The 72089-nt window shown below is 41.4% G+C and overlaps 1 long non-coding RNA gene across 1 annotated transcript; it reads left to right on the forward strand.

Moving 5' to 3' along the window:
- The first annotated feature begins 13686 nt into the window (after positions 1-13686).
- LOC124097040 (uncharacterized) lies at positions 13687-34201 on the forward strand. The gene is made up of 8 exons (XR_009227381.1): positions 13687-13963; positions 15448-15531; positions 16968-17251; positions 20182-20299; positions 27823-27998; positions 28589-28780; positions 31123-31352; positions 33507-34201. It is a non-coding gene; the product is annotated as an uncharacterized LOC124097040 (long non-coding RNA).
- The last annotated feature ends 37888 nt before the right edge of the window (positions 34202-72089 follow it).

A 72089-nucleotide genomic window follows, 5' to 3' on the forward strand; every position in this document is an offset into this window, starting at 1 on the left:
TAAGATCTGAGGCCACTGAATGTCAATGGAGAGAAGATTAAAACTGGTAGTAAACCTTTAAAGAGGTAAGACAGTGTGAGCGGAGGGACCAGGGGGTTTGAGCTCATCTCATATGGCCTCTGGTTCTTCCTGATTGTGATGGAGAGTGCATGAAAGGTTGTGCTGGTATTTCCTGTTTGTCCCTCTAGTTCTCTCTACTCTTTTCTGATTAATGAGGTGTCCCCAGAGTTTGACTTCCACGGAATCTGTCACCCTGGTTTTTATTTTCTCTCTTTCAGTCGAGTTTGGCCATAATATTCTGGCAGGGTACTGGAGGGTAGAAAAGAGAGGTGTGGGTGCTCCACCTCTCCTGCCTTCCTGTGACTTTGGAGGTGACTAAATCCCCCATTCCTCTACGATGACAGCTTTTATTGGGCAGATTCACTGGGCACTGCTGGTCCTCTCCTTGTGCTTTGAGACACTGGTGTGATAGTAGTTTTTGTTATTGTTAGTCTCTGGGCCTGTTGCTATCCCTTATAAGTTTCTTTCCTTTTTTTTTAATGGGGGTACAGGGATTGACCTACTCAGGAGCACTTGGCCACTGAGCCACATCCCTAGATCTCTTTTATAGACAGGGTCTCACTGAGTTGCTTAGTGCCTTGCCATTGCTGAGGCTGGCTTTGAACTCGTGGTCCTCCTGCCTCAGCCTCTTGAGTTGCTGGGATTACAGGCAATGTCTATACCTCTGTAAACAATCTCTTCATTAAATTTTATTCAGTCAGATACAATGAGTATTGTTTCTCCCAAGAATCTGACTGATTGAGGGAATGTTGGACGATGTAACTGCAGATTATGTGTGAACAGGGGCTGGTCATCAGAGCTCTCTCCAGGAGCCAGGCGCACATCCACGTAAGTGTCGGGAACAATATGAGTAGAGGCTCATGCTCTGGCATTACAGCTCTAAAGTCCTCACCCCATTGTTCACTCCTTTGTCCATTTGTTCATTCATTAATTCCTGTTTGTTTACTTTGTCAGTGAAAACTTTTGGAGTGGTCACCATGTCAGGCCTTCTTCCAAACTGAAGTTAGATCACTAAAAAAATTGACAAAATGCTGTTTGAATGGAGTTTTATACTCTAGTGAGAGAAGACAGTTAATTTTTTCATTTGTTTTTTATCTCAGGTATAGATATAAGCTGTGAAGTAGAAGAGAGTTTATATTTTGTATAAACTTATATTTGCTTAAAATATTAGCCCCCCCCCCCAAAACAAAAAAATTCTTGTCAGTCATTTGATCACAACTCTATCAAGAGTAAGGACTTGTGGTTCTCTTCCTTGTTACAGCACAGTGTGTTGGACTTCATCTTTGATTGCCAAATCTAATCTTAACAAATTTAATCCAGGTCAAAGCCTAATGGTACAAGGTTCTTTTCATGAGCACAATCAAGTTTCCATGAAATCGTAGACTGAATTTGACATGGGCTTTTGCTCACCTTTAGAGACTGACTCACATTTTATACTAAGAGTGTCAGAACCAAAAACAGACATTATGTCTATTCAATGATGCATGGAAAATGCCTGGTATGGTATCTGGCACATCTTTCACATTGAACATTTAGTATGCAACATATCAACTTACTAGGTAAGTGAGGATGATTACACCGTTTTATGGGTAATGAAAATGAAGCTCAAGAAGATTCACAGAAAAAAAAAGATGTAAAAAAGAAAAAAAAACAGCTTTGAAATAAGATATATGTGACAGATAGTGCTGATGTGCATACCCATGAGCACATTCAGAACTGTGTTTGACTTCCTGTAAACATCATGAAACGCCCTTCTTTTTGTTCCCACACAAGTTGGCATCTGAGTATATAAGCAAAAAGCCCTCATGGGCTGCATGAACCAGCATCATTTATGAGAAGCCCTGATGAATTGTTATTGCCTGGTTCTGTGGTTAACCTTTGGGCTGTTCACTCTTCCAGAAGAAACATTCTCTCCTCTGTTGTGTTATTCATTCCTATGTGCATGGCTGGGAGGCAAAGTTCTCTTCAGTTGGCTTGGAGTCATGAGGTATGCTTACCTTTTACACAAAGCAAATAGTTTTTCATGTAATAGTGGAAAATTTATTGAATGGGAAAATGATCATGACATTTTTGTTTATAGGGACATTGTTTATAGACCACAAAACAGCATTTACAATAGGCTGTTGTTCTTGCAATTAAAAAAATGATAACTGAGATATCCCATTGGTACATTTTTATACTTTATAGAATGTCAAAAATAAACTTGTAGGGCTTTGGGGTCTTAAAAGCTTCTTCTTTTTGTTCACAAAGTATAACTTACATACCATAAATGGCACAAGTCTTCAGCATACAATTTGATGAAATTTTACAAATGCAGCCACCCGTACAACCACCACCTAGATAAAGATGTAAGTCTCACCCAGCATCTAGGAGGTGCCTGCCCTCTTGTCCCCTCCCAATGATGTTGGCTTCTATAACTATTGACTCATCTTGTCTGTTTTTAAAATTCATAAAAATGGAATAACACAGGTTTTATTCACTGGCATCGAGGCTCTTTGGCTTGTTGTTATATTGGTGAGATTGTTCCATTCAAGACATATTTTCCATTGTATTTTATTCAGTATATATAGGGCACATGGGTCATTTCCAGATTTTGGAAAAATTATGAATGAAGTTGTTATGAACATCCTTGGATATACCTTTTTTTGCACCAATTTACAAACTTTTATTAGGTATATATTTAGATGTTGAGTTACTTGCTCATGGGCTGTGCAGTTTTTAGCCTTAATAGAACTCTCCAGTTTTCCAAAGTCATTGGGCCAGTTTATGCTACTGCCAGCAGTGAATAAAATTCCCCACTGCTCCACACTCTTGGAAATTCTTGGTATTGTCAGGTATTTTATTTCTTGGGTTTTGTATTTTTGTTTTTCATTTTTAGCAGTTCTTGTAGGTATGAGTGACATCTTGTTTTGGTTTTAATTTGCATTTTCTGATGACCACCAATGTTGAACATGTGTTTATAAGCCATTTGGACATCCTCTTTTGTGAAATGCTTCTTCAGGCCTTTTGACTGCCTATTAAAATTGGTATGGTTATTAATAAATCAGTATACTTATGCTGATTTATGGTAGTTAAATTTATTTATTTATTTTTTCTTTTTTTGATACATGAAGTTTGAATATCTTCCCTACTCTGTTGCCTTGAAAAGTATCTTAATGGTGTCTTTTGTTGAACAGAAATTTTTAATGTATTAAAATTAAATATAAAAATCCTTTTTTGCTGGTATATTTTGTGTTCTTTGAAAGAGATATTTGCCTGCTCCAGGGTCATGAAAATGTAATTTTATATTTTCTTCTAGAGACTTTTTTTTTTTTAATCGCGTATATTCAGGTGTATGATTTGTCTGGAATTGAACTTGGTGTATTTTAAAATTCAAGGTTCATTTTTCTCTGTATTAATATTCCACTAATTTAATACTGACTATTGTCATCGTTATCCTTTATCCACTTCGTGGCAGACGTCTTAGATATTATTATATGACGATGTATGCATGCTGATGTTTTTGGAATTTTATTTAAATCCATTGGTGTTTGTCTATGCCTACATGCTTGCTTCAATTCATGTAGATTATAATAAGGAAGATAAGTACTCAAACTTCATTCTTTTTGAGGTTATATTTTCTTGGCTTGACTCTTTGCATTTTCAAACAAATTTTAGAATCATCTCATTGACTTCCATACAGTGTTGATGCTGTACAACAAACCCTTCAGATCCGCCTTCCTCTTGATGTCTGCTCTCCCTTGCCAGCATCTGCCTCTGTTTACTTCTGCAGACCATGCTTGTGATTATCTTTGAAGGACTCCCCCAAAGCTACTGTAGTTATTTTGCCCAAATGCACAGGAACTAGAAATGTCTCAGAGTTTATGTCCTCCTGGGGCAGGTCTAAGGTATGAGTCACTAGTACAGGATTATAAAATCCTCACTTGTTTGCTTTAAAGGAGGAAAGCTCTGAAGTGTAAGTCACCCTCTGAGGTCCTTGTAGGATCAGGCTGAAATCAGGCTTTTGCTTGTTTGCCTTCCTTCTGTGTTCTACTTACCACTTCTGGATCAGTTTCTTGTGAGAACATCTCCTTAATAAAGCACCTGCATACAAATATTAGTTTAAGAGTTTACTCGTGTGTGTTCCACTCTACGATTTCTCAGAAAGAAAGTTCTGGGATTTTGTTTGTTGTTGCACTGAATTTGGAAATCAGATTGGAAAGAACTGACAAATTGTGATATTAAACATGGTAGAACCTCAATGTACTCAGGTCTTATTTAATTAGTTTCTTTGAATAATATTTTATAATTTTTTACAAAATGTTTTGTAAATATTTTGTTATATTACTTCATATGTGCTTGACATTTCTTGAAGCTGTTGTAAGAAGCTTTCCTTAAATTATATATTGATCTTGTGGTCTTACTGTTAATCCTAATAATTTATCCACAGACTCTTTTAGATTTTTCTATAAGCACATTATGCTGTTTATGTGTAATAATAATTTGTTTCTTCTTTTGCCATTCTTATGTGTTTTTTTCCCTCCTGACTTATTGCATGTACTAGAACATTTTAATAGAATCCTAAATAGAAGAAGCAATAGAGCAAACAGCAGTTTTCACTCAACTAGACACCAGGACCATGATTTCCACAGTCCAACCTTTCAGCTGAGAAATATTGCAGGATAACCCGTAATATCAGTTATACCAAACATAAATTTTATACAATGATAAAATTTGTATTAACAGTGAAAGATATGCTATATTTATTGTCATTTGTGAACTTTTGGTTTAGTGTATTTACAAAGGAATGTATTTGCCATGACTTATCAACCAGTACAACTTTCAGAGATTAGGGATGAGGCTTTTTTGTGCTTTAATTTTGATAATATTATATTTGCTATTCAACATTCTTGCCTACTTACTCTATTTTCTCCAAAATGTTCTTAAAAGAACTACACAAATAGGTAGGATGAGAAGTAAAGAATTACTGCATAAATGTTTACCTGAATAATCTGTTCTCTAAGGCAGAACCTCTTCCACAGAATCTTCCTTGACCTGCTTAGATGAGCTCAGCAGAGTGACCTCTGAGTTCATAGAGGAGTACTGTTCTAATTGCTCCCTGGGTGTCACTAAACAGATAATGACATGTGTTTGCTTTGATCGCAACCTTGCTTTTTAGAAGTTCGTAGCCTTGTGGTAGACACAGCTACGCACACACATTATTTCCTAACTAGGCGTTTTTTTCTTTTTGTTTGTGCTTGGGAGGGCAGTCCAAGGTACTACAGAGGCATACAAGTGACAGCTTCTCTGCAGAGTCTTTCTAGAGTAATCTGGATGTAGCAAGAGAAGGGTCTTACCAGACAGGCAGGAGAATTCCAGGTGAATAAGAGGAAAAGGGCATTCCCAGCCGAGGGGATGACACATGAGAAAGCCCAGATACCTAAAAACCTTGCAGGGTATGTAGTCAGATCACTAGTGGCTTTTGTGAAATGCTAAGGTTGAGCGTGAAGTGCTGAGCAGTGACCTAGAAAAGTGAACCAGGGTAGACTATAAAAATCGTGAAGGGCCTTGAGAAACTTCAAAGCTCAGGCTTCTGCTTGAGGTCCACGGAGTGAAGCCCTGTGCCAAGGCTTGCCCAGAGCTGCCAGTCCCTCTCCTTCCTGACTCCCCGTGTCTCTTAGCCTGTCCTGCCTCTGGCCCCAGTGTGGAAAATATGTTAATTAATGATGAAAACCCTTCTGCTCTCTGGGCCTGTTCAGGTTTCCTGGGAGTGCTTTGTAGAAATAAGTCCGGCCTGTTGCTGTCAACAGTTCCTGTGACTCCTGCAGTAACAAGATCCTTGGTCCCAAGGCGGTTTCCCCATCTCTGGGGTGTGCCTGCCCCAGCGTCACTCACAACATCACATCACTGTGGCCTTGTGTTCCAGCATGTGATCCATCAGCTCTGGAGCCTGTCAGAGACACAGGGAACTGAATGTGTCAGGCAGAAAGGGGCAGGGCCCAGAGGACTAGGGCAACGTACACGTAGCATTTTGGCTCCTAGTGGTGTTTGTAGAAAAAGAAGGATTTTTACAGAGAAGTGAAGAGCTCCCCCTCCCTCATTTTTATTTTATTTTATTTTATTTTTTGCTGAGGGTGTTCTTCTATTTATATCTGTTTAGGACTTTGAAAGTATGTTATAAACTAGTTTGTTTTTTAGATGAAATTACTGATTAAATTATACAAATCTGGTTCATTGTGCTTCTGGCTATCTTTCTTTTCCAAGCATTCAGAAATAAGCCACATTAGCAGGTGAGAAGGAAAAGGGAGGTAGATTCAGACATTTGGGGCAAACATGGAGGGGCAACAGGAACTGGAAGTAATTTATTAGGAGAAGCATTTCAGTCTTCTCATTCACATTTAATTGGGTTACTTCTTAGCAAGCAACCTTAGTAGTTAGGAATAACTGCTCCTCTATACCCTCTGAACCATGCTCTACTCCCATCTAATCAGTGAATATGATATTTATTCTTTATGTATTTATCTGCCCCCCCCCATGCTGCCTTGATCCATTTTTACCCTTCTCTGACCTGCTCTTGACCCAGGAAGACTGACATCTGCAGGCCACATGACCCAGGCTCTCTGGACCCTCCAGCCTCCATCTGGGTTTGGCCAATAAAGGCTCTGGCAGGAGATTAGAGAGAGGAGAGAACAGAGCTGGCTCCATTGCTCCCTCTCTCCTTGCCCCTGTGTGGCCGTGCTCTGCAGGGTCTGGGTCTGTCTATGGCTATGGCTACTGTTAACAGTAGCTTCTGATTCCCCTGGGTTCTAGTAATAACCGTACCTCCCCCCTGTGCCCTCAGGTCTGGGGTTGGCAGTGGCTCTCTCCTCCTGGTTATACCTAGAAGCCTCTTCATTCCTTTCTGGTTCCCTTAGCCTTGGCCTCCTCTCTCAGGAAGGTCTTTGACTAAGTTAGCCTCCTCTGAGTGTACCTCCCATGTCCTAGCAGGTCTAGTGTCAATCTATTAGTATTATTCCTCAGGGATCTTTTCCTTTATTTCCCACCAACTACTCTTTTCATTTCTGGATGTGTGCATCTGTGTGACAGCCAACTCTCCTGCCTCCAATCCAGCCTGCTCCCCTCCATCCTCATGCTGCAGCCAGAGACTAACAGATTGCACATGAGAGCATGCTACTTTTAATCCTCTGATGGCACTTTACTTCTCTTCAGATAAGGTCAGATTGCTTGCTGACAAAGCCCTCATGTCGTGGCCTCAGCCCTTTTCTCCACCCTTGCCTCTCCTTTCCCAGGACCTGTGTTCCAGCTATGAGGAAGCATTGGCTCAAGAATTCCATGTCCATCTAACATACTTCTCTTCCCCCACAAAGGAGGCTACATATGTAATATTGAGCAATAAGCTGAGTGCTTTTCTTAAAGGATAATTCAGTTTAATCCTCACACCAACCTCACTAGGAATATAATACTATAGATGCCAGTTTGCAAGTGGAAAGCTTGAAGAACAAATCAGTGATAGAACTTTCTATGGTCACTCAGCCAGGAAGTGGTATAGACAAGTTTTGAATCCAGCCAACTGGGCTCCAGAGAGCCTGAGAGATGGCCAACTCTTCTTATGGATCCCAACTCCCATGTTGTCTCCACTGGGAAGTTTTTCTGGCTTCCTTCAGCTGAAGGCATAATACCCTCCTCTGGGTTTCTACAGTTCATTCCTTAACTATTTTGTTCCCAAAATAGAGATATTGTCTGTATCCATGCCCATGTGATGTGCTCAAGGACTGTGAGAAGGCTGCTAAGGCAAGGCCACCCATCTGCTTCCATCAGCAGGCACTGTGTGAGGTGCTGGGCACACCATGTGCTCGATGACTGGGGAATGAATGGGTGAAGGAGTGCATTTGGAAGTGCTCATTTGGCTCAGGTGTGTGTGTGTGTGTGTGTGTGTGTGTGTTAGAAAAGGGAAGGCCAGTTAATCCTTCCTAGATATTTTATTCAAATGTTGAAATTTAATTAAGCCCGTCATGCACTGGCCATTGTTTCGGGCACAGAAAAAGAGCAGAGAACAAGAAAACAGCCCTAGTCTTTGCCCTGTTAGAACTGATATTTGAGTTACTGATCGATACCCTGGCCAACATGGAATCCATATATGAAGAAAAGAAGAGAAGGAGCAGAAGTGATATTCTGAGGTGCTACAAAGAACAAAAAAGTAGCATGATTGACAGAAAACGACAGAACGTCAGCTCGTGTAGAGGTGATGTGTGAAGACAGGCTTAGAGGAGGTGAGGCGGGGGTTCTGTGAGGATCTAAGGACCTGGGGAGGTGAGTTGAGGCAGAAGAAGTGGCAGGTGTCAGGACTTGGGCAGGCAGAGCTTGGCATGTTTGAAGGAGGGAAGGACCTGCTGCGTAGCCAGAGTGAGGGAGGAATGGATCAGAGGGTCAGGGGCTGGAGGGCCTCGGGAGATGGACAGGAGGTTCACACTGAATCCAACTGTGAGGCAAAGACATTGATGCTTTTCACCAGGACAGAGATAGCATCTGATTTTCATAATAAAAGATGTCTTTCTGTGGTGAGCACATTTTTTTCTATTCTCATCATCTCTTGACTCTCCAATATGTGTAAGGTCAGTACCCTTAACTAGCTAAGAGTAGTGAAAATAATGATTAGAAACATTAGATGATAATTGCATCTATGTGTCTTTTTATATTAACATAATGTAGTAATTTTCCAGTTATCAAAATGTGCTCTGTATGCCAGGCATTGAGAAAGGTTCTTCATATATTTAACTTATAAAGATTTGATGAGAATTAAATAGTATAATGATTCCCCCCCCCCATCTGGGAAAGGGAGATAATGAGACCTGAAAAGATTGAATGACCTTCCTATAACATAGCTGGAAGGTTTCAGCCTGTCTGCCCCTTCAGCCTGGGTTCTTTCCACTCTGCCCACCACTTGCCATGGAGTAAACACCAGCCCCTGGTACACTGTAACCCATGGCATCACTTGGGGGCATCAGTGCAGGGAACCTGCCAACAGCCATGTAAAAAACAATTTATTTTTTTATCCTCTCAACAATCCTGCAAAAGAGATATGGAGATAGTTATCTCTGTGAGCACACTAATATTACAAATATGATACTGCTGCTTAAAGGGGAAAAATGACTTTCCTGGGTTCCAGAGGTTGAAACTCATTTCTGTCTGACTCCAGAGTCTCACACTCCTCCAATCCCTGCCCCCCGCACACGAGCACATTCAATAGAGGGTTCTGCCGCGACAGAAACGTGCTGTTATCTACTTCCCACGATGCAGTGGGCACCAGCTATCCATGGCTATTGAGCACTTGAAAGGTAATGGACAAATGGAGTTTTTAATTTTTTAAAATTTTTAATTAATTTAAACTCAAACAATCCTTGGTAGCCAGTGGCTACAAGAGTGGATGCTTAACTTACGTCATGGAAATTAACTAGGAACAAGCTCAGTTATATGCTCCCCCATCTCCCCTCTCCTCCCAGCCCTCAGCTTTTTCTTACTGTCACTACTTACTGAGATCCAACCATGTCCAAAGCAGTGAATGGGTGAGGGGTGGGCTGGGCCCGGATGATCAGACCCAGTGTCTGCTCTGGCTTCTGTTCAAGGTAGGGAGATTAGACATGTGCGTAAATAACTAAGATACAAAGTTGAAGGTTTAATGTTCTAAGTGTTCTAAGAGAGGAGCAGATAAGGGGCCAGTGGATAAGAGGGCTCACCCTGTGTCCTTATAGGGCTGCTGGGGGAGCCTGAGATAACTGATGAGAATGTGTAGTTAACAGTGGCGTGCTTTGTAAATCGTCAGGCACTCTGCAGACACCAGCCATCCGAGACAACACGGTCTTAACCATGTGACCTAACAGTATTGCAAGGGCTGGCATCTCTGGTCTCATTCAATATTCACAAGTCCACACTGAGGGGTGTAGGAGCCCATGTGCTTTGCTTTCAGAGAGGCAGACAGGGCAGAAAGGGCAGGCACCTGTCTAAGGACACACAGCTGGTTGGGACAGAGCCTGGTCTCCAGACTCCAGGATCGGGGATCTTTGCACTGCCCTCGCTGCCCTCAGCAGGTTTTGTGAGTCATTATTATCCATCCGCCCTTATTACTGGCATTGGCGGGGCTCAGAGGGAAATAACCTAAGGTTTAGGCAATTCTGAAGCTAGCTGGGATGTGCTACAGCCACGCCCCTGACCCAGGGCAGGTCTTTTGGGCACATCCAGGCCTTTGTCATAACAGGCGATGTGCCAGAGGATGAGGTCAGTGGTGAGGCCAATCTGGTGTGGCCAGAGGTGGACCCAGATTCCATAGTTTTGCAGGTTGTCCAAATAGGCAGGTTCCCAAGGGGTTTAACTCTCCTGGCATTCACTACTGAAGGATCTCAGCCTAGGAGAATGATTAAAAGCTGGTGGTCTGAAAGGTTCACAAGTGCCTTCCATTCTTCCACCCAGATCCCTCTTAATGTAGATAAGATCATGACCCAGAAAAGCCAAGAGCTAGCCAACTCTTGCTTCTGTTCTATTAAATCTATATTCCTTGATTCTCATACCGAACCACGTCTCTAGCTAAACCAATTTAGGACTTTCTTTCAGGGTTTTCTTTGAAAACTGGATACAGAACAACACGTACAAGAGATTGTGTAACTGCTCTTGTTAATGTCTTCAGGAGATGATTGGTTGATGTTTGTCCGTGGACACAGGTGCATCAGAGCCAGGAGGAACCTTGGGGCTCGTCCATCGAGCCCTCTACCTTATAGACGTGGAGACTAAAGCACAACTAGTTGAACGATTTGCTCAGGTCACATAACAAAGTGGCTGCATCACCCTTCAAGAACAGTTTTCAGTTCTGCTTCCTCCAGAAAGATGCCTTAATTTTTCTAGCACACACCAATTTCTCTATTCATTCCTCTTTACATTTTTATTATCCATCCCCCTCTTAACATTTTTATTATCTCTTCCACACACTTTGACCTTCTAGTGGATACACAACTCCAAGGAAAGGGAATTAGCAGGTATTTAACATCTGCTCTGGGCCAGGATTTGCATGATTATCTCATTAAGCCTCTCAGCAACCCAGGAAGAGGATGTCATTATCCCTTTTTTGGAAGGCAGGGTGCTAAGTCTCAGAGAGGAGCAGTAGCTTGCCCTGGACCACACAGCTGTCTTATTAATTTAGTCAGTAAAACTTTATGGCACACCTGCTCTGTATGAGGTAGTGCTCTCGGTGGATTGAAGTCCTTTATCTCACAGGATTTATGTTCTGGTGGGAGACACAGAAGACAACAAATAGAAAAATTTCCTTAGACCTCCAGCCAAATGGGATTGTGATTTTTCCTGAAAACATCCCACAATCTTCCTAGTTTTGCTGTCCTTTCTTCCCCCCATCAGGAAGTCAACCTTTGGTTCGCACATTCTTAGGGTCTATTTCCACCAGGAAGGGTCCTCTGGCTCCTCCAACTACAGCCTGAGAACAAACTCACATTGAGCATTTATTGTATGTTGGTGTTCTAGGCTGGCTACACGCCTGATCTCTTCTTGTCCTCACAAGAGCCCACTGGGGTCAATACTATCATTCAACTTTATAGATAAAGAGGCCGAGGCTCAGAGAGGTCAAACTTGTCCTTTATTGGCACTTCATCTGCTGTGTCTAATAAGTGGTAGAGTATGGGCAAGCTGTCTCCAGAAAGCATGTGCTTAAGTTTTACTCTACCCGCAGTCCAGACAGAACTCTTTCCACCTCCCGTCATGGTGAGCCATGCTATCTGAAGCAGTGTTGTAAGAGGAGAGATCACAAAAGTGCTGGAGAGCAGGCCCAGACCAAGCTCAAGTGCAGGCAATCATGTCATCTCTCTCGATTTACAAGCTTAACATTTTGCAGGTTCAAATATTCATCCTATAGAATCATCTGTTCTAGAAGCACCCTCGGGCACAGTCCCCGAGATTCATAGTAGATATACAGTCAGTGTTTGCTGATCTGAATCTGGGTGGAGCAAATAGTTAAATATGTTGGTTCTTCCCTCCCTGGCCACATTGTGACTTTCCAGTTAGGCTCTGTTGCAATGTGCTGCCTTAGCAAAATACTGTGTGACTCTCTCTTGATCGCCATCTGATTCCTCTACATATAAACTTCACATTGACTGGGCTGTGTTTCATTTGCTTCTGTAAGCACAGTAGCAGCCTTGCATATAACTCACACAATGCGTGTGATAATTACTTAATGACTGAGCCGATTTAAAATGAAAAAGCCCTGTACACTTGAGCCTCTGCCCTTCTGGCCACAAGGCCAAAGATGATTGGTTCAATCTGAACCAGGTATCCATCCCTGGGGCCTATCAGTTTCTCTCTCTAAGGAATTTGTAATTGGGACTTGCAGATGGAATCAGCTGGTGGTGGGAGACAAGTCAAAGGATCCTATGAACTTCAGGGCTGTTCCAGTTAACGATAGCTAAGAAAAAGTGACCTTAAAAGTTGACTTTTAGTGGTATAAATCAACCATTTATTATGATCATGAATTGTGAGAATCTAGAATTCAGAAAGGGCATAGTAGGGATAACTTGTTTCTGTTCCACTCTACTGGGGTCCTAGTTTAAAGATTCAAACGTGGGAATAATTTGAAGCCTCATTCACTCACAGGCCTGGCGGTGGACGCTGGCTGTCTACTGGAGGACTCAGTTCTTTCCCACATTGTCTCACCACAGGCTAGTTAGGGCTCCCGTATGGGATGATGGTTGAGTTTCAAAAATGAATGTTCCAGAAAGAAATCAGGTGGAAGCCATATAGTCTTTTATCACTTTGATCTCTGATGTCACTTCCACCATGTTCTGTTCCTCAAGGAAGTCATAATATCAGCTTCACTAGGAGAAGATACACATTCTGTCTCTTGATAAAGAATGGCCAGTGTTTGGAAGAAGTTGAAGAATTAAAAATATAGCCAATTTGGAAAGTACGGTGCCACAGGTGCCACGGGCTGACATGTGGGGGCTTCTACAGTGGATTATATACAAGAAGAAAATCCAAAGATGTTTTACAGGGAAAAGGACTGTTGAATGGAGCAGATGGACTAAGTAAGAAATGTGAAAGAAAATGCCATTTGTCAGAGAGTGGGAATTTTACAGTTGGGTTTTCCAAAGGAGATACTCCAGAGTTTGGGGCATAAGATGTTTATTAGGGATCAACACTTGGGAAGGGAAGTGAGTGAAACCAATCCTGGGCAGCTGGAGAAGCTGAACAGGGGGTGAGATCTGACATAGCCTCCGCCAACCCAGTGGGTGATCTGGAGTGAATTTTTGCCCATCAGAGTTGTTCTTTGTCAGGTTGAAATGACTGGGCCTTTATACCTTACCTTGCTAAATCACAGACTGTGAGCTACCCAGCAGGGCACCACCGTCAGTGAGCTGGGGCTCAGAAGTAGCTGACAGCTGGATGTTAGTCCTCTCAGCTGGGAAAGCACTTTTTTTTTGGGGGGGGGAATGGGGCTCTGTGTGGTGCCTCTCTGTGTCCACCACGAGGGGGAAGACTTTCCTGTTGCTATGGGTCCTGCAAGTGAGTTCCATGAAATGCCCTTCCGTGGTGACGTGCGCCACCCTCCATTAAGGTGAATGGATTTCCATGTCTAGTAACCCAATATGCCAGCCCAGGGCTCTGGATCTCTGTTTCTCTACCTGTAAAGCAAGGGGGTTGGATGTGCTTTCCTGCTTTGAAATCTGGCGATTCTTATCGTCTTTTACAGAGCCCACTCTGCGGAAAGCGGAGCACGGCTCACTTGTTGCTGCGAGCTTCTTATCAGATACAGACCCAGACAGACACCGTCTGGCCTAACTGCTCACGTGATGATTATTCACCCTGTCCAGAAGAAAGTGCCAGGTGATATCTGAGCTGTGGCAGCAGCCAGCTGCCTCCAAACACATTCCAGGTACAAAAATAGTTTACGAGGAGCACTGAGCTCCAATAATTCTTACTGCAGACTCTAGGAACCCCAAGACTGCCTGAAAACTGTTGGGAAATGCAGTTCCTCCCTCAGCGCTTCCCATTTCTCACTTCTTTGCAAGGCAGAGCAGTGCTAAAGGAAGCAGATTGCTGCAGAGACCTAGGATGTGAGGATGAGGCAATTCTAGTAAGCAGACTCCTGGGCATCACCCAGTATTAGGACTGCACAAATCGGTTTGCCCAGGTTTTATGGTAATAATCTAACCCCAGTCTCTCTAGTATGCTTCCCCATGTTCAAAGTGCATCTCAAACTTACCTCAGGTCTATTTTGAACAGTCAAAAAGTAATGCATTAGATGTCATCCAGCAGAGCGCCAACCACATTCTCAAACAAGTGTAATTTAGTGTCAAAAAGGAATATAACCTTCCAATTATTAAGGCCCTGCCCCGTTTCAAACATGTGACAAGGGCTAGGGAAACAAATACCAAAATATCTTTAACCTCAAGGGATTTCAATCTAGTAGGAAAGACAAATTATTGCTGTAATTCAAACTCTGTCACATCTCAGTGACTTTGGCAAGCCATCCCTTGCCCAAGCATCATATACCTCTCTCCTAGTGTTGTGGTGGTGACTAAATGGACGACATGTGACCAGATGCCTGGCTGAGGCTCACTGAGCATCTCTCACTGTCCCACGAGGGCAGATGTTCTGCATTTGCCAGCAGTTTCCATGGTCTGCTCAGCAGAGGGGACTCCATGACACCCTGAAACCTCAGGGAACTTTGCCCTGCTCCCTTGGCCATTTGACCGTGCTTCTTTCTTACTTTGTGGGACATGTTAACGCAGAAGTATGAAATTATGGTGGGTTGGAAACAAGGAAACCCCAGGTTCAAGGCCTTGGTTTCCTGCTTTGAGGCTCAGAGAAATTAAAGTGCCAGGCAACTTTAGTTTCCTGATTTATTCACTGTGGGAACAAGGAAGGAGATTTGGATCTGAGTAGTTTATAGTCCTGGCTCTTCTACTATGTGAAATCTGATGGATGAACCTCACTTTGAGGCCTCGGTGTCCTTATTTGGGCAGTGATCCTGGTTATTCTACTTCCTTCGCAGGAGCACTATGGCATTCGGTGAGATAGTGTTTATAAAGTATTTAATACAGTGCACGGCGCAGAGTAAGTGAATAATGGAGAGATAGTCCTCATTATTAGTGAATGATTTATAATTCAAAATAAATGTATGAGGTACATAATAAAAATAGAGCTATCAAATGAAGAAATTAGGGCTCAGAGAGTTAACCAGTTTATTGTGATGCTTTATGTATGTGATCTCAGTGCCTGACACATAGGACCTGGGGCTTGTGTTTGTCCTACCTGGATCCCAACAAATGGGACTTATAGCCCATATAACATGATCGAAGGACAATTTATTTTCTCACAGTTTTATTCTGTCTTTTTTTTTTTTCCTTTTCTCAGGAGCTTGAATCCTCTCCCTGGGGGTGAATTTTTTTTTTTCTTCCAACTGGGAAACTTCAGGCCGGATGTCCACCAGGCAAAATGGTACAGTAAGTGAGATGTGAGCTTGTGTCTTGAGGCTCTTGAGTCAGGTCTGGGGATCCCACGGGTCCACTTGGTGTCATCACACCAGACCACTTGTGGCTTTGTGGTCGCTTTTGGTGATTTGTGTTGAAGGGAATGAGTGAGTCCCTTGTGCTGACACACACACATGTGAAAAGTCCTCATGACACACATCCTCTCTTACTCTGGACACCTGGAGGGCTTCAGGAAGAGGGGGACTCCAGTTGAGTGCATATCTCTGCTCCCAAACCGACTGTCAGGATGCGGTGACTCACTGCTCCAAACAGTGAGAGAGAAGGCCACGGTCAGTTTGGCTACCATGCATGCTCTTGGAAATTACAGAGCCTGAAGACAAGTCACACTTCTGAGCTTCTAAAAGGACTAGGAAACACTCTATATTTAGATTTCACTTTCTTCTGGGATCAGTCATCTTGGAGAGATGTTATTTCATTATAAAAATCTGAATTGAAGTGAACAGATCATCACGCTGTGAATTCACAGGCCCCTGCTACACAGAGAACCAAAGGCCTCAGATTCTGTTGCAGCCATTTCTCAGCCGAGGCTCTGAGGGCTCAATCCCACTCTGCCCCAGTGACTGAAAAGGTGCTGATCATTTTCTAGCACTTCATGTGTCCTCCACAGTCTTTCCCTTTCTCTCAGCTAAACCACATCTACACCTTAGCAAAGGAGACATTCTTGTTCCCATATCTCAGTGAGTTAAACAAACAAAAAAAAGGCTCTCAAGATCTCATAGTGCCAGAGCCAGGAACTGAACCACCTTGGTCTGATTCTAGAGCCTCTGCTCTTTTCACTACACCACAGGGGACAAGTCCCAGTCCTTTCTCTGCCTGCTTGCTGTACTCCTAAGTGCCAGATGTGGACAGGCTCTCCACTAACTTTGAATTCCAGTAACACAGCCCACACAAAACTTTGAAATGAAAGTGTGGTGCTGGATGTGACCCTGGGAAGGAGTCAGGCTGTTCATTCATAAAATGAGGAGGTTGGCCAGATAGTCTCTTGCTTTGATTCGGACTTGAATGCATTAGATGACATCTAGTAGAGCGATAGTTCCCAGTCCAGGCTACATATTCAAATCCCCTGAGGGAGATTTTCAAAAATGCTGATGCCCAGGCATCTTTCCAATATTGGTCTAACTGGTCTGCAGAAGGGCCCAGACAATGCCTTAAAAAGCTTAGCAATGTGTGTAATGGGCAGACTGAGAAGCACTGGTTTAGAGTTCCCCAGTATCTGTTCATGTATTTTGTTGGTAAAATCATTGATGTTTTGCATCAGCCAGAAATTTAAGGTCAGCTTTGTTCTCTTAACATTACCACTGTCATATCTACCTAACAAGTATTTCTAACTCCAATATTTGCTGCATTCTGCCTTGTTCTTTCTCTCTCTCCTGTTCTCTCCAGCCCAAGACCACCATCTTTCTCCTGCAGAACTGCAGTAACCACTGTGGTGGGCACTGGAGGTGGCCCCTTGACTATCCATGTCCTGCTCCTTGTTCCTAACTCGAAATTGACTTTGAAAGCATTCAGCTCTGTCCTTTATGACTCAGAGGAAGCTACTATCACCTCTGGTGTAGGGGTGGCCTAATAGAGGAAGTCTGGCCTGGTATACCCCTGGGATTAGGCCTGTGGCCTAAGTGGCTTAATGATATTGAAGGGAGGAACAGTCTCCTTCTTTCCTGCTGGAGGTAAGTAAGAAGGACACAGCCCCTGATTGACTCTGTTGGCCCTTGTGAGACTCTGAAGAGAAATGGCCTTAGGATGATATGGACTGAGGTCAACTGCACGTAGTATAGAGTCTGGCACACATTAGGCATGCAGAGTGTGATGAGAGAAAGGAAGGGATACCATTGGTATCAAATCAATCTGGCTCTCAGTGTACTCTAGAACAGGGGTTGGCCAGCTTTTCCTGCAAGGGAACCATTTGTATATGTTTTAGGCTTTGTTTAGGGTTGCTGCAACTACTCACTCAGCTCTGCGATTGTAGAACAGAAGTAGCCACAGAGAAGGGGCAAATCAATCAGAAGGGTTGTGTTCTAATAAAACTTTATTTACAAAAATAAGCAGTGGGCCTGGTTTGGCCTCTGGCCTATATTTTGCTGATGTTTGGCATAAGAGAGAAAAAGAGATTGGACAAGATTAGAAATGACAATCCTTTTGGCCTGCCTGAAGACTCTCCGGCTTTCATGACAGATGTCACCTATCAGTCATAGTCCCTTACATGCTGAGCAGCATTTAATCCCCTACTCCTCAACCTAGCACAATCAACCAATCCATCAATGAATCAGAGTTGGCATGCGGAAGGCAACCTCTTTGCCATCCCTGCCTAGATCACACTCTTAGTTTCTTACAAAAGCCATAACTGGGAATCCAAGACCTGGGTTTTAGAATTTAGTTTCCCACTTGTGCACTGGGTGGCATTATCTTGGCACTTTCTCTGTGTTTCGGATAGCTCTAATATGGGAATTTTGCTGTCAGAGATGTGAAAGATTACCTAGGTAAAGATCCATTAATGGCTCGCCTGGTTTTACCCTCCTTGTGTTTTCTATGTGGTCAATTAAGCAAGGAATAATAATTTAAGCCAGTTGTGATAATAGAGTTTGAACCTGGGCTCATATTTTTTCCTTTCCACCTTGCTGAGTTATTGAGAGTAGATCCTGGCTTCAGCCCCCTTTTCCTCCCCTCGTGCCACTCGCCAAGCTTTCCAAATATACCCCTTTCACCTTCCATGTCACTGCTATTTTCCTTTTGAGACTCCTGACATGTTTAATTCCTCGGCTAAGCCCTCTCCCCGTCGTCCACATGTCGCCACCCTTGGCATTCAATTTATTTTCTACACACACATAAAATCAAGACTGGACATTTTTCTCTCCTGTGAACTCTTGAGGAATTGCCTTTGGAGCCACTCTCCATCACGGTGGCAATAATACTCCAAGACTGAATTCCTTTTTATTTGTTTAGCACTTCCCATTCTAGATCAGATTTCATCGAGGGCAGCCTGTGTCAGCAGAAAACCATACCCCTTCATTGGGAATGTGTCTATCCTATCAGTCAATCAAGGAAGAAGAAAAAGAAACAGCAGCGAAGAACCTACTGTGTGCCAGCCATGATGCTAGTGTTTTTGCTCACACTGTCTTCAAAGCAGTCCTGGGAGGGGGGCTAATTAGTCCCCATTGTGCTGATGGAAAAGTGATTAAATGATAGGAGACGAAAGGTTGGAATGGTTTTTCTGGGTCCTGGTTGTTTCAGTCACGGCTCTGCAGAGACACTGAACCAATAGTATATATGTGTGTATCTGTGCATGCACATAAATTTTCTTATCTATCATATATATATGTTATATATAAAATCTATCTGTCTATCGAGAGGCTTATTTAAAGGAATTGGCTCTTGATATCATGGGGGCTGGCAAGTCCAAATCTGTAGACAGGCTGGAAGGCTGGAAATTCAGGTAAGAATTATATGTTAAATGCAGGTTCAAATTTGTAGGGCAAGTCAACAAGGTAGAAACTCAGGCAGACTTTCCATGTCAAAGTATCAAGACGGAAGTCCTTTTCTGGAAAACATCAAGTTTTGCACTTTAGGTCTTTAATCAAGTAGACAAAGTCCATTCACATTCTGGAAGGCAATCTGCTTTACTTAAAGTCAACTGATAAGACATTTTAAAAATGCTAATTGCATTACAAAAATACTTTACAGTAACATCCAGACTAGTGTTTGACCAAACAACTGGGCACCACAATCTCACCACATTGGCATATAAAATTAACCATCATAAAACCCTTTATTTTCTATTTCTTGTAGTTCCCTGGACTACATCAAGCTCTAAAAGATGACTTTCTTAAGTTTTCTTAGAATGAGTTGATTTGGAATTCACATGAAAGCTAGCATAGTTTCTGGGACTTGGGAGATCCCATATGGCCGACACCATCCTTCCTCAGAGGATGATTGGTTAGGATTTGTGTTTAGCATCTTTCTTAAAGGACTTTATTGAATCCCTAATGCTCTTAGGAGAAGGTCTGAGCATCCCATGCATAGAGTCCCCTGCCAGGGATTCCTTCTCTGCACACTCAGTGCCAGGTTCAATGGCCAATGCTGTTTGGTGCCTCTCATTCTTTGTTTCTTCTGATGGGAACACTCTCTTCCCTCCTCTGCTACTACTGTTCTCATGTGAGTAAATTTGAGATGATTCCTTAGGTCTCAGCTCTGTATCCATTTTCTCTGGAACCGTCCCAAGTCTGACATGCCTGTGTTGACCACAGGGCCCACAGCACTGCTCGCCTCTTCACCTGTGAGTTTCAAGTGGGCAGAGTTGATGTCTCATTTCCTTAGGCCTCCAGTACCCAGGGCAATAGATGGTACATGGTGAACATTGAATAAATACTTGTTCAATATCAAGTGCAGATGAGAATGCAACCTTTGATATCTTTGTCATCCTTCTAGTGCATATGAGGGTTTTTTTTTTTCCTTCCAAGTAAATTACTATTTGAACATGAGTTCCTCCAAACACCCGTCATTATATCATAAATGTTCTTTCTGAGGAACAATGAAAAGAGTCAAGAGGTGACTCTCTTCTCAGTGGAATTCATGTCAAGCACACAATGTGTTCTCTCCTTAGGAGCAGGATGTAGTGAGCTGGCCTGGGCCCAGGTCATGAAGGATGAGTTTAATGTGGAATCATTGCCCCATGGACTCGCCCTCAGGCTGCTCCAGGAAGAGCGACATGAAGATGACAGGTACATACATTCAAAATTACTTCAAGGTGGTCTCAGTCCCATTTACTATCCCCAGGAGCCTGCCCTGGAGTTGACGCGGACACATTAGCCGTGAGCACGGAGACATTGATGTATATGTGTTTAGTCTGAGCAGGTCTAGCAGGGCTGCGTCACTGTGGAGTGCAGCCACCTCGAAAAGAGAAGAAAGATGGGGGCGCAGACCGTGTGGCAGGCCAGCTCTTCCTTCCTCAGTCAGGGCGGCAGCTCTGGTTGTCCTGTGATGAGATTTCTATTTTGCTCTTCTCTATAAACACGTCTATTGAGTTCAACATTTCCAGAGTAGTTATTTTTAGTTATTTAAAAATATGGATCGAGGTACTGAACTTTCTGCATCAGAAATGCAACCATGAGCAGGGAGCTATAGCCCTGCCTTCAAGGAACTTACAATCTAGTGGGGGAGATGCTTGGAGAAGGGAACATAGAAATGGAAGGCACCCCGCCCCCACCCCTAAGCACAGAGTGCCAGGCAGTGCCTGGTGTGAGATCAGGTCGTTCATATTTACCACCTTACTTCATCTTCACAGCCATCTTCTAGAAGTAGGTATTATTACGACTACGTGGGTAAGGAAATAACCTCCAAATTCTTAATGAGCTTTGCTTTACAGCTTAAAATCAAGGACACAGAATAGATTTAAACCAAAGCCAACAGGCTCTAAACCAATTCCTCATTGTTCTACCCAGCTTCTCTCTAGGATCAGCAGCTTCATGATGAGTCTGATTGCCTGTTCATTTATCTAAGGGTTATATTGGCAGTGCATATAAGACACAGAGGAGGGGGACACTGGGCTGGGCTTCAAGGCATACAAAGGAATCCACCAGTGGAAGATTGGGGAGGGTATTCCAGACATGCTCATAGTGCTGTGCTGGAATGTAAGAGCGCTGGGGTCAGGAGGTGGAGGGAGAAGTGGGAAAAGAGGCTACCAAGGGATGGCCAGGAAACACACTGTGGAGAGGAGTTGTGTTGTTTCTTCGGAAATAGAAACCATTAGTTATGTTTAAGCAATATGTCAATATAACCAGAGTTAAAAAACCAACCCTGGAGGCAGTACAGAGGATTGACCAGTAGGGGACAACAGAGAGTGAAAAGCTAGGAGATCATTAGGACACCATTGTTATTGGTCTTGTAAATTAGGATTCTGTGTTGTGGACACATTGTATCAGTGACTCTGACATGTTTCCATTGGGAAGCAGCTGATCAAGAGTTACTTAAAAGTTTTTAGGTAAATTTTTTTTTCTCATGTTTGTCTTATAATTACAATCTCTTAGGGCAACATCAGATTTTTTTTTTCTCCTGATGTATGAGGAAATATAACAAGTCACTATATTTATATTATAATAATGATGATGCTGTAGGGTTCACTGGATTCATAGTCAAGACTTCCTTTCTGTACTAGAGGAATTATTCTTCCAGCTGCTGGGAGGGCTGCCAGCAGATAGCCCTCAACTCCTAATCCCCTTTTAGGATTATATCATTTGAAGAGAGCGGCATCTCCTAAGACCAAAATTCCTTTCTAAGGCAACCCAATTCAGTAATAGAAGTTCATGGAGTTATAAATGCCTGGCTCCCTTGTTCCAATTTGGGACAAGTGTTAAAGGTCCTTCTGCTTCTAGGCTCCTTTGTTATTGAATGAGGCCTCTGGTACGGCTGCACTGCAACCTGCTCCTTTGTCTACCTGACTCTACTTCCCGTACTTCCCTTTCCATTGTGGGGTTCTGAGAGTACTCACTAAGCACTACGTGCTCATTTCTAGCTCAGCTTGTTTTTAGGGGACCTATCCTACCGAAAATGATGGTTGCAGATAACATTCATGCCTGGCAGCCTGTGAGGGGGTGTGCACATGTGGTCTCATTCCCCCGCTCACATGACCCAGTACTATAGCCAAGTAACCTGTTATAGTGTCACCATCCTGTTGCATGGGCATTGCAGAATCTTCTTACCTACTATTTTAGGTGACCTTAAATTCTTCCTGGAAGTGCAGGGCAGGGATCCTAACTCCTTTACACATATCAGAAACTGAGGCCCACAAAGAAATATTTCCCCAAGACCATAAATCCTGTAATGTTGCAGAATTGTCTAACTTTCTGGCCAATTCCACTATCTAAAGAATTCTCATCTCTTCTCATGCTACTTAATACACTCATATCCCAGGCAACCTGGGGCCAGGATTCCTGTACCCTGGTCCAACAGCTGGGTATTTACCAGTTATTGTGAATTTTAAAACCCCACTCAAAATACATGCTGTAAGATGAAATGGAAAAGACAAGACTGACTCTTATAAAGCACTAGTGCCTAAGAGGACTCTGGGGAGGAAAGAAGATAGGGAATAGGACTTGAGAAGAAAAGAAGAGACAAGGAGAGGAGAGAGAGAGAGAAAGAGTGGAGGAGGAGGAGGAGGAGGAGGAGGAGGAGGAGGAGGAGGAGGAGGAGGAGGAGGAGGAGGCCAGGGAGGAAAAGAGAGAGGAGAGGATAAGAAAGAAGAGAGAATAGAGGGGAGGGGAAGGGGAGGGAGAGGACGAGGCTATTCCACTGCTCTAGGAAATAAACAATAGCAACTTTTCTGTCCATGAGGCAGCTGGTTCTCTGTGGCTTTGAACTCCTCGGGACAGTATGCTTTATCATCTGGAATAATAAATGCAGACCCGGTGGCCGGAGGAGGAGTGGGCTGGCCACGGGCTCCATGACATGCCAACAGCGGGCAGCCTGCTGTTGGTGTCAGCACCAAGGAGCCCGGGAGGGTGTCAGGGAAGCATCAAGGCCAGGAGAACCTCAGCTGGTGCTCAGTGAGCTGTTCAAAGAAAACAAGGTCTCCGGGGCCAGAGGGACCCTCCTGTTGCTGGTGACTCTGACGCGATGTGGGTCCTAGAAGAAGCGTGGTATTTTTAGCTCTCTAGTTGCTTTGAAAGAAAGAAGCAGAGCCACAGTGTGCAATTTATTATTTTGGGGGACATAATAGCTAACAGCTCTAAAAACACTCTGGATATGCTCCACAGCTCATCAAGGAGCACATCACTGAAGAATGAGGATAGGATAAACACCATCTGTGTCAGAGTGCTGCTGGTGTGCAAGGGCTTGGGCACCCAGAGCTGCGCTGGCCTCTCCTGGGACCCATTAGATCCTTAGTGGGTTGACCTCCTCCTGGTCCTTGAACAACATTTTGGTTCAATGGGACTTAGTGGAAGTGCTCATTGCCTAGGGCACTGAAAGGTCGTGGAAATTCCGTGGGGTAGGGAGTCAGCCCAGGGACTTGACCTGTCCACTTGCTTGCTATGGCTTGGGAGGTGCCACATGGCTACCAAGAGCCTAGATAGATGGAGATCCAAAGTCTCTCTATTCAGAGGGCCAGTGTGGGCACCTCTGCTCCTCTGCAGGCAGCAGAGGTTCCAGACACATTACCACCCGGAGCCTGCCTGCCTTCCCCAACATGCACAACTGTGCACGCTGTGTCTGCTGCATATGCTCTTTGAAAACTCCTGTCAAGGCTTGACCCTGCTTGGAAGGAAGAGCTCCAGAAGTCTCTCAGAGCAGATCCTTTCCTTTTGCACACAGACCCCTATAGCCCTCCCACTGCCTGCAATGCTCTACCTGGGGAGACAGGTGAATATAGACCTCTGAAGAGCAGGTTGTGGCCATGACACCCTGTAACTATCCCAGTTGTTAGAACTTGGTGCTTCCCAGGAGATGATCTGCTTATGAATGCATCTTTAAAGATCCCATCTCTTTCTACTTTACAGGGCTATTGAGGATGTTCAAAGAGTGCAAAGGCACCTACTAAAAGGCCTAGTCTATGAACATTAGAAGGATTGGTCACAAGGTGAGCTAATTGTGAAGCAGAAAATAAAGGTGCAGGGAGCCAAAGCAGAAATTCTTCCTCCTTCTGCTTCCTCTCTCTCTCTCTTCCAACCTGAGTATCTACATAAACATTGGACACTGCCCAAGCCCTAGAGAAATACCAAGGAATGAGACAGAAAAGATCTTCCTGCCCCCAGGAAACATATGTTCTGTTGAAAAAACCAAAGCAAACACATAAACATGGTTTTATTGATGAATGAATGAATAACAGGGAGGGTGGTGAAATAACAAGAGGTCCTCAGAAACCAGCCAGCGCTGCCTCCAGCTAGTGGCTGCCTTGAGCTGGAGATGTGGCCCTAGAGCCACTTGCACCTTTGTTCCCCCTCTGCCAGGTGGGACAATGGTTGTGAGGACCACATCAAGTCAAGAGCCTGGTTTGTGGCTTCCTAAGACCTGGTCCCTGGGGGAAAGAGCTTGTGAAGCTCCCACCTCTTCTCCCAGGGACACCACTTACCTTTGAAACTCTCTGCATGGGTTCCAGGGCTTTGCCCAGGCCCTGTATCATGGTTGACTGAGGTCAGCTGGGATGGAGCTCTGGGTCTTACCTAGTTTCAGACTCTTGGCTAGAACTGTGTCTGTTTCCCATCTGTACAAAGAGGGAGTTGGACTAGAAAATCTCCATTTCCATATCTTCTAGCATTGACATTCTCTGATTTTGGCTTGTGGATAAATCTTCTATGAGAATGCTTTCCCTCCCCAGCTAATAAGCTCCAATTAATTTTACGTGATCTCTATGAACTGAAGGCTCTGAGACAAAATATTATGGCCTTGAATATTTTATCTCCCTGCAGAGCAGTTGGTGTACTCGGTGTCCTCAAGGCTGTGGGCACATACACTTGCTGCCATAAGAATGTGATGGAGATCAGCTAGAGAGAGCAGGATTGGTTCAGTTGCGTCCAGAGGTCAGAGCAGGCTGTGTTCTTTTTGGCAGCAACAGGACTAATGGGCAATCATGTCCATGTGTACTTGTGTGTGCACATGTTTACTCCAGAATCTGCATGCAAGATTACAGTCTTCCATAGACTCAGGGTTGGATATTTATGTTTTGCTTGTTTTCTTTCTTAATATGTTTACTAACTATGCATGTGCATCCAAAATTGCATAAGTTATTATGAACCTTCACACATTTCTTGAAAAATTGAGTATCACTCTTCCAGTCTTACAGATTGAAAAATTAATGATCAGAGAGCATCCGTACTCTTAAAGTTGCACAGCTAGGAAATGACTGAGGGTTAACTCTAACTCAGATAGGTCTAATGTCAAGGTCCATACACTTTCAATTAGCAACCTCCTCATGCAAATTGGACTCCTGAGAGTGAGGTAATAAACTTATGATCTTAGAGCAGGCTCAATCTATAAGATTCATCTGTCAAGTTCACAGCAGATCTCTTCAGCAAATTTCTAGGATATGATTTTCAAATTTGGGGTTGATCTTTGCATTTAGGTTCTCTTATTTGACATTGAATAATTTTGCATTTTTAGGAAATAGGTTGTCTAGAACCACCATATACTGAGAAGCAAAAACACTCTTAGGGGATGGGAGTAGAGTTTGGTGCTTGGATCCTCAGAGTTATCCCTCCCATCTCCTAGGATATCCCACATGCAAATCCATAACAGAATAGAAAATGAAATATCGATTGTTTTAATGGCTGAATAAACACAGAAAACCTCTCTGCAAAGCATGGTAAAGATTGCATTGGGGAAAGTAGCCTAGATTGAAGCATGTTTCATCTCACCTCTTGGATTTAGATTTGACTCTACAACCTCAGGTTTGCAAAGTGAGATATTTGGGTTGGTGAAGCAGACCCCAAGTTTACTTACTCAACCACATGAATGAGGGTGGTTTGCCTGATCCTTTTATGCCACACAAGTGATATGGAAAAATAGTTTGTGGGTGTTTCCTCAGCAGATGATTACTGCAGACAGACAGGAAGTGGGCAACAGGAAATGATGGGCAGGCACACAGGAAGTGGGTAATAGTCCTCCATGTTTGAGTACAGAGAGAAACGGAGAGACTGTGTGTGTGTCTGTGTGTGTGGGGGGGATGGTGAGTAGTGCTCTTCCTCATGCTTCAGAAGCAGAATAGGATATATTCACAGTGATAGGTCACATTTCCATGTAGTATCATTGCCTACTAATAATCCAGGGTTCAGGACTGTCCTGGTCTATCCAACCAAATGGACAATTCTTTTTCTTCCTGGAGAAATCAGTAAAGGCAGAGACACTGAGTACAAAGATAATTGTAGACATTCCCTCCATCATGGACCAAGCCTGAAGTGTGAGGTGAGGGATGACAGAGATGTTTCTTCTCGACATCATTTTTTATTGAGCACCAACTCTGTGTCAGCTCTTGGGTTAGCAGAGGACAAAAAGAAGAGTTCTCAGTCTCCTGGGGAGCATCATCCATTCCATCAATATTTCAGAACCTTAGCTGGGTGCAGTGTCATATGACTGTAGTCACAGCTACTCAGGAAACTGAGGTAGGAAGATAGCAATTTTGAGGCCAGACTTGACCAAAAGAAAATTGAAAGCCTGCTTCACCAAGGCACCAGGGTGGTGAACAAAGCTAACTTGGCCCCTGTTTTCAGAATGCTGGTATTTTATTTGGGGATCCACAGAAACTCTAGCCAGTAAGTAGAAAAATAAGTAAAATCATGAGGAATTGTTGTAAGTGTTCTGAAGGAAGCAAGCAAGGGGCAGAGAAAAATAAAGATGACGAAAACCACTCCATGTATGATGGTTGAGGAAAGTCTCTCCAAGGGGTGACATGGAAACAAATAATATCCATATTACAAAATTTAAATTGCAGTATGATGTTTAAAATATTCTGGGTGTAGAAGGGAGGAAATGATGACTTCTTTGGCTGGGAAACTTATGACAGTTGAAGTGATTTTGCTCAAAGCCATGAAGTGGGTCACAGGCAAACCCAAACCTAGACTAGAATCTGGGGCCAGAAATGTTTCTTTTGCTTAATGCCTTTATCTGGATCCTTTTATTCGTGTGTCTTGGATCACTTCCTCTGGATTAGATTGCCTGGTGGGGGTGAGTTGTCTTCAAAGAGTTAGTCTTTATGTCTTGGAAGAAGAATCAAAGGTCATGGAAAAGAAAACATGTGTCACGCTAAAAGTCTCTTTTGAAAAGACAATGAAAAATTAGATTATACTTGAGTTTAAGCTTCAAGCACTTCTCGATCATCAGTGGGTTTATACCCTCCATAGACTCATAAGACAGGGAACAGATGGAAAACACTTTCTAGACTGTAATGTACACATGCGAGAAATGATCGGATACCTCTCTCTCTCTCTCTCTCTCTCTCTCTCTCTCTCTCTCACACACACACACACACACACACACACAGAGTGAAGATCTCCCCCCCCCCTTACCTTTAGATGATCACTGATCCCATCCCTATCCTCTGAGAATTAGAAACAAAAGTGGCTTGGTTCCGAAGTGGCGAGAGCTCCCACAAACACTCCCTTCTCATCTTCCTTTTATCTTTTCCAGGGACAATCAGCTGCCAGAAATGTGTCACTTCAAGCAGTCCTCCACATTTCATGGAACATCTTATTTGGATAAAACTTAAATTATTACCACACCACTCTGCGCACACTTTTTTCCCCTTCTTTTTTTCCAGGAACAGTCGTAACCAAGCTTGACAAACTACTGATTTCTACCAAAGAAACTTCAATGCCTTCCAGACATCAGAGCCGACAGATGAGAAGAGCTAAGAACATGGAGGAGGCTCCTGTAGACACCAATGTCTCTTGCCATTTCATACCATAGCTCCCCTCCTCCAAGCAGCCTTCCCAGGTTGGTGAGCAGCCGATGAGGTTACTCACTAATCGCCATCTGAACAGAGGAAGTGTGGGGCTCTGTTTGCTTTTTGTTGCTTTCGTCCCCTCCATTGATGATCAGGCTCTGCTCTGGACATTGGAATTATAATGATGAGTCCTATGACCCAAACAACTTTAAAGGCACCATAGACATAAACAATTAAACAAAGAGGAGAGGATTATGATTTAGATTTTAGGTGTCTCCCAAAAGCTCGCATATAAGATAATGCAAGAAGGCTTAGAGGTGAAATGATTGGGTTAAGAGAACTTAACTTAAGCAGTCCACTAATCTCCTGATAAGGATTAACTGGGTGGTAACTGCAGACAAGCAGGTTGTGGTTGGAGGAGGTGGGTCATGGGGGGCCTGCCTTTGTGGTCTACATTTTGTGAGGTGAGCTTAGTCTCCCTCTGCTTCCTGGTATGATATCCTGAGCTGGTCCCCCCTGCCACACTCCACCAGGATGTACCTCAAATCCCAAAGAATGGAGCCAGCTGTATCTATGGACTGAGCCCTCTAAGATTATGAGGTGCCAAATTAACATTTCATCGTCTAATTGCTCTTGTCAGGTCTTTTGATCATGGCAGCAAAAAAGCTGACTAAAACAGAGCACTGTATGGAAAAAAGTGATGTGAATTGAAAGTGTAGAAGCCTTCTCAGAGAAGAAGTATGGCAAGAGAACTTCCCACTGGAGGGATGAAGGAAGATCTCTTGATTTTTGATCTTGGAGGAGGTGGTATTGAGGTGGTCCTTTAAGGATGGTAAGTATCTCTACCCAGATAGAGCTAGGGTAATAGATGGATCTGGGAAGGGGAACATTAACATCATCCAAAAAGTGGGACATAATACATTCTTGGTGGAAGGAGGGCAGGAACCAAAGAATAAAGAAGAATCTTTGGAGGATAAAAATAACCCAGATGCCTGGCACATACAATGGTTGACAAAGAAAGCAGGTAATCATCACTAAGGGAGAGAGCAGTTGGACTTGGGGAGAGCTTGAATTCAAAATTAGGCCCAGGTCAGCACATTCAGTGTGTAATCTTGAACATTTCTTTTAACATCTCTGAGTTTAGTGTTCCTCATTAACTATGATGATAACAATGCTTGTCATTCAGAGTAATGATTTTATGCACTGATTCGTAAGGGTGCTTGGAAGTGTGCTTAGCTCAAAATAGCCTGGACACTTGAAAGCCTTGTTTGGCTCTTTCAGCAAAGTGCTGGAGGCTGTTAAAGATGGAAACCCAAATGGGACTGATCTTAGCTGGCCTGGGTATCGCCACTGGGCAGCATGCCCAATGTTTTCAACTATGCGTTCTTAGGAGGGTATATTCATCTCTTTGAATTTAACATTTCCTTGTATAGATTTGAGGATTGTTGATCAGGGACAAATTTTCTCCTCTATACTTCCCTATTTTCACCTTGATGCATAAAGGAAAGAATTTGTATTCTACCCCTCTCTGTTCTGAAAGGAACACCTACAGACTCTGTTTCCAATCCCTTGTAGTCTTCCTTCTAAGAGAAATGGAGCATTTAATGGGATGGGTTCTAGTGAAAGTCCAGCTCTAACCCCTTACTTGTGAGTGGGGTCGCCGTCCAAGTTCCTATCTTCTGTTCCGTATTCCAGCGTATTCAACTGAGTAGCTCTGAGTCAGACTGATATATCCTGAGGATGGAAACCAAAGCCGTGTTCTCCAAAAAAGTTAACCTACAGTATATAATTTGGAGTTATAGGGTGCAATAGATTACCAAATCAGCCACAAATTTGTATACCTTTTCCCATTGAGAGGTGGAATTGACTTCTCTACCTCTGTAATCTGGAGAGGTCTTGTGATTTGTATTGGCCAGAGAAGAGAAGAGAAGTGAATGAATGAGTCCTGAGCTTGGACCTCAAGAGATTTTTACCTCTTCCTCTTTGTTTCTTGAAACTCTGTGACCTCTGTGAATAGCATGAGCTAAGGGGGTTTACATGGAGAGAGCTTAGACAAGTCCATTACAGACTAGCTAGGCCCAAGTTGACCCATGAGTTGATACTCAACCAACATCAGCTGAGCCCTGCCCAGATCTTCAGAATGCCCATCTTACTTATGGATTTCCGAGTGATAGTGAATGGCTATTGTTTTAAGTCCCTAAGTTTTGGGGTGATATTAAGTAATAAAAGCTACCTGATACACATGGGGAGGGCACAAATTTTAAAAAAGTTGTGCTTGCTTTCCACTTGACTCATCTTTGTGTAATGAGCCATTCCTACTCCCAACAGAAGAAAGCAGGTGTCCAGTATTCTAAGCCACTACAGGATTGACAGCTTCCTTATAAGGTTGCCATTTGTCTAGAAAAGGCTACCAGAAACGGCCACCTAAATTATGAGTAGCAACTATTCTGGGAAGCCCATCCTGGCCAATGTAATTTGTTCTCTCTAAGGTTAATGGCACCGCTGGATTCATGCATGGCAGGTGGTCCTTAGGGATTAAGCAAGCTAAAGTATGTAAAGTCTCGGGCACAAAATAGATACAAAATAAATGTTCACGTTTATAATAACTTCTTGGTATGGAAATATTTTACTCCACTGAATTTGATGATTATCGATACTTAATTATCAAATCAGTGTCCATTTACCCATTAGAGACGTGTCTAGGGAGTGGTGAGAGTGGAGGTGGTGCACCAGATGATCTTTAAGGTTCTTTCCAGCATGGCTACTCTATGATTCATGGGCTAACACAACTCTTCTCATAAAAAAGGAGCCGAAACACATGGCCTGAGTGAGCCCCTCTGGTGAAGTCGGGGACATGGCCCCAGAAGCTCAGCATGGCAGGCCATTTGTCAGGCGGCTGTGTCAGCAGCCTGAGAAGCAGTCCATAAAGCTGCCAAAACTGCCCTTTGCTCTGCCCCCATCAAAGAGGAGGCAAAAGTGAGGCCCCTGTGCCAGGACACCCTGCTTGGCAGGAAAGAGAATGTGCTGTGTTCTGAGCAGGAACCTAAATAGTTAACACACACCATTGAAGTCACAAATAAATCCTTTGGTTTGAGATCAAAAGCAAGCAGTAGAGAAAACTGAAAAATTGATGAGATGCCTTTTTCCTTGTCCCCTCCCCTGCATTCCACCCAGCTCTGAAACATCCAGACTGAAAACTCCCGGGGACAGTTCTCGAGTACTTTACTTACCACAACGGGGGCTTTGAGACGGATGCTGACACTGGAAAAGCTGAGTTCCAGTCCTGGGCTCTCTGCTCACCAGCCACCTGAGCCTGGACACAGATGCCCGGGCCCCTCCGGAGAAACTGATTGAAGCAGTCTGTCCAAGAACCTGGCTGTTGGGATCCGTTGCCAGCTCCCCAGGTGATTCTCCACCTCAGCCAGGGCTGAGGATAAGATCTACTTTTTAGTGTTGCTATGAGAACCAATAAAGATAGAGAGATGGTAGACATGAAAGGGCAATAATTGCCCCTGGTCTCCGCTACTTTGACTGAAAGGATCTTATGCCTTAAACTGAGTGCACATAGGTCTCAAGGACCCCCTTGGGTCCATTTTTCATAAGTCATCTTCACTCTCAGGAATCTGTCTTGACTCAAATGATGGATGTGCCTATGTAGGAAGACATGAAAAATGGAGTGGGGTGCATTTATGGTGTCCTGAATTCAGGAATACATCCCATCAGTCACCCAGAAAGCTGATTATATTTGCTTCTACATTCCCTGTGTGAGTGAGTGGTAACCAAATGACACTTAGGAGTCACTAATATTGTATTATTAATGAGAGAATGAAGAGATAACTTCATTCCATTTGGCCAGCCACCATTGGGAGGTGTGGACAGGGATTGAAGTAGGTAGATGGGGTGCCCAGATACATTCCATTTCCGTTCTTACAATGATTTGTTTAGCCTTGCCTGCCTGCACTGGGTCGACAAGTTCTCCCACAGAGCTGACTCTGTTTGTCCCAGAGATCCAGAGCTTAGACCCTACCCTCCCTTCAAACCATTCACAGCACAAGGGAAGCAAATCCACAGTTAGATGCATGTTAAGGGTCCGATGAGCAGTGCATGTATTAGGGATTAAGTTGTTCAGAAAAGGGTGATGTTGGTGCAGCTAGGAAAATGTGGGGAAAGGTTCTTGGTAGAATTGTGTCCAGACCCTAATTTGTGTCCTTTTAGTTTCTTACCTGGACACATGTCTTAGCCCACTCTATTTCCATTCTCCATTTTCCAGTCTATTTTCCCAAAAATCCAGTCCTAGTAGTGTGACTCCCCTACCTAAACACTCTTCCTGTCCCCACCATCACCAACTGCAGAGTGAAAGCCAGCCTACTTGGTCAGGTGTTCCTACTCCCTTTGGCCCAAGCCACTTCCTTTCCAGCCTCATTTCCCTCTCCATTCCTCTTGTGCTTCAGCTCAGCCCACATGGAACCATTTGACATTATCCTGACCTGGGGTGTTCCTTCACCCCTGTCTGCCTTGAACAAGCCTGCAGTGCTTTTCTTTCTCCACACCCTCCATCCCCTCATTTTCTTGCCATACGAACTCTTTTCTGTCCACCCAATAGTCCTTTCAATGTCTGTGTATAATTTTTTTCAAATTACTTCTTCTACTGGGAATAATCTTTCTCCTATCTTTGGACTGTCTGCTGAGGTACCCTCCAATCCTTCAAAAACAAATTCAAAGATTGTCTCCTCTGTGAGGAGCTTTCTCTCTTGTACCCTCCATCCCCACAACAATGGCTTCCTCCTCTGGGGTCTATTAGCACTTTTGAGTGTCTCTACTTCAAGTCAGCACTAGTGGCAAGACAGACAGAAATAAGCAGTGAGTCTCTGCTCCCTTGGGAAGCCTAGGTACTACAAATTGATTTTTATTCCTCTATCTCAACCCCTCTTAAAGGAAAGGGAACATGTCAGCCAGTGGCTGGTAAACTAGAATGGATTTATCTTCATATTGATCTTGCCTTTCCCTGGATTTGTTGTCTAGTTCTTTCCTGGAATTGGATTTCGTTTGCAGGCTAAGTCAGTAGAACAAAATCTTCTGCAATTATTTGCCTGACTTTGCAATGTTTTGCCATTTATGAGCTAAAACGCTTGCAGACCAAGGAATCAAATACACATGAGGCCAACCTGCAGAAGTAGGGGAGAAGAGCCAAGGTGGCCCATGATCAAGTCCTTGGACTTGGAATTTAGGTCAGAATATTGGCTTTGAGTTTTATTATTCAGCCCCACTCCCAGGACACAAACAACTTTCTGACTTTCTTTATTTTCCACTTATTTTTATAACCGGCAAGGTCCAAATTTTGGAAAACTCCATTTATTATTTTTCTACTAACCTTGCAATGTCAAAATACAACAGACTACAAAGAACTCGAGGTCCTAGTTATCCAAGATCACATGAGTTCCTCTTCTCTAGACTTGTCTTCTTGATTGTAAAATGGGGAAATCATATACAGAGTCTCCAGCATCTCTTCTAGCTTAAATATTTTGATTCACGTCTGTGCTCTGTGTGTCATCCTCCAGCACAATTCAGCATGTCACCATTAGCACCAACTGTGGAGTTGGGTTCTCCTGTCCTATCATCCTAGCATCACCCAGAGCGGTTGACTTCCTGCAATGAACTTCAGCAGTTTAACTTGACATTTTGAGGTCCTCGGTAGCGTCTTCCCAGAGGACTTTTGGTAAGTACTGTGAATTAGTCACCTTTTTGTCACTACAATGAATACCTTCTGAGGCAGGCTACTTATGAAGAAAAGAGGCCTCTGTAGCTCACAGTTTGGGAGGTTCAAGGCATAGAGCTGGCACTGGCTCAAGTTCTTGGGTTCTTGGCTGAGTTGTATGATGGCAGAGGCCAATGGGAGAAAGTGGTCACATCTTGATACAGGAAGCAGAGAGAGAGGCACAGAGTCAGGCTTGGCTTTTATAGCAACTTGCTTTTGTGAGAATTCACTCCCGAAGACCAGTATTCCCTTCCAAGATCATTACTCCCAATGACCAAGAACCTCCCACTAGGACTCACCTCTAAAACACCCAGGGCACCTTTAAGTATTATTACTCTGAGGACCAACCCTCCAGCACATGAGCCTGTAAGAGGACTTCCCAATTCACCCATGACGTACTACTTCTCTGAATCCAAGGCCCAGTGGATTATTTTCTTTTCTTCAGAATGCCATATATGTTTATGGTATTTAAATTTTGGCACATGCTGTTCTCACTGCCTCTGATGTCCTTTCCAAGGTCAGCATTTGGCAAAAGTCATACATGCCATCTCTAGACATGGGGTAATAAGGAATCCTTGCTTGGTATTTCATAGATTCTGCTATAAGTCGCTTTTTGTTTAAATCAGCTTTTTTTCACTGTTATGACTGAAAGACCTGACCAGAACAAAGGTTTGGAAGGGTTTATTATGGGGCTCACGGTTTCAGATGTCTCAATCCATAAACAGCCAGCTCCATTCCTTGGAGGTCTAGGGGAGGCAAAAACATCATGGTGGAAGAATGTGGTGGAAGGAAGCAGCTCACATGATGATCAGAAAGCAGAGAGACTCCACTCTCCAGATACAAAATATATACCCCAAAGCCCCACTCCAATGTCCACCTCCCTCCAGCCGTACCCTACCTGCCTTCAGTCACTACTCAGTTAATCCTATCAGGAGATTTATTTACTGATTGGGTTAGAACTCTCATAACCCAATCGTTTCTCCTCTAAACCTTTTGCACTGTCTCACACATGAGCTTTTAGGGGATACTTCACATTCAAACCATAACACCTGTTCTATTTATTCTCTCCTGCCTTGATCCATGGTTTTAATATTTGGACTCTGCTCATGTTCCTATAATCAGCATTAGATCTTCTTTAGACACCGTGTTTTGGTAACATATTTTTGAAACTAATTAAATCCAGGTCTGGGAGTCCTGGCCTGCTCTTTGCCCTAAGTGTAGAAGACCAACCTTCACCTTGCCTCCCCCATTCATATAACTGACCTCCTTCCGGCTCACTGAGAGATGTGGCTAACACCAGCTACTGGTCTGTCCCTGGGCCACCTTGTTCTACTGCTGGACCTTCAGAGATGCTTCCTCTTGCTTGGCCTTTTTCCTATTGTCACTTACTAGATACATCCTCAGTTGCCTGTCCTTTCCTTTTTCTCTGTGACGACTGGATCCCAGAAGGCACAATCTGATTCACCCACTGTCATCCACACTCAGGTGAGACCAGGGACCACCTCTCCTACTCCTATGGAGTAGTGAAGGGAATTCTGAGTTCTTCAGATTTTAGAGGCCACATCTTTTAAGAGTAGTCTTACACAAAAGTCTAGAGACTCCACATTTAATATTTCTAGTGTTTCCTGAGCCACATCCTTTGTAGTGCTTTTTAGAAAACAGTACATGCTTGGTCAAAAACATACATTCTCTTTTATAGAATGTATATTTCAAAAATAAGGTTTATGATCACATAGGTATGACCCCAAATACTGGTACTGCACATTTATTTCTCTATTGCCTCAGTTACGTAGTCTCTCTGAGCAATAGGATCCTTACCTGTAAAGTGGCAATGATGTTACCTTTGTCTCTGGACATGATGAGGAGTCACCGAGGCCAGCTGTATTTGGTGGTCTAACACAGGGGCTGCCTACAAACAGTGACCCCCTCCACATCCTCACTCCCACCACATTGTCTCCTTTGCATTCAACAGTATTTTCTTGGAACTAAAATTCAAATTCTTTTCTTGGCAAAGAGACTTCTCAAGTTTAAGGACTGCCTATTGGTGAGCAGGAACCAGAAGAAAGCAGGCCTTTGAACGTCAATCAGAGGGTCAGATCTTGGAATTTCTGCTTTCTCATTGCCTATGGCTCTTGCAGTCATGGATCCCTCCCAATTTGCACATGTAGCCATCCAATTTCAATATGCTCTCCCCAAAACTTTGGCCACAGGGAACTTGGGAGACCTCTGCCTGAACTTCTGCATGTGGGAAGGGAGGTGTTGCTCAAGAGGTAGTTCAGGAAGGTCTCAAAGAGTCTAATCTGCACTGCGAGGATTTCAAAGTGATCTTATATGGTTTATTTTATTTAAATTGTAAAGGATGTGGGCATAGAGCTATTGCAACTGCAGCTGCTATTGTTACTAGTACTACTGTTATCACGGTTGCTGCCATATTACTACATTTAATACCAAAGGTCATACAGAAGTGTCATAACAGGGAGCTTAAGGTTATGGCCCTGGAAGACAGTCTGTCATTTCATGACATGTTCAGTTTTCTTGTGAGATAACTGCAATGAGGCTATCTGCAGGGCCTATTTCATGGTGTGGTTCTCTTAACTAAATGTGTTAATGTATGTGAAGAGCTTAGAGAAGTGTTTGGTCAGATAAGTATTATATATAAGTTATAGCTACTGATAAGGTATTTAATATTTCTTATTGTTATCATTAGTATTGTTATTGTGGGGAGTCATGACTTAAATTCAATTTCAGTGTCTTTAATTGATACTGAGATTCCACTAACCTTCCAAAAGCCCTGTACTGTCTTGTGCAGTCATCAGAGTGTGATTTGATGTTTCCTTTACTAGATCCTGAACTTCTCAGGCTCAGGACCATGCCGAAGTAGAAGTCTAAAAAAGGATCTATGTTTCTATTTATATTGGGGAGGGATAGTGGCATGTCAGGGCTATAGATGAAGACCTAGATGATCTAGATAGCACATTTGCATGAAATATCAAGTTTACTGGGGAAATGTAAATAACTTTGAAGTAATATCAAAGCATCCAGAAATATTATAAAACAGAAGCCAAAGTTGACATTATTCATAGATAAGCCATTTGTCCTCAGAGGACTCTTTCAGAGGTCTCCTTTGGGGGTATACTTCTAGGAAGCTCAGGGGCACCTGATAATTTTCTTCTGTTCTTAAAGGTCTTTTGGGAGAAATGTTAAGAAGTGTCATCCAGCTTCCCACTCTGGAAAGTGATTAGAGAAAATGGCAGAGTTTGGGCAAAGCCTTAGAGAATGAGCAGGGTACTGCAGGCAACAAGAGCGGGTCTCAGTATCCTGAGGAGAACAATCTGATTAGAGTGACACCTTTCTGAAGATCATGGTGGTAGTAGTGGAAGGAAAAAAGTGAAAGAGATTTCTTAAGTGATGAGGAGGGTGGTGAAGTTGTCAGATCATCCTGAGAGTCTCCTCATGAGCCCACAGGTGTAGGCTGGAGACATAAAATGATGTAGGAGGAGTGGAGGTCATGGTCATTTGGCCACTTCTTCATGTAATTCACTGTGTCTCCTGGGCCTGATTAGGACCCTTCTCCTAGATACTACTTCCATTTGACGATGGAGAGCTTTAGTCATAACCAAGTTTATGGCTTGGTGGGGTCGACAACGCCCAGTTTAGGATGAGCCACTCATGTCCCATGGTAACTTGGACCATCATTAAGTGTTTGGTAGGATGAGGAGCAAGCTGGAAAAGTGGCTATGAGCAAAGAGAAGGAGAACACTATGAAAAGAGGAATGACGTCCTAGGGGAGAAGTAAGCCACCATGCGCAGGCCTGAGATGGATGATGGCCAAAGAAATGGGGACACTTTCAGGATGTGTGATCTTGGGGAGGCCACAAGACATAATTTGTGTTTTCTTAATTCATACTTAAATTTGAACTTGCTGGCATATGGCAGGAATATTTTAGGAGTTTAGCAAAGGGAGCAATAGTTGTAGACTGAGTGTGGTGGGGAGCTAGAGATCAAAGAAGTGTTCAGAAGAGATGGCACTTGGCCTGAGCCTCAAAGAGAGGACAGGACTTGGGGGAATGGGAAAGTGTTGCAGTCAGGGACAAGACGTTGAGCCTGAAGCCCTTAAAGTAATGCAACTCTGCTCCTGATTTTGATTCACGTGGCGGGGGTGGGGGGGTAGGAATTCACCCAAGGCCATCAGCCAACTGGAAGAGCTCAAAGGTCAAGGGCTGCACATTTTTTCATAGCATTTCTCATTTTTTTGAGCTTAAATGAAGCTGAATTCTTCAGGGAAATGAGCACATGTTAAGCATCTCCAAAGCGAGGAGGCTTCATGGCCAGGAAACTATGCTGGTCGGATAGTAATACAAATGACTAATGCACCCTCCTAGGTCTCATGTGATTTGAGTCCCAGGAATCTAGGCCAGGCAGGAGACAAACAGTCAGTGACTCCAAATGAGGCTGATTACACAAGAGGCAGCCCAGTGGGGTGAGAACGTCTTTCTGAGAATTATACGATGTGGCGGGGGACAGGGTGGGGGGGGGGCCTCACTGCAGTGGCGCTAAGCACTTCAGGGCCAGTTTCCTTACTAATATCTTGATCTGTCATACTAGAGGGCTATGAAATGCCTGGCATGTGTTTATCCAGGGCTACATGCAGATCCTAAAACTTAGCTATATAATCCTATTTGCTCTTCCCCCAAACAGCCCACTTCACACGTCACCATCTCTGAACATGAAGCTTCCTTTGCTGGGTCCAGACTCAGGGACAAGTCATTTTGCACAGATTCATGCTTCCCTTTAAGACGCGGTTGGGTGGCATCCCTACTGGGAGGCTCTGACCCCCACACACATCTGGTCACTGTGACCTTACTTCCCATAGCACCTGGGAGTACATAATTGTCATGGTTGGGACCTTGCAAAGAAATGTCAACAGGGTTATCTTTTTCACTTTACTCATGGACTTTTCAATTGTAACAAAGTCTTCTAATTGCGGTTTTCAGATCAGAATTCTCAGCCTCTAACACTGGGCCTGCATGGCAAAAGGTGAATTCATGAGGCACTGACTCTGAAATTGCTCCCAATATAGTTGGAGAGACCAATCAGTTAACTTGAGTCTGTGTGAGTGGGCAACCTCTTCCCTGGCTGGAGAGTTAGTCAACAAACGTTTATCATGAGACTCAAACTCCTGGATGTCTTAGAAAACAACCTCTCAATTAATGTTTCTTTCCCAGCTCTTTTCATTGAAGACACAACATTAGAAAGAACGCAGGGTGCAGAGGTACACAGATGTGGGTTCAAATTTAAAGTCCATCACTTGGCTTGTTAGGTTTTCATAGAAGATGCACTTGACCTCTCTGAGCTGTCATTTCTTCATCTTCAAGAAGACGCTGACTCCAGAGGGTTATCGTGAGGATTCCGTGAAGCAGTATGTATCAAACCAGTCGAAAGTTTTAGGAAGTATGTTGAATGCCTACTATTCACTGCTCTGACACCAGTGCACAACTGGGTTTCTCTGCAAGTTATTCGAAAGTCAGTGGGGAGTGGACTCACAGTGAATGTACTTACTCATCAGAGGATAGCAGAAGAGAATCACAGATGGGTGAGCAAGACCAGGCCTGCTCTGTGCTGGCAGATGCCCAGCTGGGCTTAGCTATGACCATCATGATGCCACATAAATGCATCCTCAGAGAAGGACTTTGCTCCCAGGAGCCACAGGAGCAGCTCCTGCCCCAGATATGTTTGCCAAATGTGACTTCGCTGTGTTTGGAGATATACTGCTTGTGACCTGCCATTCAGCAGTGTCCCCTCCTCCTGATGCTGGCAGATGCTCTTCCCAGAGGGACCATAGAATGTGACAGCTGCTGAACTCCTACTCAACACCAGGCTCTGTGAGCTGTGTTTGCACGTTGATCTTAACCAGCCTCAGTAACCACCTGGTTCTTATTCAACATGTGAGAAAGGATCCAGCAAGTCACTGATACTAGAGTTCTTCAGTTTCTTTGAGTTTGAAAAACAGAATTATTTCTTCTCTAAGATACCCCAGGAAGATCTATACTTCATCTTCATAGGAAGGCATCCGATTATCAAAACACAATAGTACACATGGAAGTCATGATTGACATTTAGTTTGCCCTTTCTAGGCGTTTGTAAGTAGGGCTGCTCAGTGGAGAGGAGTTTTTCCCCCCAGGGAATGTTCAGTAATATCTGGACATATTTTTTAGGGTGTTAAAAACATTTAGTGGGTGATGGCCAGGAATGCTGCTGAACATCTTACAGTAAACAGGATAGTCCCCACAACAAAGAGTTGCCTATTCCCAAGGTCCCACCTTGCAAGTAGATGGCAGGCTCTGGGCTCCACCCTTCATACTCCTCAGCCAGCACCCTCCACCAGGGTCATGTTATGTTCATATGTGAAAATTGATGTGAAAGTGTTGAGAAAGAGGAACATGGGGGATAATTCTATAATAAAGCCTTTTTATAGAAGGAGAATGTTTCAAAGTTTTTTAAATGCATGCATCTCCGGAATGCCCCTGATGTGTGCAGTGCTTGTGGGTAAACAAAGTAGGACAGCATCTTTAGGCACAATGCCACCACACTCCAGCCCCATGAGGGTCACCTTCTATGGCTTCATGCTCTTGGCTGACCATGCATAGTTGTGCTCCTATTTAAGTTGCCCAAATGCACTTGCTAATTGGCTTTCTAGAATGCAGGGGTTTGACTGTCTTATTCTTTGAGTTTTAATCCATGTTTTTAAATTGACAATCAACATTTGATTTGACAACCCTCTCTCAGTTTTCAGTTTACATTGCAATTGTTCAGCCAAAGGAGTTCTCCCCAGTGCTTCTTATACCCCAGGCTCTTTCCTTCTGTACTTAAAATTCTTGTGATTCTTCACTAAGAATCGCAGACAGCCCTAGACACTATTTGGTGAAATCCAAACATTTTATGGAAGTGGTAATTGGGGCTCAGAGGAAAAGGAAATGACTTTGCTATTATGATAATAATAGTCATAATAGGCAAGAATTATGATCACGACTAATATGTCTACCTATGTGTATAAAGCCTTAACAGTCACAAACCATTTTTATTTAACTGCTTTTCCTTGAACATCATAGCCACATTGTTAGGTAAGCAGGATAGAGAATATTTCCATGTTTCAGTTAAGAAGTAGACTGACATGAATGGAGTTGATCAAAATTACACAGCTAAGAGAAGAGAAAGTAATTCCAGTTCTTATTCTTACACCCAAGTCTGATGAAAAATTATTGTGCATGTTTTACACTGTAGGTCTCTGCACGTGGCTACCATCGGTACTTACTGAGCCGAGCTAATCTCCTTGCTTTGTTTATTGCTTTGAAGTGAATAATGAGGCCAAGTTCAATGAGTCAAATATATATGAGTTCAGGGTCTGTTTCTGTATCTCCTAGGAGTGGGATTCTGGAAAGACTGTTGAAATTAATGTCTCCATCTGAAAAACATACTTCTATGCAATTATTGATTATGTATCTATCATAATAAAATGTAGTTATTACCATTGAAATGGATTACTCTTTTTGTTTGTTTGTTTGTTTTCACTTCAACTGACCTTCATTGAGGCCACTATGTGGTTGCTGCTGCTCTTGGAGACATGAGTTATGATTCTGGAAGACCTTTTATTCTTTTGCCAAATAAGTATTTCCCTCCTTGATGAGGGACCTCCTACTCATGGGCAAGGAAAAGTATAGCATGTACTGAGCTGAGTCGCTGAGCCAGAGGCATCCTTCACAATCAGAGAATAAACAAACAAATAAATCTTTTGAGCAAAGTAGAGTGTTCTTTTACAACAATGAAGACAACAATCCTCAGCAATCACTTAAAATGGCTGCTTTGAAGCTATTTTCTCACTCTGAGCTCAGATGGGGCCAGGACTTCAGAATTTACTTCATTTGTAGCTCAGTAATAACCACCATACCCTGTGGTTAAAAAAAAAAAAAAAGGCTGATTCTATCCAGGCTGCTTACTGATGTGTAACCTGTAGCAGTCTATTTCCCCATAGCCCCTCCCTCTGTCTGTGTTCCATGCTCCTTACATCTCACTGAAAACTGCACTCACCATCTAGCACCCCAGCCCCACAGTCTGCTCCCCACTAGCATCTCTTTTTGGGTCAAAACAAAAACCTGGCAGTCAGCTTTCAGTGGCAGAGATCATAGATATCCCCTTCCTCAGGAGTTTATTGAAATACCTTCTAAATCTAGCCCTTGCTTTTTAATCCCAGTCCCACTACCTTGGTTATGACTACCCTCACTTCCCATTTCTGCAGTTCAAGTAAGCTTTCTAAGTGTGCCTCCAAAAGTTCAATATCACTGGACAGTTTTATTTCTCTGTCTCAGAGGTCATATCATGGAAGCCTTCATATGCTATTCTAAGGGGTTATGAATTAATTTGTAAGTAATAGGGAGCCCAGTAATGAGACCAGATCTGCACTTAAAAAAAAATCACTTTCTCAAAGTGTAGATGGTGAGTTGAAGGGTATGAGTAGAAAAGACAGAATAAGCTAAAGAGATAATTGGGATTATATTTCACTAAAAGATGAACAGAAATCTCAGTAGGGTGTGGTAGTGGTAATGGAGCAAATGGGATAGTTTGAGAAATAATTGTGGCAGAACTTAAAGGACTGGTGTTTAATAGGGTCTAAAGGACACATAAAACTAGAATCTGAAATAATGACAACGTTTCTGTCTTGAAATGATGGAAACACTTACCTTGGACAAAGGAAAACTCAATGAGATCAACTCTTTCTTCAAACACCTCAAGAGCCATCAGATGAAACCACACATTGATTGATTCAAATTCCAAATATTTTCTGCAGCAAAACAAAGAAGGCTGAGGTTGGGAGAGGTAGGTTTGAATTTGATATAAGTAGAGCTGCCTCTGAAAGTTTTCTACACAGAATTGCCCCAAATGGGCTCCTGTGGGGGTTCATTAAGTCCAACCTCAGGTTATAAACTGTAAGGTGAAATGTTTCTGAACATAAAGATTATTTGAATTATAGTGACGTTAGGACGCTCTGAGACTCAGAGAGCTAACCTGATGAAGAGGTACAAGGATGCCATCAGATCTTGGACTGGCAACTTGGAGGCCATGTTCTGGACTCAGCTGTGTACCTGCCCAACTTATAGGATAACTAACACTCAGCAAGTTGCTTCCCCCCACCCCACACTGTACATGCCATCACCACAAAAAAGGAGTTGGAGTAAATACCGTGATAATAGAAAATAGTAAGAATCCAATGAATAGTGGCTGGTTTTATTGTGGTCAAGCATCATGTCCTGTGTTTCCTGTGTATTATGTTCTCGAACCTCACAGTTGCACTGTATTACCAATTGCCCATTCTACAGACCAGGGACCTGGAGTTCACAGAGATTGCTTCCTTTATCATCCTTACACTTTGGGATTCTATGTTCTAATGCCAATGAGAGTCTTAGCTAAGTCTTGGGTCCTGCTTTTTACTCAAGCTAGCCAGGATTGCAGCTTGAAGAACCAATGCAACATAATATTTCTCAAGGAACTTAAAACCGGGTGGAGGATATGAGTTCATATACAGAAAGACACAAGTGATCATCTTCTCACTTGTCTTCCCTCGAGGTCAAGTTTCATGCCTAATTTACTTTTTTTAATTTAGTGACTACCGGGGCTGGCCCATCTCAGATACTCCTCCAATATTTGTTGAATGAAATGCTTCATAATGATCATGGAACTTGTATTCTTAATATTTGTTAGAATATATGTACATTTCACATCTATATGAGCATAGAAAATGGGAAAAGGGTAGATCTGTGGGATTATTATTATTTTTTAATTAAAGTATTTTCTATTTGAAATGACCACTAGCACCCAACTGGTAACTCTCCAACAGGTAATTGGGCACACCAATGGCAGTGTATCAGGAAGGGCTGGGGCTGGAGCTAGGAATTTCAGAGTGATGGTGCCTCCATTGGGGGAATTTAAATGTGTAGGACTGGATGAGATCGCCCAGGAGCTAAGAGTGAGAGAAAACAGGAATAAATTCTGAGCCTCACCAACCTAGAAGGTGAGGAGGTGTGGAGGAACCAACAAAGGGGACTCCAAAACTATAGCCAGTGACGTAGACAGAAAACCAGAAGGCAAAGGAAGTATCCGGGAAAACAAATGAAGAAAATATGATAAGAAAAAAGTGATCAATTAATTCAAGTGCAGTTGAGAGTTACATAAGAAATGAGACTTTGCCATGGTATTTGGCAATATAGAGGTAAAATTAATGGGGGCAGCTCAGAGGTGTGGTGGGAAGCATTTGCATGGAATGGTGTGTCGTCATTTGCCTGTTTGATCTTATATCCGTCACATCCTCTTCTCACTGTTCTACACTGCAAAGAAAACGAGTTTCTAACATCCCTTATCTTCCTGGCAGGAGACTTGGGTACAAAGGAAAAAACAAATCAGAGTATTTCTTCCCCTGCCTTGTGTAGCACTTCCAGCAGGCTTGCCTTTTCTTCATGATTCTGGCCACCACTGGTCAACCCTCTCTCCTTGTGGTCCAAGCTCTTACTGGGCATTCCTGCTGAGATTCCAGCCTCTTTGAGCTCTGGAAACAACGATTCCTTCCTTTCTCTCTAGTCCTGTGGTTGGCTTTCTGTTGCTGTTAATACTAGAGGAGCCTCACCTTTTCCTGGTCACTCTTCGGTCTCTTTCCTATCAGAGTCTATTCCCAGAGACAATCTTACTGTATTCATCTATTTTTGGTTATCAGAATCCTGAGCCCTGCGTTCCACACATTCTGGGCTATTATCCAGGCATCCCTGTGGTTTCTAAGCACATTTCTGAGAAGGACATGGGGACCCAAGCCCCAAGAACAACAATTCCTTGGGTGTTTCAGGGAATGGTCCACGGGGTGGCTGATTGCCTTTCTATTTAGCCAGGGTGGAGACACGCCTCCCAAGGCACAGATGTGGTGGGCGGGTTTGTCCATGGGAAAGGTTTACACAAATAAACGTGCCACTGGTTCCTAAGTGTCCCATCTGAGGAAAGCTGAAGAGAAGCCAACTCACATGAATTAACCCAACATTCTTTTTATAAATAAGTGAGAGGCAAATTCAATGGGCTACAGAAATGGGAAGGGGAGTTTCAATTTCATCAAATTATATATATTTTTTTCTGGATCAACCATGGGTTCTGATATTTCAAAATTCTAAGATTCTGAGCTTCTTAGATTTTGATCTTGTTGGTATAATTCTTGTGTTTCTAGGTCTTCCCAGTCTGTGGACATAACTTGCATCTCCATAATAATAATTACCCACATTTGATGGCTGCTCATCCCATCTGCTCTGCAAGCTTTCTAGCCCACCCCCAATTCTTTACCCACTGTGCTGGCCCTTCTGTGTCCACACTCCACGTCTGAAGCACCTCTTCTATAGTGCTGGCTCCCATCTGACTGATTACCTCCCCTAATCCCTTCTTCTTTCACACTTAAGATCCACGAAGTGCTTCTTACAGTCTCTAGTCCCTGGGATCCTTGCTCACCCCTCCCTGTTGATTTGCATACTTCTCCCTGTGTCTCTGTACAAAAAGTCCCCTCATTATAATCTCTCTCAGTGGAACCCCTGCTGATTTTGCCATTCCTGCTCAGACCAAGATGACAGAACCCAGGTCCTTTTTGGAATCTCAGGAGCATTGAATGAATCCAAGCAAATTTTGTACTCTGCCACCATGAATGTTGAACTTGGACATATTGACCAAGTGCTCTGCGCTGGGTATGCATCTTCTTCTCTGGGTCTGGTTGCCCTCACAGAAGTTTGTGGTTTAGAAATCACCGGGGTACCTCCCATCCCTGCTGGGTTCTAGTTGACATTCTCATGCTATATCGCATTTCTGCCAGTCTCTCAGTGTCCCAGAGCTGCAGGTGCCTGAGGCACCAAAGGGCAGTCATGTTTCTGGGGGTCTTTGCTGTGCTGACGCCATTCTGTTTCATCCTTCTCTCCTCTTGTGATGGTCTCACTGAGCAGAGCTGTCCCTGGTATCTTGCAAATGCACTCTTCCTACCCGTGAAAATGGCTCCCTTTAGCCCTCCCTTGGTGCCATCTGCTAGGCCCCAGACACAAGTTTGTGAAATCTAAGAGCTCTGACAGTAGAAGGAGTGAAAGATTCCATGACCAAGTGAGTCTAGGAAACACTGAATTCAAAAAGAAGTGGTTTTTTTTTTTTTTTTAATTTTTGTTTTTTCTTAACTACTCAGAGCCTTTGAGTGGACTGTAGATTTTGAAGAGGGGCCTTAGTGGATAGATCATCTTTCCTTGTTATTTGACACGGAACACTTTTGTCAGTGAGCATTGGGAAATGCTGGATAACGGTGTTACTAGTTTTTAGTAAGAATCATATATTACTCAGTATTTACTCGGATTTGTAATGATAATAAAACTCCTTATGTTCTTAAATTTTTATACCAGACAAACAGAGTGGCCTATGAGAAGTCATTTCAAGCAGAGACAACATAGTTTCATGGAAAATAACTGGGGCTTTGGGCTTCAGCTAGAATTGAATATGAAGGTAAAATATCTGCTCCAGTGTCTAGAATATAAAGGGTGTTCAACAAGTGAGACTTCCCTTTCCTAAGGATAAATCTGTCCCATGGGCCCGACATTGCTCGCTCACCTCTTATCTAATGACTTCTTGAATTATTTTTTTTTCCAAATTCTTCTCCAGCATCTAAAGAATAAGCAGGATCTGGAGACACAGACAATAAGCTTTAGTGTATTAGAGAAGATTAACTCAAGAGGGAAATGAACCATCTTTGCAATCTCACCTCATCCACAATGGCAGCAGCTGGAATAGCTTTGCATTCTTGGAACGGAATCTTGACACTACCCTTTGAGGCAAAATCCACCAGGATTTCTTCATTTCTCATTCCAAATCTGGGAAGAACTATTTTCTGCTCTAATTTCTATTTCATTTTACTATTGTTACATAATCTTTATTATTAAAATAACTCATGCAAAATCCCATCACCTAAACATATCAGACATTTTCATTTTTTGCTGATAACTTTTGGCCTTTACAATAAATCTGGGTTGATGCCTTGTATACAAAATCATTTATGATTATATGATATTAAATCAAAGACTATTATGCGGGTTAAGTCATGGTAATGTTTAAAGATGTCTGCCTGGTAATTTGGTACATGATCATGTTTCACAATTGGATATTTTTGGTGTTTCCAATCTCTTTAACACTTTTTATCTGTTATGACAATATCCATGCATGTTTGCTAGGATAATATTTTGAGTTATTATTATTTTTTGAACATAGAAAGGCTGTTCTTGCTCCAGCCTAGAGGTAGCTTGGGGCTTAGCTAAAATCAAAAGTATCTACAGAAGTCTTCCCTTCTTGACTTTAGTTTTCAAAAGTTTGGGGTGGGAGTGTGGATGGAGCTGGGATGAAAGGAGAGGGCAATGAGGGGGTCTGCAGAGAGGCAAAGTGTCTTGGAAAACTGGGAGTGAGCACATGACTCTTCCTCTCTTTATTTGACACCATCTCCCCAAACTCCTGGCCTATGGGAGAGGGGAAGAGCGAAAACTGTGTTCCCCAAAATACCTAGAAAATTGGAATCCAAGTTCTTCTTCCTGGCAGGACAACTGAGAAGCTGGCAGCACCCTACTGAGAAGAATTGTGCATGATGGAGACCCCAGGAAAGTGCTCTTAGCTTTATCAGCGACCACTTTGCCTTATGGATGACACAGAAACAAGGCACTATGAGGGTGGAGTAAGAGATAACTGAGTATCAACTTTTTCCAACTCCATGAAGCTTCAGCACCATGTACAATCCTGGAGCCTTGGAATAACCCTGTATTCAGAAAAACTTCCATAGCTGACATTAAATTTTCAGGACCATGGAAGATATAGGATTCAAAATCAGAAATTGAGTTGAGTTGAAGAAACAGGACACTTCTTTGACTCTGAGTGTGTGAGCTTAATTTCACAACTGCTATACACATATATTTGTATTTTTTAAAAAATTATTCTTTTTAGTTTATATTTGTTCAATTATTTATTGATTAATTACTTGATTGAATATAAGGTATATATATGTGTGTGTGTTTATATATTTTCTATTTTGAAATTATTTTCTTAAACTAAATTCCCTTATGAAGAATTACTGGGTCAAAATATATAGATAATTTTAGATCTTTTGTTCCATAATTCCAAATAATTTTCCCAAAGTTTACTTTAATTTACCTTGATTCCAAGAATGATCAAAGGTACTGACTGATTTAATCATATGGTCACTAGTTGTCATTACTAGTATTTTCAGAAAATTGAGTACTGGGAAATATAATTTCAGTTCAACCAATAACTTTTTTTTTAAATTGCTAAAGAGCATGAATTTTGTGCCATGTATTTATTTGTGAATTGAATTTTTTCTAATGGATGTTAAGTTTTACTTAGTGTACAACGATTATCTTTGAAAACACAAATCATTTTTTAATCTTTCATTGCTTATTTTTCCTCGCCAACAGTGCATCTCACAGGACATTCTGCATCAGGAACTTCCGTTTATATCCCTAATGGATATAGACCTAACTCCCCACTACCCACCCCTGAAAAATAAGTCTTTCATCAAGTGAGTTCCTACCTGACCACCTAAAAGGCCAAGTTCTCTTTTCGGCCGAGATGGACAGATTCTAATTAGGCAGCACCATGATTATAAGGAAATTATTCACTTTTGAAATACAGAGGAAATGTGACAGAGAGTAAGCCAACCCGTTGCATTACATAAATAGTTTCAGGCACCACCACTGGCTGCACATTTTCTAAAGGAAAATAACCCAGATGAAAAATATACCTTGGGTAGAAACACAATATAAGCCTTGTGTAAGCAAATCTACTTTTTATTTATAAAAATGAGTTTAGAAAAATCATAGTCCCACAGAATGTTGCTCAAGAGCCCTTTCTTCCCCTCAATCCAGGCAAGTTCAAGAGGCCCCCGTGGTGAAACTGAATGAGGAATGCCTTGTTTTTCTATATCCTCTCCCCTCCTCTTGCCTGGATAAATTATTCTCGTCCTTTTAGTAGTTTGGCCAGGTGTAATCTGCACCCAGACATCTCCTTGGACTATCACGTGGGCTAGGTGACCCTGAACTATGCTTTGTTTTCGCCCTTCTTGATAATCTTATGCTTTGTTTCCCTGTGTCTTCAACTTCTCCCACTCCATTGGACCTATTTTCTCAATAATCAAGCCTCAGTCTCTTCCAACTTATACAGTTGCACTCTGGGGTCCACATTCCCCTCCAGACACTACTGCTATCTGTCACTCTTTCTCTACCTTCACTGCTGAATTTCTTGAAAAAAAAATGGTGCATGCTCTGTCTTCAGTTCAGTTTTACCCCTGCTTCAACTCACTCATTGCAATCTGATTTTGTCTTATAATACCATTATTTCCCCCCCCCCCCAGTGGTAGGGATGGAACCTACAGCCTCATAAATGCTAGGCAAGTGTACTGCTACAGAGCCACATCCCCAGACTTTTAAATTTTATTTTGAGACAAGGACTTTCCAAGTTGCTCAGGATGGCCTTGAACTTGTGATCTTCCTGTTTCAACTCTCGAGAGAAGCAGGGATTACAGGCATGTGCCTGCATGACCTGTAGACTCTGAGTTATCATTGTACTGGTCTTAGCAGCAGAACTTGTCACTATTGACCACCTGCTCCCTGTATTGGCCTACTTTTGCCTTGACTTTGTGACACCACATTCACTTGATTTTCTTATCACCTTTCTAGCTGCTCCTCTGGCCTCTTTGCTGGGTACTCATCTTTCTCCTGATCCCTAAATGTTGACCCTCCTTTCCTTTCCTCATCATCTCTACTCCCAGGGCTTCATCCTTCCTTATGATAGTATCTGCCATCCTATGTCTCAGCTCTTCTCATCATTTTTGAGTTTCAGGTTTTCATAGCCAAACCCCACTGTGGCCTCTCCTAAAAGAACTTTGAAATCAATTTGCACTAAAGTGAATTCCTCATCCTCTCTCCAAACTGCTCCTTCTCCAGCATCTGTCACTTAGGAATATTTTCCTAAATATTTTGAGTGGTTTTGTTTTTTCTTTCTAGTTTATGTTTGTTTGCTCAAGGATTTAATAATTGATTAATTGACTGGATCTAAGTTATATGTTTGCAACAGTCAAGGAGAAAGCTTTGCACTTCATTATCAGCCTAGAAAAAACTTCCTGTTTAACCAAAATTGCTTCCTCAATTCTCCTTTCAAATATGATTCATCAGCATTGTCAGTGATATATGAATTCTATGGAAATCCTAAATCTTTTAAAAATTAATAGAACATGTAACTTTTTATTTTAAACTATTAACTTTGAAACATAAATTTACAATGCTTCTTAGGCAATGGTGAAAATAGACTAAAAGCAAATAGAGGAATTCATTCAAAAAAAAAAACAGATCTGATGCTTTGAAATGTTTCCAACTATGTAAAAAACAATCACAAAAGGCCTATTCTATCCCCTTTGTGGCTATTGGATGAAGTTGCATTGGAAGAAGCTACTCAGCTGGGACATATCTTAATCATGTTTCTAGCCAAACTCTTGAAAAAACACATCAGTTAGGAAGATCCTGAATACTAATGACAATCCCTTACGTTTGCATAAGCGAAAACATGCATAAGGAATTGCTTCACAATTTGCAAAGCATTTTACAATCATTATCTTGAGTTGTGCAGCTGCCTTGCCAAGTAGGCAGGGCGTACTTTATATTTTGCAGATGAGGAGACTGAGGTCCAGAAAGAGGTAAGCTCTTTAAGTTGATAAAGTCCTATAGTTTATGCCTCATTGCAGGAGATTGGAGTCAAGTCTATATTTTGAGTCTAGTATTGTCACCCCTCCTGCCCCAGCTCTGCCTTTGACTATAAGATTCCAGCGAGTACCCTGTATTGTCTTTTCCATGGAATGGAACAGACTGGTTTTAGTGAAAAGAAAGAACATGGAAGAAAGAAAACTTAGGACATCATCATGGGGAAGCATAAAGTTAAGTTGGCCTGAAAGTTTGGGTTCAGAGGAGAATGGCAAGAGATAAGACTAGGAAAGGGGGCCGAAGTCAGAGAAGAGGACTTCAGATGTTAGTTAGGCTATGCAATTTAACAGCTTTTTCCTGCACCTGAGAGTGGCACACTATGATTGCTTCAATTCTCCACATGCCGCTGGACACATATTTAAAAGCAACTTTCCAATGCAGCCTGCATTGACTCCTACCCACACGATGACTCTCCTATGGACCCTGTAAGCTGGGGGAAATTTTCAAAGTGGCTCATATCGTTGTGAGAACTGGGTCATTTACCAAAGGTAGTCTGTGCTCACACCCAACACATCAACTTCTTACCATCTTCCTGAACCCCAACTTTATCTTTCGTTCACTATTTTAGAAAGTTTTTTTTTGTGTGTGTGTGTATTGGGGAGTGTCTACTCCACTGCACATTGAGCTACTTTGTTGGTAGGAACCATATCATGTTCATGTGTAATTACATGCCCTCACCAGTGCCTAAAATAAAGCTTTGTACACAATAGGTGCTTAATAAATATAAGATGAATTAACATACATGGCAAAAACCTGGGGTCTAGAGAGGGTCAGTGATTACAGTGTCAAATAGAGAGGCAAATGGGAAAAATATCATGGGTTTCACAGAAATATGTTACATTTAGTCACAAATGGGGTACTCAGTAGCTATTACTTGAATAACTTCCATCACTGCTGAGATCCTCATTTTTTTTTAGTGATATCAACACTAAATTTACAGTGTTCTAGTGAGGACTGCACACAACCTAGTGAGATCAATAAATAGATGTGTAAATGTATCCATCACTACATGTTTTCACATTTCGCATATGCACTGTTCTTATTGAGTAGGAAGTGCATATATTTAGGTGTACAAAATAATATATCACTGTCATGTCTTTTTTTTTCTTCAAACAACTTTATTCTAGTTGAGCTCCTAACCAGCTGAGCTATTAAAAACATAGTTTTCATCATTACTTGGTCTTCTTGTAGAATGGTTCCAAGGTCTTGAGCAAGTCAAGGTTGAAGGGTATCTACTGGGTCCATGGGCACTTCACCTGATCTTACCATGATTGGCTCTTTTGCTTTTTTCCATGAAAGCTCTAAACTCAGCTCAGGTATATTCTCAGAAATGGCTTCAAGACTATCTAACACACACACACACACACACACACACACAATCTCTCTCCTATCATACCATTTGATTATGTTCTTCATAAACACTCATAATGGCTTATATCTTAATATTTGCTATTTCTGCATGCCCTCCTCACTAGAATGTAAGCATCATTTTGTGAATTCATGTTCATGTTATTGGGCAGCAATAAAACCTACTAATAAAAGGAACCGAAGCCTTTGTCTTCAAAAATCTCTCCTTCCTTTGTTCCTACCCTCTCTCTTCTTCCCTACAGATCCCTGTATGTTCTCTTCAACACACTCAGGCCTTTAAAAACGAAAGAAGGAGACATCGACTTCCAGCTGCTTCCTAGAAGCTCCTGCCAAAGTACCTGAAGCAGAGGATTATTTTCTTGGCCTCTGTAATTTAGAGGAGGAGGAGATTGGTTCAAGAAGGAAAACACAGGGAGAACAACTTAGTTAGCTTTTCATTTCTGGGACCAAAATATCTGACAAAACAACTTAGAGGAAGAAAGATGTATTTTGGCTCATGGCTTCGGAGGTCTCAGTTTATTGTCAGCCAATTCCATTGCAGAAACATCATGGTGAAAGGGCGTGGCGGAGGAAGGCTGCTCAGTTGGGAAGGACAGAGGGAGGGAATGAGAAAAGCCAGGAAGAACTGGGAAGAAGATAAGCCCTTTAGTGCATGCCCCAGTGCCTACTGCCTCCAACTGGGTGCTACTTCCAGTAGTCCATTCAGCTATCATTTGATGGATTAATCCACTGATGAATTTACAGTCCTTGCTATCTACTCGTTTCAACTTTGAACATTGCTCTATTGCCTAATGCATGAACTTTTGGGGGACAATCTAGATCCAAACCATAACAGAGTATAACACTTGCTATACAATTTTCAAGGTCCCTTGATGCTACAGATCCAGCTGGTGCCCAGGACCCTGGGCACTAACCTCTACCTGAGGAAGTTTGCTTCTACTAAGACTTGAATCTCTACCTAGGGGTAGAATGACCAACCATTGTGCTGTGCCTGGGACTAACCTTCTGTCTTAAGCAAACTGAGCTAGTTTGCCTTCCCCCTGGGGTAGTACGGAGTTTGGTCTCTGAGCAATGCAAGCCCACAGTTTCAGAAAGTTAAATAAATCATGCTCCTCAGTTAAAGATGAACATGGAGTTGGTGGATAAAACCTGAGGTTTTTTTCTTTTCATAGGGGCTATAGATGTGTGTGTGGGTATGTGTGTGTGTGTGTGTGTGTTTTGTTTGTTTTTTGTTATTGTTGTTGATGTTTGTTTTCTTTAATTTTTTTTCTGTTTTTCTTTTTTAGAGCTCTTCAACAGGATTTAAGGCTAGTTTTCCACATCAGTAACAGATTTGATGATAATACATTTACTAGCTTCTTTCTTTTACACCCCTCTCCCCACTTTCCTATGGATATTTCCTGGTTTTGTTTCCAAATAACCCACTTGCCTCTAATCCTTGTCTTTGGGTTCTCTTCTAGGGAAAGCTGAAGACAAATAACTTGTAAAATGCAGAGCCAGGCTACATCAATCAGAACCTCATCCACAACAACATGTTTGCGGGAATGGATCCTCTCTCAGTTTTGCATAAAGCTTTCAACAGGTAGGTACAAAACAGGTGGCAGAAACTCCAGGTAGGCCTTTGCAAAGGGGGAGTTCAAAGAGGGCTTTTTGACTCTTGGTATCTTTGATATCAATTGTTTCTGTGCTCTTGAAGTATGTGTTGGGCTGAGACGAAAGTTCTTACAATGCTGCGGTATTTTGCCTTCTCTACTTCCTTCACAGATATCTCCTAACCCAAGACTAGTGTCTTAGTGTGTTTGTGTGAATATAACAAAATACTTGATACAGATTATTTCATAAAGAATAAGAATTTCAACCACAGTGGTACATCTGGAATCCTATTATTCAGTAGGCTGAGGTAGGAGGACTGCAAGTTCAAGGCCAGCCAGGGCAACTTAGTAAGACCCTGTCTCAAAAAAAAAAAAAAAAAAAGAGTTGGGGATGCAGCTCAGTGCAAGAGCGTGCATGCTTGCCTAACATACATAAGGTCCTGGGTTTAATCTCCAGGACTGAAAATTAGAAAAAAACTAGGATAAATATGTGATTCTTAAAATCAAACAAATAAAAAGAATTTTGGGAGGCTGAGAAGTTCACAATAAAAGTGTTGGTAAGTTTGGTCGTCTAGTTGGGGCTGCTCTCTGTTCTTAACATTGTGCCGTGCTGCTGCATCTTGGGAGAACACTGTGTCCTTACATGGCATTAGGCATTAGGCAAGAGGGCAAGAGCCACATGTTGTATGAGGTCTCTTTTATAAAGGATTTAATCCCTTAAGGCCTAATCACCTTTTACAGTTCTACCTCTTAATATTATCACATTGGTCATTTGGTCTAATTTAGCCTGCGACCTGTGCTGGCTTCATGAAAGAATCATGAGAAACCGCTTGGGAGTTTTAAATTAAAGAGACGAGACTCTAATTACCTTTAAAACCAGGTCCAGGATGGCTTCTCCTAGCTCCAGCCTCCAGCCACCTAATGCTGTTCAAGGATTACTAAAGAGGCTATGGAGAGAGAGAGAGAGAACACGCCAGGGAGTGGACTTTTATTGGGGAACAAAAATTCTGGGGAAAATCCCATCCAATGAAGATTAAGAGAGGCAGCATCCCAAGGTCAGGGGCGACTATTGGGTCTTTGGGGGAGTGTTCAGACTCACCTCTGCACGGACAAGCCCTCAGACCTGGAGAAGGGTGGGGAAAGCTCTGACACAGCTGTGCTTAAGAGCCTCTCACCCAGCCAGGGAGGTAACTGAAATCACGTGGGAGGATGGCCTCCCATAGTCTAATACCCAAATTTTGGAGGGTATACATTCAAATCACAGCCACTAGTAAAAGTGGGTTACAAAAAATTAATTCAAAAGACATGGATATGTTCCCTGAACCATGTCTCTGACCCACATCTGAGAAGTCGTAAGGACAAGAGATTTCTGTTTCTCTAGTGGTAGAACAAAGAGAAGGGCTACTTTAGGAGCAAGTTACAGTTCCCTGGTGTCAGGGCCAAAGTACGTGTTTCTCATAAAACAGCTAAATGTTCTTCTGGAGTGACCAGATTGAAGATAATTTTAAAAGAGACCTCAGCTCACCTCCTGAGATTGGACAGAGGTTTTGTATGAAGCCAAATGCAGCATCATGAGAACCTTGGAGTAGCTCCAACAGGAGATTCATGTAAACAGGAACTGAGGCCTCAAACCACCAGCCATTTGAATGACACCACTTCAGAAACATCTTTCAGCCCTAATGAAGTCTTCAGATGACTGAATCCCCAGCCAATAGCTTTACAGAAGCCTCATGGGGGATCCCAAACCAGAACCACCCAGCTAAGCTGCTCCTGAATTCCTGAACACAGAAACCATGTGAAGAAATAAGGTTTATTGTTCTAAACTACTAAGCTCTGGTGGTATGTTTCATATACTTATGTGGTAAAAGATAACTCATACTTCCTGTGAAGAAAGTTGTGGTCCCATGTTTCCAAAAACTGATGAATGAAGGTCCACAAAATAACCCACTAAAGAAAAAGATTAGTTTTTAATTTTATCAACCGCAGAGAACACCAATGGCAAATAACAGCAGTACCAATTGTTTCTGTCAACTTTTTCTTTGCTGTGACCTAAATAACAATTTTAAAGGAAAAAAAAAACACGTTTTTGGGGGGCTCGCAGTTTTAGAGCTCTTAGGTCAGAGATGACTGATTCCGTAGCTCTGAGCCCAAGGTGAGGCAGATCATTATATCATTATAGTGGAAGGGCACTGTGGAGGACATGGCCACTGGAAGCAGATAGCACTCTGCTCACCAGGGACAAAATATAAACCACAAAGTCACACCCCCAGTGACCTACCTCCTTCAGCCCCACCCTACCTGCCTACAATTACTGCCCAGCTAATCCATATCAGTGGATTAATCCACTGATTAGGTTAAGGTTCTCATAAACCAATCATTTCACCTCTGAAAATCCTTCCATTGTTTAACACATGAGCTCTTAAGGGACACCTCATATCTAAACCATAATGCAAACCTAGGATGACCTTTTCCCTTGTTCCCTTCTCTTGTGATCATGTCCACACTCTGGGCTAGCAAGATAGAAAAGAAAAGGAAGTAGAATTCCATACAAGGAAAAGACACTAACCTCTGAAATATGCAAAAGAAAAAATTTTAACTTTTAATGAAATTTGACAGCTTAGATTCTTACATGTGATTGAGTTTTTTTAATTAGTAAGATGAAAAGAACTTTCAGAAGGATCAAGAGAATTACCTTAGATTTTCATGCCATGGGCAGGGAAGCAGTAGCCAAACAGAGTGGGTTTGACCAGATATGGGGGAGAAGAATGAAGTTTTGTGTCCAGTGAAATTGTCTTCTCTCCACCTCGTCTCTACATTAGCAGTTATAGTCCTTTGCAGCTCACCTTCTCCTTGTCTTTTCAGCATCAACCCTCCTTCTGGTGGAAGATCTACTAGTCTTATTATTTCACAGTTATCACCTGTTTCAAGAAGGCCTCCTAGGGCTGCATGTGAGGACTGACATCTTTCTCTCCATGACGTTCTGGCTCTTTGGGTCTTGGCTCTGACTTCCATGAGGTTCTTTCCACTTGCATCTTTCAGGCATTTTTTTATTGAAGTTCCTTAAGATAAATTGCCTTATCTTATTCTCATACCAAATTGTGTGCTCCTTGAAGTTGAATCTTTTATGAATAAATGCTATAACAGAGGTGTGTCGACTTAGAATGCAAACAATAACAAGACAATCCACTTTGTATTTGAGTTATTGCAGATAAAGTATGGCTAAGAGTGTCTATATCTTCCAGAAAGTACTGAGTAGGGATAAAAGATGCATAAACAAAATTCCCATGAGCTTCCAGAGCCTGTTTAAAGATGAAAGCGGGATATGCACTTGAAGTCAGACACGGGGGTCTGTTAAGGTTTGGATCTGAGGGGTTTTCTGAAAGCCCATGTATTAGACAAGGCAGGAATGATCAGAGGAAACATGATCAGATTGTGAGAACTTTAACCCAATCAGTGGATTAATCCTTTTGATGGATTAATAATTTGAAAGACTACCGCATTGGGTGGTAGCTGGAGGAGTTGGGGGTGTAGTTGGAGGAAGTAGGTCACTGGTAGTGAATCTTTGGGGTTTCTATTTTGTCCCCATCTCACTTTCTCTCTTTGCTTCCTCCACCATGTCATTCTGCCATGATTTTCTGCCTCACCTCAGCCCCAGAATGGTGGAGTGGTCCAACCACGGACTGAGATCTTGACACTTTAAATCCAAAATAAACTTCCTTTTCCAAGTTGTTCCTGACAGGTCTTTTTGTCACAGTGATAGAATTCTGACTAACACAGGGTCATAGGCAAGTCACCAGCTAGAATGCATAGGACATGCTTAGGGAACAAACTGAGATCAGGAGCCAAATACAAAGAGAGCCAGGCAAAGTGGCACATGCCTGTAATCCCAGAGTCTCAGGAGGATGAGGCAGGAGGATCGTGAGTTCAAAGCCAGCCTCAGCAAAAGGCAAGGCACCAAGCAACTCAGTATGACCTTGTCTCTAAATAAAATACAAAATAGGGCTGAGGATGTGGCTCAGTGATCAAGTGACCCTGAGTTCAATCCCTGGTACTCTCCCCACCCCAAGAGAAGGAGAAAGAAAGTCCAAAAAGGGATGGAAATGAGGAGCCAGGATTGATCAGGACACATGTTTGTTCAGTGGGTCTCCAAGAAGTAGCCTGCAAACATCCTGTATTTATTATGAAGGTCAAAGCCACATACTCTTAAGCCCTTTAGCCTGACTTCAAAGCACGATACCCTGATTTTTGTATAAAGTGGCATTTATAAATAGTTTCTGGCTGTATTTTGGAACAAAAAAGACATGTAAAGTCCTTTGGGAGGTCTTTTTATAAAAATTAATATTATATATCTGTCAAAATTAAAAGTGAGTGTTGGTGGGCTCTTGGAGTTGATGAGCCAAAGACCTACTGCCATACCGCCATTGTTATAACTTATGGCAGTAAAATGTGTAAGGAGAGAGAGGTGGGGGGAGAAGGAAGAAGGAGAAGGAGAAGAGAAGGAGGAGAAGGAAGGAGAGGAGGAGGAGGAGGACAAGGAAGAGGAAGAAAAGGACGAGGAGGAGCTCTATATAAGCTGAATGAATTCAATTTAGTCAACAAACTTAAAAGAGATTCTACAGCCTGCCTGGACCCTGATATGAAATGGCTGTTTCTCTTCTTTCACTCAATATACCTCAGGAAAGAGACCAGAACCTCAGCAAGACCCAGAGGGGACTCCCTCAGGTTATCTAAATAGGGAAGTGCGCACTGCGCTCGCTACTTCCCTCTGACTGCAGCCTTCCAAGTGTTTAGCACCCTGCAACCAGCAGCAGTATGGAGGCGAGACCATACGTTTTATGCTAACTTCCTCTTAATTAATGAGTACTCCATCACTTTCAGCCATGAGACTGTAGAGCCTTGGCCTTGACCCAGCCTCTCAGCAGCCCCTCTCCTTAACCTTCCGCCCTATCCCCTCTCAAAGAGGGGCCATGCTATTCGCCTTGGAAACTTCCAATCTGGCCTGCTTAGCAGCCAGCTGCAACCCATCAAACCCCTGATTAGGCATTTGAAAGGGTGGAGCATTTTTCATGAAATGATTGACAATGGTTTCTATCTCACACACCTGCTGCTTTAAAATCCCCATAAAATGTCAGCAGGGAGTGTAAGTGATATATTGCAGTAGTGCTGCCCAGGGTAGGAATGTTAAGTGCTAGGAGATGGGAGTGTGTGATCCTCAGCTACTGAAAAGAAAACAGAACTAGAACCAAGCAGTGTCCATTTCTAAAGAGAGAGCCATTGGGCACCTTTCACCAAGCCCAGAATTGCTAGTCCAGATAAGGGGTTTTCAACACAAATGATCCTTCAGTTCTGATTTTGTGATTACCTCAAGGTTATACCTACCCAAGGTAAACAATGGTATTCTACAGTGCACTGTCTAACTAGGCCATGATGTTTGATAGGTTAGATGTGTTAAATGCATTGTATTTCATTGTATTGAACATGGTACACTCAGCTTCTAAACAGCCCCAGAGCTGTTTCTGGCCACCAAGCCATTTCCCCGTGGATGAGAAAATGGTCCTGTGGGGATCATTCCAAGTGCTTTCTCAGTGCCCAGTTGAGTCACTCTGAATGATAGTCTCCCTGTAGGCAGGTTGCCCAATCTAGATGGCCCAGTGCTAAAATTAATCCACACAAACCTATCAAGTCAGTTATTCTGCCTGGGCAGCCAAAAGCAAGAGGATGATGAAAAAGATTCTGCTGGAATCTTGAGAGGAGGAGGGCTGCGGACTTAGGTATAGTGCTGGGTCACCAAAGTCAGAGGGCACCTGAGCTCAAACAGTTTGAAAAGGTGGCCTTCAGACAGGGGGAGTTCAGGGGATGGAACCAGAGGAGGGACAGACCAGACTTGACATGTGGGAATGGTCACCAATGGTGAAGAATGGACACTAGGAACTTTCTACTGTGGGATTATCTGCTGCAGTCTGGCTGGGCACAATTCAGGAGCCACTTGTCAAAAGAAACGAACTTTATTTTTAGAACACACACGCCACACCACACAAGAGCTCTTCAGGAATTCCCTCAGACCCCAACTGCCACCACGGGCTTCCCACAAGCCTCTCAACCCCCTCACTCCTCCTGCTCTAGAGGCTGATTGGCTGGGTCGAGTGGGCAGAGCCAAAAAAAGTCCCCCAATGAGCAGCTCTGTGGTCTGAAAGGGCGGGGAAACAGCCCAATGAGCATCACCGCAGAGGAGCCAATCAGTTGGCAGCTAGAAGTTTGCTGGGGCCGCCGTGAGCCAATCATCAGCTGGCAGCTGGAAGTTTGCTGGGGCCCCTTCGGCTGTGGCTCTCAACAATTATCAATGGACTAAGTTCCTTTAGTTAATCAGTGTCAAGCACTGTGCTGTCACTTGGGATACCATAGCCCATAGATGTTCCTCTTGCCCTTTCAATGCTGAGTAGATATTAAGTAATCAAGTTGGATGAATGTTGGATGGAGTAGGAAAGTACAGAGGCTGTTGAGAATCTGGGATCTGAAAAAAGCAGATGGAATCTCTTGGGAAGCAGAGAAATCAACCATACCAATTCAGTAAGCATGTATTGATAACCTGCTATATACTAGGTGCTACAAAGGTATGGGTAACCGTGTACTTCTGTAACCAATTAAAGACTTGATTACAATTTCTTCACCTCTTGCTCTACAAAAACAGTGTAACAAGAGAATAAATTCCAGGTATAAGAGTGGCACAGAGGTAGTAGTAGTCATTATAGACTTGGAAGGCTTTTTTTCCCAATTATGAAATATTTCATTTATACGAAAATGAGAAACACTAGATAGATATTTAGGTATATCCCTTGTTAAGATTTAATAGTCACCATGTAGCAAAATTTACCATGTCCTTTCTCTTCTCTCCAAGGAGTTGATGATTCTGTTTATAACTTAAGTCTTGCTTCTCCAGCCCACCTGGTACCCCTGTCTAAGTTAGCTCAGAGCACTCCTGAAGTATATGCTTCCCACATAGGTTTAAAACGGTTACTACATCTACGTGACAAATGTCCTCTCTATCTGGGTCTTGCCTTTCCAATTTAAGAATGTTGAATTTTACAAACATGTGTATCTAATTTATTTAATTTCATTAATCTTTTATTTTAGATGTACTTTTCATGTTATGTAAAATTCTTTCTCTATGCTGAGGTCATGAGACTTTTCTCTGTTGTCTCCTAATAATTTTAGAGTTTTGCTGTTACCTTTATGGATTGAAATTTTCCAGAATTTATTTTTCATAAATTTTTGAAGAAAAGATCTAATTTTTTCCTTTTTTCACCCAATTTATCTCACATCACTTAATAATTAGTCCTACCTTTCCCCAGCAACTTCTAATTCTCTGATCACATTTCAATTCCCATATCTGTGTATATCCATTTTTTTAAGTTCATGGTTTGTCTATCAGGGTCAATATGATATTTCTAAGTTATTACAGCTTTTCATAAATATTTCTATTTAGTAAGGTAACCCATCCTCCCCCTGCACTGGATTGGTTATTTTTAACTGGTCTCTGTCTCATAAAATTTTGTGATTGACATTCTGATTTCTATAAAAACCCATTATGGGTATTCAACATTTGAATGAAATGATTTTCATATTAATTTAGGGAAAATGTCATCAATGTGATTATCTTCCAGGATAGGAATATGATTTATCTCTCTATTTAGGTCCTTATGTCCTTCAACAAAGTTTATAATTTCCTCTTATAAATATGTCAACAGATGCTTACACGTTTTGAAGGATTCGTGCCTAAGTGTCTTGTTCTTTCATTGTGTTGAACATGGTACACCCAGCTTCTAAACAGCTGCAGGTTTACAGTAACAATTGAATTTTGTTTGTATATATAGTAACCTGAAACCATGGTGAGTTCTTTTGGTTTGTTTCCAGCTTCTCCTGGATTTTTCAAGAAGTTTTTATCTCTACATATGATGCAATTTTCTTTCTTATTTTTTTCTATCTTGATAATTTGTATTTTTTTATTGAAGTATTGCAGTGCCTAGGACCTCTAATGTAATTTTTATGCTATATTCTCAGTAATGTCAAACTGATTTTTAGTTGATTAATTCTTCATTTGCATCTTATCTTTTTCTATTTTTCGAGCCTCATATTTCATTTTTTAGATTCTTTTTTACATTGGTCTTTCCTTCCAGCATCTTAGATTATATTAAGTTAGGTTATGTAGCAATAACAATCCATTCCAGATTCTCAATGGCTTAATGCAACAGAATTCTGTTTATGCTATATGCCCTGACAGAATTGGTAGGATTCTCCACTGTATACAGCTACTCAGAAATCTCAATGGATTCAAGAAACAACATTTGGTTTCTGCATAGTATAAAACATGTGATTTCTCAGTCATCATGCAAACTAAGAAATAATGTGTCATGGACTGAATATTTGTGTCCTGTTGAGTGGCAGTGTCCTGCTCCCTGTTTTTATGTTTGAAGCCATAAACAATTCAATGATATTTCAGGATAGGTCTGGAGGGTGCTTAGAGTGAGATGAGGCCATAACAGTGGGGGACTTGTGATGAGATTAGTGACCTCATGAAAAGAGACACCCAAAAGCTTGCTGCTTACCTTCCACATGTGAAGGACACCATGAAAGGTAACTATCTATGCATCAGAAAAGGAGTCACCGGGAAAAAGAGAATCTGCCTTGATGATGGATTCCCATCTCCAAAACCCTGAGAAAATAAATTTCTGTTGTTTAAGTCTCTAAGTCTCTGTTATTTTGTTACAGCAGCCCAAGCAGACTAATACAGTGTGGAAATGTGCTTTCAATTACTTTGGACCAAAAGTGACATATTGCTTCTCAAAATAGACTGTGGCCATAATGTGCCACATTCCTCCATCCACAAATTTATGGGTAGAGGGATAGAAAATATTCAGATGATCTTTGAAAGATGGTTCAAAAAAATTACAAGGGTAAACAATGGTACTCTACAGTGTACTGTCTTACTAGGCCATGATGTTTGATAGGTTTTATGTGTTAAATACATTTCCAACTTGTGATATTTCTAATTTATGCTGGTGTATATCAGGAGGTAACCCAATCATAAGTTTAGGAGTAGCTTTATGTGTATGTATATGTGCATATATGCATACATATGTGTGTATGCCTTCATACACATATATGTATACATACATTTGTTTTTATACTCATGAAGGAGGGGAAGCTGCTTTCTACCCAGTCTACTAATTCAAATGTTAACCTTATCCAGAAACACCCATAATGATACTCAGAGCAGTGTTTGAGCAAATGCCTGGGCACCCCATGGCCTGGTCAAATTAACACATAAACTTAGCCATTATAGAAACTTCAATAATTCTCTCTCAATAACTGATGTAAAAAAAAAGAATAAAAAAAATAACTGATGTAATGGCTAGACAGAAAATCACTACAGGAGAAGACTTGAACAATACTATCACCTTGACCAAACTGACATTTCCTTGTATTAGCTGCCAAAAATGTTCCACATGAGAGAGTTTGCATAGCCTAAGTACTCCTGGTGGAGATTACAGGGCCAGTTAGCCACCCAGAGAGCAACACACACAGTGATAGGACTGCTAGGAATGAGAACCAGGCACAAGGCCAGCTAATGTGGCTTGTACTCATTTTACTGATGAAGCCACATCTTGTGTATCAGTCTGAACAGCATCAGAAGCTAGGCTGACTTGTAGACCTCAATCACTGCATCTGTATTATCAAGGTTACCTATTACTTAGTCTTCTTGTTACCAAGGAGGATGCATATCATCTTCCTTGTAAGAATACATGCCTACCATGGACTTGCAGTGCTTCCCTACAGGAGGAGGACTCCTAGCAACAAAGACATCATGATTAGCCATGCAATTTGATCTAGCCAATGGAATGTGAGGGAGAGTGGAAGTCATGCCATGCAGAAACTAAAGAGTCATTCTGGGATTCAACCTTTGTTCATTTCTCTCTGCTACAAGAATGACACATCCTAAATAGACATGTCAGCCTGGATTCTTTAACCTGGATTCTAGAATAGAAGACATTTGAAACAAAGATGCAACTGACTCATAAGTTGGAATGGAGCTGCATACTATTGAAACCAGCATGTTATGTGAGTCAAGAATAAGCTGTTACCACTGAGATATTGTCAGAGCATAACCTAGTGAAAAGTGGCTCACATACCTTGCCACTGAACACCCCGACTGATGCCACTATCCCAGTATGTTAGACATTCATTGGAATCCCTTCCCAGCCACTTAGCTGCAGAGGAGGGTTAGGGCCATGGCAGCCACATTGATGTTAATATTTAGCCTATGGGTTGGGGCCATTCAACCATCTTGATATTATAGCTCTGTAGCACCCTCTGTCCAGAGCTGGTCAAAATGGTCCAAATTCTCACCTTTGAGAATTTACTTCAGGCCTGGAGCCTAGAAATTGGAAGTCTACTCACATCCAGTGAAAAACTTCAAGGATAAATCTATAAACTCCTTCTAGCCCCTAGAGAAGTCTGTATTCTTATTTCATTCTTTTGCTTTATTAATTTTTCTTGGATTCCATATGATATTCCAATATGTTTCCAAAAATAGCTGCTTTTTAAAGTTAAACCAGTGCTAGTTGGTTTCTGTTTATTTGCAACCAAAAGTACCTTAACTAATACATCTAACATCTAAAACTACCTTTTATTACTCAAATTCATTTTTTTTAAATGCTGGCTTAGCAAAGGCCAGACCCTTCCAGGGACTATTCCTACAGTGTCATGGATGTAGTAGAAGCTCTAGGCTAAGGGAGTTGCCTTCTTAAGAGACTTAAGACTCATGAGGCTGGTCAAGAACAAAGCAGAGCCTGAGTTTCCAAAACCCATATCTGCATTTCAGTCTCCACATGGTGTATTCTCTTTTTCTTATCTTCCCAAATAAGGTCCAGGTTTCCAGCGAGCCTGGTGGGTCCTCTCCCTAGATCATCAGGATAATGAGTGGGGGCAGAACATGGACGTTGCACAGCCATCCTGCTGTGTGAATGGGTGGTCCCTCGCAGAGTTGTTTTTGGCCAAGTGGGTGCTGGGTGTTTTCAGTTACAGTTGCATATTGTTGCTTGCAACTTCTTGGCAGTATTCCAAACTAATGCATTAAAATATAATTGCGTTTATTAAGAGAAAGAACAGACATGCACGAACACAGGATTTTGCAAAGTTAAGGACAGCTAACTAATAAAATAAAAGTTTGTAAGAACAAGGCATGGAACTGATTTTATTGGCATTTTCACAATTTATTTTTTTCTGAGCATCTGAAAAAAGAAAAAAAAAAACCCATCCACCTACCAAATTTTCTTTGGGGTGTCTGCCAGATTCCTGGACAAAAAGCATTCAATTTTTAGCCATCAATAGAACAATTGGCGGGTGTGTTTCTCCTTCCCATGTGACTCTAGCTATCCTGATTATTACTTTGAGTTTCACATTGATTGCTTCTAAATATCTGCTGGATATTTCTAATCTGGAAGTCTATCCACCAGGCCTAAATTCAGTTTGATATAAACAAAATTAATCTGATATCTCACTCTCCAGATTACAATTTCTTTTCCTTCTATAAACTGAAGTTATGTTTTACCACTAAGCCCCCATACAAACCAATTGGAAGTCTCCTCATCTTCCATGATGCCATCATTTCCATGATATTCTACATCTAATCAGTATCTGTCTTCTGTTGATTTATCTTTCTAAATAGTTATTGAATCTATTGTTTCATTGCTTGATAGAGGAGAAATGCTGAATCACTAAAGTAGCTTTTTAATTGGTCTTGTGATCTAACACATTATCATGCCTCCTCTGGGTTATTCATGTTGCTACCAAAGCAAGACTCTTAAAGTATAAATTGGATAATGCTACTCATTATAAATCTGAATTTGAGGCGTTCTGTAGACAAAATGTATGTGTCCCTCTAAAATCATATGTTGAAATCCTACCACTTGATGAGATAGTATTAGGAGATGGGTGGGGCATTTGGTAGGTACTTGGTTGATGAGGAAGGAGCCCTCACAAGTGGAATTAAGTGCCCTTATAAAGTGACTCCAGAGAGACCCTTGCCTTTTCCATCATGTGAAGACACATCAAGAAGATAGCCATCCATGTATCTAGAGGAAAGCTCCTATCAATCATCAATCTTGGTCTTAGACTTCCCAACCTGCCTAACTGCAAATATGTTTCTGTTGTTCAAAACCATCTAGTCCATGATATTTTATTATACCAGCCCAAATGGACCAACAAAATGCTATAGGTAATGGGTAGAGAGGAAACTCCAAACTCTTGTGAAGGGCAGTTAAGAACTCTCAATTATGAGTCTAACTGGATTTTCAAATAAAACAAAACATTGTTAAAGCAACAAAAAGGCAAAAGTTCTGAGAGCTATGCTCTTTTCATGTCACAGTTTTATTTATCTCATGTTCAAATAGTAAAGAGGATAAGGATGAAGTTATGTCCTTTCTTTGAGCTTGAGTTTTACCTGTCGTCATGTTCTATCCCAGGTGGAACCACTTACTGGGCATGTTTGGTCATTGGGTATTAATAAGTGTTCAGACAGGTTCAGAGTCACTATTTTTGTAGATGGGTGGTGAGGGAGACAGGGTACAGAAGTATTTATCCCAATGGATATAAAACTCCTCTATTGCCAAACACCAGTCTTTGGGCCAGCCTGTGGGATATCTGCAGGTATGTTTTAGTTGAGTCATATCAGTTCTCATCCAGATCTTTCTGTGGACCTTCCAGCTGTGCGAAGTGGGGATCAGAAGTGCACATCTGTGCTCTGGATCATCTTTTTAAATCCCTGGGAGTGACATCTCACACAACACCCTCCTTGCCAACTATTGCTGGTGCTAAGGGGTGTTGTTCAGACCTGTTCTTACAAAAGAAAATTTTCTTTTCCCACACTTACTTTTCTGGGCGTCAGCTCTGTAAACATTTCACTCTTTTGCTGTGGTTGCTCTTGTTTCCCTCAGTACTCAACATCCTGTCTCCTTACTGGAAATCCTCCCAGGTTCAGCTTAATGTCACCACAGCAGATCTGGATCCCCCAATCAGAATTAATGGCTGCCTCCATGCATTTGAACTGCATTTGACACAGCCCTCTAGTTAGCATTTTTGTATCCTGGCTAGCATTGTAATTGGTTGAACACACTTTTACCCTCTCCAGAGACTGACTTTTCTATCTCTGTACCCCAAACTAAGGACTGAGCACAAACTTATTCAGTAAATGAACACCACCCTGCAACCCTCAGGTCCAGCTGGTGCAGGAGTCTCATCTGTGTCATTTTCCCTGATTTGTTTATTTAAACATGGATGGCATGAACTGTTAACTCAGAGGGATTGGGTGGGAAGACATCAACATGGACTCGCGGAATTGATAGATTTGCCTTTTTCATCAGCAATGCCTTTTTGAAAGAAGAGCACCCTTGTAGTATAATAACTATAATGTTTTTAAATTCTCAGGGTCCATAGGACTCATTTTCCAGGAGACTGTGACACGCATAAAATGGACAGATGGTCTCCTCCCATCTTTATAGGTAGAATGACACGTAAGTTATTACCAAACTGGGATAGTTTGGAACATGCTAAAATTCAAATATTTTTTGAAATATTTGTTGACAAACTAGCATTGTGAGCCTATAAATAACTGTATTCAGAAATAAAATTAATTGTAAAAAAAAAGAATTATGTCTCTGGGAATTGAAAACCTCTGTATATTGCTTGTGTGTATGTTAAAGAATAACATATACATACCCACATACTTTAATCAATTTCTCCATAGTACTCCCTGAGGGATTTAGTTTTTTTTTTCTGTATAGTCTTATTTTCTCCCTCACACAATTGCCCACCATATTCTTCAAGTTGTGTTTTTTTTTTTGCCTTTTTTTCTTAATTTAACGTTTTTTTAAAAAGACTATATTATTTATTTTTAGTTGTGAAAGTTCTTTCTATATGTGTTGTAGCATCTAGTAAGCTCTGAAGAGATACTGTTAAGTGCATATATTTATAATTTTTCTTTTGTGTATCCAAATCTATGTAGCTCAAACATTTTCACGAATATCATCATTTTGCTCCAATTTAGAAAATCTTTATTTGACAAAATTTTTAATTTTACTTCTTTTTAAAAATTTAAAATTTTGATTAGCACATAATAATTGTACATATTTATATGATACATGGTGATAATTTAATATATGTATAGAATTGTAATGTTCAAATCAGGATAATTACCATTGCCCTCTCCTTAAATATTTATTATCAGTGTTATTTAATTATTATTTTGATCCTACAAATTCTTGGTGCAGTGTGATAACTTGATGCATGTATATATGTGCAACAACCCAATCAGGGTCATTAACACTCATCTTCTTAAAATCTTTTTTTCAAATTTTCATTATTTGATTAAATAATTGTAAATATATGTGAGATACAGTGTGATATTTCAATACATGTAAATAATATGTACTGATCAAGTTGGGGTAATTAGCATTTCCATCTCATCATTATGTTTATGTTTATGTTTATGTTTAACTTTATTTCCTCTCTCTGAGTTATTGCTAAAATGCACAATAAATTATTGTGAACTATAGTCATGCCATTGTGCCATAGGACATTAGAAATTACTCCTTATATCTAACTGTGTTTTGGAAACTATTATGCAACATTCACCTATTTTTCTTTTCCCTTACCTTTCTAATATTTTAATAAACGGTATTCTATATACAGATCAATTTGTTTTAGAATCCCATCTGAGAGAGAACATTCAGTATTTGCTTCTCTATGTTTGACTTATTCATTTACTTAATGCCTCCCAGTTCTATTTATTTTTGCTGCAAATGACTGATATCATTCTTTTTATGAATAATACTCCATTATGTATATATTCCAGATTTTCTTTATCCATTCATCATTGATGGGAATCTAGGTTGTTTCCTTATCCAGGCTATTGTGATAATGCAGCAATAAGCAGGGGTATGCAGAAATCTCTCTGATATGTCACTGACATTTCTTTTGGCTTTATAACCAGAAAATGGATAATCTATATCACAAAATTCATTCAAATAGTTTATCTCCTTTTATAACTATTTTCACTAAATTTTTCACCATATTTTTGATGTCTCAAAAGTGGATCCAGGCACAGTGGCACACGTCATAATCAGCTTCTTGAGAGGCTAAGGCTGGAGGATTATGAGTTCAAGGCCAACCTTGGCCAAGTAATATAGTGAGATCCTGTCTCAAAACAAATAAACATACAAACAAAAAACTGTTATTAATGTGATTGCTTGCCAGTACAGAACACTCACTATTTCATTTAGAAATTACAGTTTTATCAAGATACTTTCCCAAATCAACATAATCCAAAGTACAATTATAGAATTTCAAAGGTAATTTTGGCAGTCTTTGAACTTTCATTGTCTAAATTTTTTTTGGTTTCTCCAGTACTTATGCTTTTTTTTTTCTACTACTGCATTTCAGGAAATTTTGCAAGTTGACTTTTAATGTTATTTTCTTAGATTGATTATATTAGATTATTATAAGAAAAATGTAATAAAATTTAGAGTACTAATTTACAAATGATACAGGCTGATTTATGCCGTAGCTCTTCCCAGGCTGAAGTATTTCTACATCTAATTGATATTGGTGATGGGCAGCAAAATGAGAAAATGCCCACAGCCATGTATGTATGTATATATGTTTGTGTATGTGTGTGTATTTAAATTATCCTCATTTCTATCTCTATATTAAACATTCTCTATTAACATTTCAATACATTTTAATAACTATGTATTTTATTTCAACTGTAGAATATGACAATGAGTTAGGATATAAGTATAAATTCTGTTTGTAGCACAACCAATTTCAAGAACATTTGCACATTTCTATAGATTTCTTACTATATTAAAAATATAATTTTCATCTCAATAAGCTTACAGGACCCAAAATATACAAAATTACAACAGACCACACTGAGGCACAGTATTGTGAAAATGCCTAACATATAGAATAAAGATAGAATTTTAAAGGCTGCCAGAGAAAAATGACAGGTCACTTTTAGAGGGAAACGAATATGGATCTTAGCTGATTTCTAACTCAGACCCTCAAAGCTAGAAGGGCTTGGAACATTATGTGTCAAACTCTGAAAGAAATTGGATGCCAGCTAAGAATAATATCCCCAGAATAATTAAGCTTTAAAATTGACCATGAAATTAAAACCTTCCATGATAAAGAAAAGTTGAAGATTCACAACTAGAAAGGCTACACTACAAAACATTCTCAATAAATTATTCCAAGAAGAAGAAATGAAAACTAAAAGTGAAAATCAGAAAAGGGAAGAACTACACTAGCAGGATTATAAAACAAAGAAGAAACCAATTCAAAACAGAAACAAGAATTGAGTCAAAAATCATTTCTCAATAATAACATGGAATGTAAATGGACTAAAATCATCAACCAAAAGACATAGACTGGGAGATTATATTAAAAAACAAGACCCCAAAATGTGCTATTCCCAAGAGACTCACCTCATAGGCAAAGATATCCACAGACTGAAGGTAAAGTTTGGGAAAATATCACATGGATCTCCTAAACAAGCAGGGTTGTCTGTCCTTATATCTGATAAAGTGGACTTTTAGCCAAAGTTGGTCAGAAATGACAAAGAAGGACATTTCATACTGCTTAAAAGAATTATACATCAATAAGTCATAGTAATTGCAAATATTTATGCCCCAAACAATGGAGCATCTATATACATCAAAAAATCCCTCCTCAATTTCAAGAATCAAATAGATCATAACACACTAATATTGGGTGACTTCAACACACATCTCTCACCACTGGATAGATTGTCCAAATGAAAATTAAATAAAGAAGCTATAGAACTAAAAATATAATGAATATTTAGACTTAACAGACATATACATCATATTTCATCCATCAATGACTGAATAACTTTCTTAGCAACATAAAAAATAGAGATAATACTTTGCATTTCATCAGATAATAATAGAATAAAATTAGAAATCAACAATAAAATAAAAAACAGAAGCCGCTCTAACACCTGGAGACTAAATAATACACTATTGAATGACCAGTGAATAGTAAAAGAAATCAGAGATGAAATTAAAATACCTACTTAGAGATAAATTCGAATAGTGATACAACATATCAAAATCTCTGGCATTTTATGAATGCAGTTCTAAAAGGACAGTTCATTGCATTGAGGTCATTCATTAAAAAGATAGAAAGTCACCAACTAAATAACTTAACATTACATCCTAAGGTTCTAGAAAAAGAAGAAAAAAAAATCAACAACAAAAGCAGTAGAAGACAGGAAATAATTAAAATCAGGGCTGAAATCAATAAAATCAAAGCAAAAAAATTCAAAAAATTGATAAAACAAAAAGTTGTTTCTTTGAAAAAAATATAATTGACAAACCCTAACCAAGCTAATGCAGAGAAAGAGAGATAAAACTCAAATTACTAAAATTTATGATGAAAAACGATATAACACCATGGACACTACTGAAATATGGATGATAATTAAAAACTATTTTTAAAATTTATTCTCTAATCAAATAGAAAATCTTGAAGACACTGACAAATTTCTAAGACATATGACCTACCCAAATCGAATCAGGAGGACACAGAAAGATTAAACAGATCAATTTCAGGTAATGAAATTGAAGACACCATCTAAAGCCTACTAATAAAGAAAAGCCCAGGACCAGATGGATTCTCAGCTGACTTCTACCACCTTCAGAGAAATAACACCCATCCTCCTTAAATTATTCCATGAATTAGAAAATACCCTTCCAAACTCATTCTGTGAAGCTAGTATCACTCTGATAACCAAAACTAGACAAGACACATCAAGGAAGGAAAACTTCAGACCAATATCCCTGATGAATGTAGTAGCAAAAATTTTTAACAAAAAACTGCAAATTATATATGTAAATATATTAAAAAGATAGTGCACCATGATCAAGTGGGGTTTGTCCCAGGGATGCAAGGTTGGTTCCACACATGAAAATCAATAAACATAATTCATCATATTAACAGATTTAAAGACAAGAATAACATGATTATTTCAATAGATGCAGAAAAGGCACTCGAGGAAATATAAGTATCCATTCATGTTCAAAACACTAGAAAAGCTGTCATGGTACCTCAACATTATAAAATCTATATATTTTAAGCTGAAGGCCAACATCATTCAAAATGGAGAAAAATTGAAAGCATACCCTCTGAAAACTGGAACAAGACAAGTATTCTCTCTGTCACCACTTTTATTCATCATAGCCCTGAAAACTCAGGCCAGAACAACTAGGCAGAAGAAAGAAATTAAATGGATAAGAATAGGAAAGGTCTGGGGTCATGGCTCAGTGGTGGAGAGTCTGCCTGGCATGTGTGAGGCACTGGGTTCAATTCTCAGCACTGCATGTAAATAAAAGTAAAGTTCTATCACCAACTAAAAGAAATATATTTAAAAAAAAAGAATAGGAAAAAAGAACTCAAACAACCCCTATTTGCTGACGACATGATTTCATAATT

Source organism: Marmota monax, unplaced genomic scaffold (assembly GCF_021218885.2).
Source record: "Marmota monax isolate L192 unplaced genomic scaffold, Marmota_monax_Labrador192_F-V1.1 WCK01_AAM20220418_F8-fsc00023, whole genome shotgun sequence".
NCBI classification, from domain to species: Eukaryota; Metazoa; Chordata; class Mammalia; order Rodentia; family Sciuridae; genus Marmota; species Marmota monax.